Consider the following 72,089-nt stretch of genomic DNA (forward strand, 5'->3'; position numbering starts at 1 on the left):
AAACTGAATGTGCAACATCTAAATGAAGACTTCCTTGTCCATGGGATTCCCACGGGTGACTCCACTTGCCTATATTATAAAAGGAGCCGTGTCTGTCTGTCTGTCTGTTTGTTGTGTAATAACTTGAGAAGGGATTAACGGATTTCAATATATCAAACTACGATGGATTCTGGTAACTCCCGGGAGTGTTTGTGATCCAAAAACAAAAACAAAAATTATTTTATTTTGATTTTTATGGGTACATGGACACGCGTGTCAAATCTGCAAATGCCAACACGTGACGTTGGTTATCCCTGCATTGAGAGCAGGATCTCCCAGGAATCCTTTTTTTTTTTCTTCCCCCATAGATTAGCCATCACAGCAAAAATTGGTATTGCTGTCAGTGAAGCGACGGGTCTTATATTCTAATGTATCTGAAGAATAATGTTCTTTGATTTGCTGATGTATTTGAGGCTTTCAGAGCAGTCTGCCATAATAATCAATCATATGGACGAGACCTTGCTCACTATTTCGCTGCTCCAAGATTGGCTTGGAGTGCGACGTTAAAGAAGGCGAATTAACCGTTGGAATTAATTGGTGATATAGATATGCTTTTGATGACAGAGAAGGCTAAAATAGGTGGAATATCACAAGTCTGTTTGGAGAGATATGCCAAAGCAAACAACAAATATCTTCCTAACTATGATGCTAAAATATAGTCCTTACTTGATGTATTACGATGCCAACAATTTGTATGGATGGGCTATGTCTCAATCTTTACCACATGGTAAACTCAAATGAGTTAAAGAGAAATATTATGAAAGAGTTTTACAAAATAGTGTTATCTCTTCTCAAAATAAATTGGACAAAGCAGAAGTTGGGTATTATTGTGAGGTTGATTTGAAAAATACAGAATACCTCCACAACAAATACAACGACCTGCACAACGATATGCCCCTGATAAGGAAAGTCCGAAAAAAGAATGGCTCAGCAGTTATCAACAATCATTTCTTACTACAGGCAAACCAACAGAAAAATTATTTACTATGTTATATGATGAAGACAATTCTGTTATACATGAAAGGAATTTGAGACAATATTTGGCTGCTGGTTTGAGAGTGAAGAAAATTCAGTTTTAAGACTCACAAAGTCATTGGTTAAAGAACTATATTGATTTCAATATGATAAAGAGAACAGAAGCAAAAACAGATTGTGAGAAGGACTTTATAAATTAATTGGTTCACTGTGTTTGGAAAAATTATGGAAAATGTAAGAATTCAGTAAACCATAAAACTTGCAAAGAGCAGAGGTGTTTTCTGAAAGCTTTTGCATTATTAGTATGAATAAAGAGAGCATTGCAATGGATAAATCAATTTATATAGGAACATCACTTCTTGACTTATCAAAATTGTTAATGTATGAGTACTTCTACAACAACCTAAATAATAAATATGATGAAGGTGTTAATCTACTTTGTATGGACACAGGCAGTTTTATTTTGAAAAACCATATGGGGGATGTTTATGAGGATATGACACAAGACATGGATATTTATGACACAAGCAATTACAAAGCGAGTAGAAGTCTATTCTCCACAAAAAATAAAAAGGTAATTGGAAAGTTTAAAGATGAGTTGGTTGGTTCCATTTATGAGTGAATTTGTAGGATTGCGAGCAAAGGCTTATGCTTATAAATACTATTCTTCAAAGGATGGTGCCTCCAAATGAGATAAAAGTTAAAGGGGGTAAATAAAAATGTAATCAAAGATACAATAAACTTTGAGAATTATTACAACTGTTTAGCCTTGAAGCAAGAAGAGTACAGAAAAATGAATACCATAAGAAGTTATAAACATCAATTTATATACAGAACAAGTAAATAAAAAGGAATTGGGAGCTTTTGATGATAAAAGATACATTTTAGAAAGTGGATTGACACCTTCTCTTATGGATATTAGTATTAAGATATTTAAGAGTTAATATATACATAAGAGTTAAGATATACGTAAGCGTTAAGATATACATAAGTGTTAAGATATTTGAAAGATAGGATATATGATAAAGTATAAGAGTTAAGATATACAGTACAAGTACATATAAGTACACAGGCAGGTTGGTGGTCTTTCTGTCTTCCACCGACTCCTCTCCGGCCTTGCTCCCCCAGCTCTCTCTGCGCTCTGTCCCCCAAATATTCCTACAGATCGCACAAGATCTGCCAGCAACCCTCTTATGGTTAAACTGCCAAAATCTCGGCTCTCTGCTCACCTTCACTCTTTCATTCCTCTTTTCTCCCGCCTCTGGAACAAACTCCCACACTCCCTTCAATCACACTCTTCCCTCCAGGTCTTTAAAACAGCTGTTCACCACCATCTCTTATCTTCCCCCATCCAAAACCTTGATCTTTTCTACCCCCGCTAATTCTCCCGAGATCCACTTTTTTAAAATTCCAACTTCTTTCCTGGAAGTCCTTGCAGTGTCCATATGTTTTATACCTCTCCCACCTCCCCCCAAGCCCTCTCCCTCCCACAGATCTCTCGATGTCCCTGCTTCTCAAATGTTGTGTTTGTGTCCTTCCCCCTCTCTCCCCATCTTATCTACCGCTCCCCTTGTTATATGTTTTATGTGTCGGTTTGACTTTTTGTGTGATTAATGTTAGCTCTTTCACGAGCCTCGATCTTGTATACCCCCCCCCAAAATAAAGTATAAGTGATAAGATATACATAATAATAAAATTAGGTTGGGAGGATTTTAACGGGCTACCACCAGCTATTGTTCTGGTATATAAATGATAGAACCAAGCTATAACCAAACCAAAGAGTGGAGGAAATCACAGCCTTGGTATTTAAATGGGAATCATAACAAATATGGTAAATACAAAAAGGTTCATTGAAGAGATAACTAAGACAAGCGTAAATAAAGCATGCAGACTGAGGGGTTTAAAAATATTTAATGGATGTCAATAATTCAATGGAAAAAACAATTTACTCCAATCTCAAAATAATATGTGGATTAGGAGGATCTGAGGGCAGAACATTGAGGGAGGATTTTATTTCACCTCTACTCAACAATGATATTTAAACAAAGAACCAAGTTCCAACATATTGTTTGTCAATATTATTGATGGTGATGAATGTCATAAGAAAATTAAGCTATTCCCCAAAATATAACGTAAACATATATTCATTGGTTCTCTCTGAGTTCAATGTAAAGATGTCAGTATAATACACAATAATGAGGTTAGAGAATGCCACATGGCATGTCTCCAATGTCTCACACAGAAGTAGTAATAGATTGTTGGTTGTGAGATAAAAGCTCGACAGGTAGCGAATGCGAGTGAGCGACGACGAGCGTCAGCGAGTGTCTGTTGAGTAGTTGTCTCAGAACCAACATTCTATTCCTACTCACCGAAGCTGGTCCAACGATCAGCGGAGCGGACACTCAAACAAGGCCCAACACCGCCAAAGCTTGTCCAACAATCTAAGGTTCAAGGAGGATGTTGGAGAGAGATTACTTGGAGGACAAGGGCACTGGGGCATGTTGTTACTCTTGTTTCGTGAATGATTAAAAGAGATTGTGTCATCTAGAGGGCCAACCCCAAACGTCTGTGCCGAACTGTTGGTACAGGTCACTGGTTGGTGTCCCACCAGTCCCTTGGGAGTGTGTGAGTTAGCAGGAAGATCTACTCTCATATAGATCGTTTATTCTCAGATCTAATGCAATTGTATACCCAAACGATAATCGTGTTGGGTGGTGCAGGGACACAAAAACGGGCAACACATACTGGTTTGTAAAGTTGGCAAATTTACTCTTTTGCTTCAATAGGAGCTTACAACCACATTGCCAATTGTTTTCACATATATGCAACATTGTTTTTTCAAAAACACACACTCACATACACACTTCATTCGTAAAACGTCATGAAAGCAACATTAGCATCAGAAATCCAAAACAACATCAAGGTATTTCTAATCATGACCCTGCGAAAGCAAGTTTACAGTCTGAACCCTGATATTAAATAAAGATCATTGGGGTAATTCGTTCTATCCCAAATGCATTTCTGATTTCCATTTATTCTTCACTGACGAAGCAGTTCGAGACTCAGCGACCTCAGCAGCAATTCAGCCTTGGTGATTGAATGATAAAAAGACATCGAAAGCAAACAAAGAGTCCGTTTAAACACAACCGAAGTGGATTCTTCAAGGACATTCTCACGACTTCAGATCGAATTCTGTTGGGGCTTGTGCTCCCTAAATGCCGATTGGCTCCGATTTGTTATTTGTATTCTTCGGAATGCAGCAAAAGGGTGAGCAGTGGGGTCCTTGGGCATCTGGTGCGATATTGGATGGTAAATAACTCGAGGTCGACAGGGTAGCATCGGAAACCTTATTCGACGTCGGTGGCTCTTTTTTGGTGCATTTCTCTTTGGTTTCGTCGTCACACAGCTTCTCGCACAGCGGGGTCGTGTCGGAGTCTTTCGGTGTCGGTGGCTGTTTCTTCTTGGTTTCTTCATGATGCAGTTTCTCGGACAACATCACCAGCTCTACCAGGCTGACTAGTAAAGAGACACATGCAATCGTGAGCATGAAGCGGATGAAAATGGTTTTCTCCGTTGGACGTGACACAAAACAGTCGACGATGTTCGGGCACGGCTTAATTCTGCATTTGTAGAGAAGATCGAGATGGAAACCGTAGAGCCAGTATTGTCCAAAGATAAAAGCCAACTCCAGAAGTATCCTGCTGATGATGCTGAGAACGTACGTCGTGAGCAGAGGTTTTTCCAGGTATCTTGGCTTTGCCTCTGTTTTTGGCTTTTCTTTACGTTTGCAGTCCTTGCACTTTTTATTCTCCATCGTTCTTACTTCCAACTCGTGTAACCCGTAGAATATTCCTGGTGTCGACACGAAGATAACTTGCAGCACCCAGAACCTGATGTGTGATATGGGAAAGGCTTTGTCGTAGCACGCGTTCTCACAACCGGGTTGCTTGGTGTTGCAAATGAAGTCCGACTGTTCGTCGCCCCAAACGTACTCGGCAGAAGAAGTTAACACGAGGATTCGGAGAACGAAGAGAATGACGAGCCAGACCTTTCCCACCACGATGGAGTATTCCTTAACATATCTGAATAGGCTGGCAATTATCTCCCAGTCTTCTGCCATGGTGCCTCGCACTCAGTCTCCACACGTCCAGGAACACAGCGGTGTCTCTCCGAAGGTGTTGTCTGGATTTGAACCTGCTACCAGAGGTGGCAATTGAAAAACTCCTTCCAAGGCGGAAGCCAAACCCCCAATATCATCTGGCCAATCAGTAACTGCCTGTGAGCAAGCCTCGGCTGGTAGAGGTTTTCAGGTTGAACTTCTTCCAATAGTTGATTTACTTGTCCTGCAGCATGATGATGACGTGTTCTAGTCAAAGTAAGCTACTTAAAGTCTTATTTCTGAATCATCAATCGCTTCGGCACAAGAAGGTGGCACAGCTTAACAATATTATCATCTTCCTTGAAAATTCTTTTTAAAGGCACATCTTTTACCTTACATTTACATCCAGTCCCCTTTGGCAACGTCTACAGATACCTTTTCCTATACAATTATACTCACATTTCAATTGTTTTCTGTTCCGTGGCCACGGACGTGGCTAAGAACATAGTTGTCAGGACCGAAACAGCAAAAAATTTTTTAAAAACAAGTACAGATACATTCAAAGTGTGAGCAAGTCTAGGCTGGTAGAGATGTAAAACAAAAAATACAGTTTTTGCCAAAGTACTTGCTCACTATTGTGCCGAAATTTCAGCTTCTTAGCTCAAAGGATGGCTGAGATATCGCTCGGACAATCAAACAAACAAGCAAACAAACAAACAAACAAGAAAACAAACAAACAAGAAAACAAACAAACAAGAAAGAAAGAACCCGGAGTGAAAACTGAGTAATCCCTTTCAGCACGCCTCATTACCGTGCCCCCTTCTGTGCCCGGCAATGACGTCATGCAGTGCCTGGAGAAGGAATAGAAAAGGAGCGGTGCACAACAAGAAAGACGTCGTGCAGAGCACTACTTACAAAATCCACCCTCCCCAAAATAAAATGTTGCCATGGATACATCAAAGCGTCCATTTCATTAAGATTAAAATTGGTATTAGAAGTTTGACCTTGTGTTGACCTTTGACCTTTTGACCCAAAAAATAGTTCGTTTTCAAATTCCGTGATGAACTATGTAATTGCTGTTTAAATTTTCAAGTCAATCGGATGAAAATTGACGACTTTTCAGATAATTGATTATTTTAGAAGTTCGACCTTGAGTTGACCTTTGCCCTTTTGACCTCAAAATAGTTCGTTCCCCAATTTAGAGACTCAATGTGCAAATGCTGTTCAACTTTCAAGTCAATCAGACAAAAAATGACAACTTTAGAAAGTTGACCTCAAGATGATCTTTGACCTCAATACGAATCGGCCTCTTCCTTATGACCAACTCCACCATTTGGTGAAGTTTCGTGAATATCGATTTAAAATTGTGGCCTGTAGGCGATTGACAAACATACAGACAGACAGAATAACGCACAAGACCAACCAATATGTAGATGTGCCCTTTGCCAAATCTGAAATGTGAAATGGCAGCCATTTTCAAAGATGGCGTCCAAAATGGAATGAAGCTACTCATTTGAAATGTCCATAATTCGTTTTAATGGACATCATACATGGGTGTGACTAAAACTCATACTGGGAATTAGTCCCAACATTTTATATTCAAATTTTGTCTGACTCATGGACGACATCAGTGGGACACAAAACGTAAACTAATCAGCCTGGCGCAAGTATGCATTCTGCCGAGAGCCCTCTAGCTAGCCCGCTCCCCGTGCAGTGGAAGACGGGGTTTTGCAGTCTGTGGGTGTATTGTCTGGTCCATAACATCTTTTTTTACCATTGGAGCTTTTGTCATTAAATTTCCAACTAAGCTCTATTATGAAAATATGGAGAAGAAAAACTAATAATCTGGTTAAAAGGTCAAAGGTCAGCGTCACATAAAATTGTCAATTTTCATCGATTTACTTGAAATTTAAAGAATTTGCATATTGTGTCACATAATAATTGGTTCACTAATCAAAACCTAGAAGCCAATTGTTTTATTTTTTTTAGATCAAAAGGTCAAAGGTCAAGGTTGCATTACATCGTACATTTTCATCCAATTGACTTGAAATTTGAGCAGGGTTTGCATATTGGGTCACTGAAGCCTATTGCTTTTGAGGTCAAAAGGGCAAGATCGCCTAAAATCATCGATTTTTTGTATTTTAAAGCCGTTTTCATCATGTTTAGCAGATGGAAGAAGAAGTCTGAATACAAAGCGGGCGTGGACGGGCTTTGTATTTTCAGAACCCATTATAATTACCCTTTAGAACCCTTTAGAATTACCCTTTAGATTCCTTTAGAATTACCCTGTTGAACCCTTTAGAATTACCCTTTAGATCCCTTTAGCATTACCCTTTAGAACCCATTAGAATTAACCTGCAGAACCCTTTAGAATTACCCTTTAGATCCCTTTAGAATTACCTTTTTGAACCCTTTAGAATTACCCTTTAGATCCTTTAGAATTACCCTGTTGAACCCTTTAGAATTACCCTTTAGATCCCTTTAGCATTACCCTTTAGAACCCATTAGAATTAACCTTCAGAACCCTTTAGAATTACCCTTTAGATCCCTTTAGAATTACCTTTTTGAACCCTTTAGAACCCATTAGAATTACCCTTTAGAACCCATTAGAATTACCCTTTAGAACCCATTAGAATTACCCTTTATAACCCATTAGAATTACCCTTTAGAACCCATTAGAATTACCCTTTAGAACCTATTAGAATTACCCTTTTGAACCCTTCAGAATCCATTAGAATTACAGAATCCATTAGAATTACCCTTTAGAACCCATAAGAATTACTGGCAGTTCGGGGTGGAGGGAGGAGACATTATAGAAGTGTGGGAATTACCCCATCCATCGGGTTCTTTGCTGTTCGATCAAATAGATAAGCAGCACCATATTTACATGTTAAGGCAAAAAGTTTTCAGTAATTCGATCTTTACTCTTTGAAATAACTATGTTCTGCACAACTAATAACGTGAAAACAACGAGTTTCCAAATGGAAACTTGCACTAAAAGCTGGAAAAAGGCTGGAAGTTCATCTTATGAAGTCCGATGAGAAAATGAGAATCGGAACATGTTTACATGAAAAAGTAAATAATTACCAAACGTTGTTCAGAATGTTTATTATCCAGGTTACGGTTCCTGCTTCTGAAGCATCTTTTACTGTGAAGAAGGTTTTGATCCCCTGGCTTGTTGCGGCGCCCATCAATTTAGACTTGTGCGTGCTTCCTGTAGCATGTTGCTTGATATGCGGTAACCATCAATTTGGACTTGTGTGTGCTTCCTGCAGTAAGCTGCTTGATATGCGGTAGCCATCAATTTGGACTTGTGCATGCTTCCTACAGCATGCTGCTTGATATGTGGTAACCATCAATTTAGACTTGTGCGTGCTTCCTGCAGCATGCTGCTTTATATGTGGTAACCATCAATTTAGACTTGTGGGTGCATCCTGCAGCATGTTGCTTGATATGTGGTAACCATCAATTTAGACTTGTGTGTGCTTCCTGCAGCATGCTGCTTTATATGTGGTAACCATCAATTTAGACTTGTGCGTGCTTCCTGCAGCATGCTGCTTGATATGCGGAAACCATCAATTTAGATTTGTGCGTGCTCCCTGCAGCATGCTGCTTGATATGCGGTAACCATCAATTTAGACTTGTGCGTGCTTCCTGCAGCATGTTACTTGATATGTGGTAACCATCAATTTAGACTTGTGCGTGCTTCCTGCAGCATGCTGCTTGATATGTGGTAACCATCAATTTAGACTTGTGCGTGCTTCCTGCAGCATGTTGCTTGATATGTGGTAACCATTAATTTAGACTTGTGTGTGTTTGCTGCAGCATGCTGCTTGATATGCGGTAACCATCAATTTGGACTTGTGCATGCTTCCTACAGCATGCTGCTTGATATGTGGTAACCATCAATTTAGACTTGTGTGTGCTTCCTGCATCATGCTGCTTGATATGCGGTAAGCATCAATTCAGACTTGTGCGTGCTTCCTGCAGCATGCTGCTTGATATGTGGTAACCATCAATTTAGACTTGTGCGTGCTTCCTGCAGCATGCTGCTTGATATGTGGAAACCATTAATTTAGACTTGCGCGTGCTTCCTGGAGCATGCTGCTTGATATGCGGTAACCATCAATTTAGACTTGTTCGTGCTTCCAGCAGCATGTTACTTGATATGTGGTGACCATCAATTTAGACTTGTGCGTGCTTCCAGCAGCATGCTGCTTGATATGCGGTAACCATCAATTTGGACTTGTGCTTGCTTCCGACATCATGCTGCTTGATATGTGATAACCATCAATTTAGACTTGTGTGTGCTTCCTGCATCATGCTGCTTGATATGTGGTAACCATCAATTTAGACTTGTGCGTGCTTCCTGCAGCATGTTGCTTGATATGTGGTAACCATCAATTTAGATTTGTGTGTGCTTCCTGCAGCATGCTGCTTGATATGTGGTAACCATCAATTTAGACTTGTGCGTGCTTCCTGCAGCATGCTGCTTTATATGTGGTAACCATCAATTTAGACGTGTGCATGCTTCCTGCAGCATGCTGCTTGATATGCGGAAACCATCAATTTAGACTTGTGCGTGATTCCTGCCGCATGCTGCTTGATATGCAGTAACCATCAATTTAGACTTGTGTGTGCTTCCTGCAGCATGCTGCTTGATATGCGGTAACCATCAATTTGGACTTGTGCATGCTTCCTACAGCATGCTGCTTGATATGTGATAACCGTCAATTTAGACTTGTGTGTGCTTCCTGCATCATGCTGCTTGATATGCGGTAACCATCAATTTAGACTTGTGTGTGCTTCCTGCAGCATGCTGCTTGATATGCGGTAACCATCAATTTGGACTTGTGCATGCTTCCTACAGCATGCTGCTTGATATGTGGTAACCATCAATTTAGACTTGTGTGTGCTTCCTGCAGCATGCTGCTTGATATGCGGTAACCATCAATTTGGACTTGTGCATGCTTCCTGCATCATGCTGCTTGATATGTGGTAACCATCAATTTAGACTTGTGCGTGCTTCCTGCAGCATGCTGCTTGATATGCGGAAACCATCAATAATTTAGACCTTTGCGTGCTTCCTGCAGCATGCTGCTTGATATCGGATAGGCTGCCGTGGGAAATGGAGAAACTCCACGACCATACAGTAACTGTACAGTAAGGTCCATGACAATTTTCAGTATCATCAACCAGTCATAACTGGTAGAAAGCAGCCATTCCTCACGAAAGACGCACAACATTTTTGTGGTCACATTTCTCCTTTTCAGTGAACTTTGGCCCTTCAAAGTTGCATCAATCCCAGTCCCATGTGACGAGTCCTATGACGCCATGATAGTGTTTGGTTTCCGGCTGCTGCTTGGCCTTATTGGCGGCATATTATTGCCATGACGGAAGCGTACGCGCCAGCGCTGCATGCCGTCTTTCCTTTCCTTTTCAAATATTGTTCGGAGGAAGAAAAATACGGGACAAATGGCGTCCCGGGAAGGTTTGAAATGGGTGGCGTCCCGGGAAGGATTCGTCCGAATCCGTCCACAACTTTTTGAGATATCCTGCTCACAGACAGACAAGCAGACAAACAGAGATGAAAACATAACGTCCGTCCATCTAGTTTGTGAAGGCAAGGTGAAATGTGAAATGCTTCACTTTCCTCATTTCCCCATCAGGATTGCCTGACGTGCCAGCCATGTATTCGTCTTCTTCATCACAATCGATAATTCCTCCTCATATTATTCTTCTTCACAAAGATTATTTTCCAAAACTTTTACAGACACTGTTTCGATGACAGCATAACGTGACCACATGACCGCAAGGCGCCATTTTGTTATTCATCTTTGCAGGGTGAAGCGCTAAATCGTGTACATCTGTGCGGACTCTGTCATATTTACATCTCGTCATCGTCAGAATTTTTCAATCTAAAGTCAGTTTTGGGTGTAAAAGATGCTGCGCTGTTCAGCATAGGGCAGATCCAATCGATCATAGGAAGAAAGATGTGGTTTCATGCCTGATGGAGGAAAACATGTCAAAGTAAAGGTTCGTCATGGCGAATGGAGAGCCAACAACGATTAGTTTGTGTGTGGGGAGTTGAAATAATTATGTTGCTGTTAAAACAAGCTACGTTTAGAATCAGGACAAATCATCATCATACTAAAATACGCCATTTGGTGTCTGTCTGTCTGTCTGATGAACTTTTTACCCCAATACATTCTGTCGTTACTTATCCAATCTAAACCAAACTTGACAGGATGATGAAGGGTTACACAATGGAGGTTGTAGTGCATTCGTTTGCCTCCCTCCCCAAGGGGGTTTTATCCCCCGAGCGGGTTTTCCCCACCATTGCTGTCAATGGAGTTGCGTGTTGAGGTGTATATCAATGTTAGATTAGCTTTATCGTGGCGTTTTTCCAAAGAAGAAGATTTATTGTGGCGTTTTTCCAAAGACACTTTCAATAACAAAATCAATGATAATCGCATATTGTTTATGTTATTACAAAACAATATTCATACTAATAATGTCCAACTTCCAAGGCGTTTTTCCTGCAGTGATAACGTGTATAAATAGCTTATAGTTATAATGGCGTTTGTGGGAGCAACGGCTTCTACAGGAAGTAAAAATCTTATAAACCACAAGCACATATGATTAGCTTTTTAAACAGTCGCTAATGCTCTTTATAACACTAAATAAAGAAATTTGGAGGAATCCCGACATCCGTGAAGTAAGGTTTACTTACAGAACTGAGCGAAGATCTACTGTACTCTATATATCCCACACAGTTGCGTTAATAACATGGCCCTTTCTGTCGCTACCGTGGCATTTTTCGTAGCAAACTTTTGAAACTCGCTCCTGCTGTTTGATACGAAACTGAAAGGGAGAAGCTAGGGTTGTGCTCCTTTATCAAGCAGCTAGCTAGCGCTTGCCAAGCCAGCCGTTGCTTAACGGTATGGAATGGAGTGTTTGCTCAAATGCTTAAACCATTTGGCGATCTCTTCACAAGAAACTTGGTAAATGAACACACACCCGATGTTCTTGAGATGTGACCATAGAACGACTGTAATCTACATACCCCAAAGAGGAATGACCCTTTTTCCGCTCCCGTAGTGTGCGGGTGTACTAGTAAAACGTAAATAACCTAAATCGTAAATTGATCCGCAATTCCCTTTTACGGATTACCTTTCTCTCATGGCGGATCAATTGCCATTTAAAATACAGGGTGTTCCAAAAAAACTGAAACAACTTTGGTTGTTAACATATTTAGTACCCAAATGACACAACGATACCTTTTGTTTTATATGATACAGAAACTCAAAAGTTTTCTTTATTTTCAGGTCTCGTGATTTAATGTAAACGAAAATGGCGACTACACAGGAGAAAGCTCAGTGCATTGAATGATTCATCAAGACAAGATCTGACAAGCAAGTCCAGCGTAATTTCCATACAAGGTATGGAAGGAATCCGCCATCGCAGACTTGTATCAGAGTGAATTGAGGGGTTCAAGTAGACTGGAAGTTGTCAGAAACAGAAAAGTCCCGGTCGACCAAGCACAAGTGCAGCAGATGTTGAATGAGTGCGTGAATCATTTCAACAAAGTCCCAGAAAATCAATCGAACGCAAATCCAGAGAACTGGGACTACCAACTACCACTGTACACAGGATTCTGCATAAAAGACTGAAGCGTTATGCCTGCAGGAAGTCAAACTGCAGGAAATCAAACCAATTGATGGACCCAAATGCAAGGTTTGCTTTGGAAATGCTCAGTCACATAGAGGATGATGAAGATTACCTGAAAAAGGTCATGTTCACAGACGAACCTTTCTTTCATGTATCGGGAAGGTGAACCGGAACAATGTGAGGATATGGGACTCTGAAAACCCCCACGTGGTCATTGAACACATACGTGACAGTCCAAAGGTCAGTGTGTGGTTTGGCCTTCTCCTTGACCACTTGGTCGGTCCGTTTTTCTCTGCGGAGGATACAGTGACCTCAACAATTTACATGAACATGTTGGAAGGATTTGCCTTCCCACAGATTGAAGACCTGCAACCCGATATCATTTTCAACAGGACGGCGCTCCTCCTCATTGGACCTTAGTCGTTGGCGGCATCCTGAATGAAAAATTTCCAGGTCAATGCATTGGCCAAGATGGACCAACCTCATGCCCCCCATGATTATCAGACTTAACCCACTTGATTTTTTTCTGTGGGGGTTTGTCTAAGATGTTGACTACAACGCAAATGTGGCAAACTTGCAGGAGCTGTGTTCTCGGATTACAGCTACATGCACACCTGTGGACGCAAATATGCTGAGATGAACATGGCAAGAACTCTTGTACTGCCTTAATGTCCTGCGCATGACAAACGGAGGAGCTCATATCGAAGTGTATTGATGGTGTGCAGAAAATACCACAAGTTTCTCTATCATAAAAACTAAAGGGTATCGTTGTATCATTTGTGCTTCTAAATATAGAAACAACCAAAGTTGTTCAAGTCTTTTTGGAACACCTTGTATTTACTTCTTATTTGTTTTAACTGTTCTTCCTACCGAAGCAGTTCGCTAATTTTGTGCTGAAATGATCGATTACTCATCAAGTAGAATCAGGAGTTGTACTAAGTGACATTCTATGTTATGATAATATGATCTTACAATGGACAATCTGTTCTGTTATGAATATGATGCAAGTTGTAGTCCAAATAATAAAATAATCCGTATGCACGACATGCATACTCCATGTGACATTACATGTTATTACATATATATGGGGCCAGAGAGAATCATGAGTGGATCATACATTACATACATGAAAGCAATATTACTACTGTAGAAACCATGAAATGTCACAGAATGTGATGCGTTTTTGGTGAAATGTGACGGGTTATGGTGAAATGTCACAGATTGTGATGTATGATGGTGAAATGTCACAGAAGGTGTCGGATTATGGTGAAATGTCACAGAATGTGATGCGTTTTTGGTCAAATGTGACGGGTTATGGTGAAATGTCACAGATTGTGATGTATGATGGTGAAATGTCACAGAAGGTGTCGGATTATGGTGAAATGTCACAGAATGTGATGCGTTTTTGGTCAAATGTGACGGGTTATGGTGAAATGTCACAGATTGTGATGTATGATGGTGGAATGTCACAGAAGGTGTCGGATTATGGTGAAATGTCACAGAATGTGACATATTATGGTGGTGTTTTGGCTCAGTGAAACCAAAAGCTGAGATGTAATAAACCTTGTCTGTGACTCATACCTGGTGTATTCAAAGAGTTCTTCTTAAGTTATTAAAAAGCTAAGCTCAAAGCAACGGGTCTTGAAGGTTGTTATGAAGCAATACATCATTATCGTGGTTAATCGTATAGTTAGAGCTATAATGCAGTAAAAGCTATAATGTGTGAAAGTTGTTCATTTCAGTATAGCTCAGTGTGGCAAAATCAGTTTCTTGGCTTTCTGACCTGTGTGTGGAGAAAAGGAATGTTCAGATACAGGAAAAGGTGCGGGGGACATGGCTGTGTTTAGGTGAACTGTCTGAATTCTACTTGCACAAGAAAGAGACATACTGTAGACTGGGGCAGACGTTTGTTATGGAGTAAGCTAAGCTAGACCGGCTTAGTACACTTAGTAAGGTGTAAAAGTAAGGTGTAAAAGTAAGCTTAGTTAGCTTAGTATGGTGTAAAATGAATGGCTCTACCATTCACTGGGACAACAGAATGCAGACATTTGGATGCCAGACCTCTTAGTTGACCTTGTGTGAAACATAAAACATCACGAGAGCTTGCATCAGATTCAGGAGAGCGGGAGACGGATGAAGGTGATGTAACACAAAATGGAAAACTCGTCATGCCGGGGGGGGCATGAGCAAGCGAGGTTGTTGAGAGAGGTAATAATAATATTAAAGCGCGGCGTTACGCGCGCTGCTTGTGAGCAAGGAGGAAGCGGACAAGCGGTAACATATGAACGTCTTTATTGTAAGACTACACTGTAACACTGAACTCTTCCGGGCTGGTCGCCCGGTGTATATCCTGAGGCCACGCCTACCCCTCGGGCGTGGCCACCGCCCACTTGGTGCGTGGAATGATGTCACCACGCCAGTGGGCTTTTGTGTCCACCACACGCGCCCCCCCAGAATTCCCGCGCACCTGGAGGGCCAGTTTGCGGGGCAGACGAATGACCCGGCCGAAGCGCCCCCTGGCGATCGGCGGCGTCTGGGGTGCAGGGATACCAGGTGGGATGCCCCTGGCTGCCCCTGGGATGGGTGCAGGACCGGGGGGCGCCGTGGCGGCGGGGCTGGGCGGTGCCGGGGGTCCGCCCGCAGGAGGGCGGCCCCGACGTGGGGGTCGGGCCACTGGCGGTGGTTGGTCCACATCGAGGTGGGCCGGCTTGAGGCGGTCTACCGAAACGCGGTCAGGAGTACCGCCGATGTCCAGGGTGAAGTGCTTCGCCCCGGTCTCCAGCACGCGGAAAGGCCCGTCGTACGGGGGCCGCAGTGGTGTCCGATGGGCATCGTGGCGGACGAAGACGTACTCCGCCGTGCGAAGCTCCGGGGCGACGTGCGTCGGTGGGTGCCCGTGGCATGCCGTTGGCACCGGGGCGAACCTCTGGGCGGTCTCTTGCAGAGCGGAGCGCTGCTGTGCCGCGGACCATGGTGCCGTGGAGTCGGGGAGGAACTCGCCCGGCACCCGCAGCGGTTGCCCGAAGACCAACTCCGCCGCGGATGCGCGCAGGTCCTCCTTGGGCGCCGTCCGGAGGCCCAGCAGGACCCAGGAAAGCCTGTCGACCCAGCCGCCGTCGCGGAGGGTGGCCCGGAGCGCGGCCTTCAATGAGCGGTGAAATCGCTCACACAGGCCGTTAGCCTGGGGGTGGTAGGCCGTGGTTCGGTGCAGCCGGACCCCGAGCCCCTGCGCAACCGCCCCCCAGAGCTCCGAGGTGAACTGGGGGCCGCGGTCGGATGAGATGTCTGAGGGGGCGCCGAACCGGGCGACCCAGGTGGCGATGAAAGCCTGCGCGACATCGGCCGCCGTTGTCGACGCCAAGGGCACGGCCTCCGGCCACCGGGTGGTGCGGTCTACCATGGTGAGGACGTGGGTGAAACCCCGCGAGGGGGGCAGAGGTCCCACCAGGTCCACGTGGACGTGGTCAAACCGGCGTTCCGGCACCGTGAACGGGGCCAACGGGGCCTGGGTGTGCCGGTGCACCTTGGCGCGCTGGCACGCGAGGCATGTCCTGGCCCAGCCGCGGACGGCCTTCCGGAGGCCATGCCAGACGAACTTGTCGGCGATCAGCCTTTGGGAGGCCCTCGCGCCCGGGTGGGACAGGCCGTGGATGGCGTCAAACACCTGGCGCTGCCAGCCCGCGGGCACAATGGGGCGAGGACGCCCGAGGGAGACGTCGCACAAGAGGGCCGCGCCCGCGCCGTCGAACGGCACCTCGGTGACGCGGAGGCCCGTGACGGCGGTCCGCAAGGCCTGGACGTCGGGGTCAGCGGCCTGGTCCGCTGCCATCCGGGCATAGTCGATGCCGAGGTGGACTGCGTGGGCGACGGCCCGGGAAAGGCAATCCGCCACCGGGTTGTCCTTCCCCGCGACGTGCTGGATGTCCGTCGTGTACTCGGACACGGCCGAGAGGTGACGCTGCTGCCGGGCCGACCACGGCTCGGTGACCTTGCCCATCGCGAAGATCAGCGGCTTGTGGTCGACGAAGGCAGTGAACGCCCGGCCCTCGAGCAGATGGCGGAAGTGCCTGACCGCCAAGTGAAGTCCGAGCAACTCGCGGTCGAAGGTACTGTAACGGCGTTCGGGCGGGCGAAGCTGCCGGCTAAAGAACGCCAGCGGTTGCCAAGCTCCACGCACCCATTGCTCGTGCACCGCGCCCACCGCGTAGTCCGAGGCATCGGTGGTGAGGGCGATCGGTGCATCGGGCGCCGGGTGCGCGAGCATGGTGGCGTTAGCCAAGGCGAGCTTCGCGCCCGTGAACGCCGTGTCCATCTGCTCGGTCCAGGTAACGTCGCCTTTGCCCGGCTTACCTCGGAGAGCTTCGTGCAGGGGGCGCAGGAGCTGGGCGATACGGGGCAGGAACCGATGGTAAAAGTTCACCATGCCCAGGAACTCCTGCAGCCCTCTGATCGTGCGGGGGTGCGGAAACCCCTTCACCGCCTCCACCTTGGCCGGCAGGGGGACGGCTCCGTGCCTGGTGACACGGTGCCCCAGAAAATCGATTGTGGCGGCGCCGAACCGGCACTTTGCGGGGTTCACAATCAGGCCATGCTGGCCCAGGCGTTCGAAGAGCGTGCGGAGGTGGCGTAGGTGCTCTTCGCGGGACGCGCTGGCGACGAAGATATCGTCCAGGTAGACGTAGACAAAATCCAAGTCGCGCAGGATGCTGTCCATCAGTCGCTGGAACGCCTGAGCCGCATTCTTCAGACCGAAGGGCATGCGCAGGAACTCGAAGAGTCCGAATGGCGTGATGACCGCCGTCTTCGGGACGTCCTCCGGCCTGACGGGGACCTGATGGTAGCCGCGTATGAGGTCCACCTTCGAGAAGAAGGACCTGCCCGCCAAACGGGCGGAAAAGTCCTGAATGTGGGGGACGGGGTAGCGGTCGGGAGTCGTGGCGTCATTGAGACGGCGATAGTCCCCGCACGGTCGCCATCCCCCGCCGGGCTTCGGCACGATGTGCAGCGGCGACGCCCAAGCGCTCTCTGAGCGCCGAACGATGCCGAGTCGCTCCAGGGTAGCGAACTCCGCTTTTGCCACCGCCAGCTTCGTCGGCTCGAGGCGGCGTGCCCGGGCGTAGACCGGTGGCCCGACGGTGGGGATGTGATGGGCCACCCCGTGCTTGACGGCCCCCGCCGAGAAGGTGGGCCGCGTGAGGGCCGGGAAGCCGGCGAGGAGGCGGGTGAATGCGTCCGCTGCCGGAAGCGTACAGACCAACGTGGCCGGAACCGAATCGTTCGGCAAGCCGCTTGGCAAGCCGCTCGTTGAGCTGGGCAACGCACATGCGAGCGAGCTGAACGTCTTGGCCTGGACAAGCCGTCTGCGCTTGACGTCGACCAGGAGCCCATTAGCGCACAGGAAGTCCGCGCCAAGCAGTGCCATGGGCACGTCGGCGGTGACGAACGTCCATCGGAAAACCTGCCCTCCAAACCGCAGAGAGAGGCAGCGTTTTCCGTACGTACGGATGGGCGTCCCGTTCGCGGCAAGCAGCGCAGGGCCCCCACCCGCGGCGTGCTTGTCTGACGTGCCGGCGGGAATGACACTCACCTGTGCTCCCGTGTCGCACAGGTAACGGCGCCCGGAGAAGGTGTCCGTTATGAACAGCAGGCTGCTCGAACGGCCGGCGCTCATCGCCACAATTGAGCGCCGGCCCGGGCGTTTCCCGACCCGTTGAAGGAGCACGGCGGATGACACCGCCGAGCTTCGTGGCCGAACTTGGCGTGGAACCAGCACCAGGTGGTGGAGCTGGAGGAGCGCGGCTGGCTCCGCCAGGCCGGTGGAGTCGACGGGTTTCCCCGCGGTGGCGGTTTTCGCCGCGGCGGTGGGCGGGGCGTGGCGGCGTTCACGAGGTGCGTATCAGCATGCTGCTGAAACTCAGCGTGCTGTAGAAGATGATGCTGTGGAACAGCAGCGTCGAAGGCCGTGACGGCCACGCCAACGCTCGCCCGCGTGTCCGAAGCGGCGAAGTACTTGGCCGCCTCGGCCGCCAATGCTCGGGGTTCCGTTAGCCCGGTCCCGGCCAACGCGAGGCGAACCTGCGCTGGAAGTTGGCGACGGAAAAGCGCCCGGAATAGCGAAGCGGGGGCTTCGTCGCCCAACAGTGACAGCATATGGTCCATTCGGACCGACGGGCACGTCTCACCGAGCTCGGGGAGATCCAGGAGGCGGTCGGCCCGTGCGTCGTCCGTGAGGCTGAACGTGGCTAGGAGTAGCCGCTTGAGTGCCTCGTACTTGTGGCCGTCCGGTGGGTGGCGAAGGACGGACACAACTCGAGCGGCCGTGCCGGGCCCGAGGGAGGCGACGACATGGCAGTAGCGCAGGTCGTCGTTGGTGAGGCGCCGAAGCTGAAATTGGGCTTCGGCTTGAACGAACCAGACCTCGGCCTGGGCCTCCCAAAATTCGGGAAGTTTAATCGCCATTGACTTGTCGTTGGCCATTGCAATGGCGTCGTGTTCGGAAGGATCGCTACGGCAGATCCAACGTCGAGGGTCACCAGTAAAGCGCGGCGTTACGCGCGCTGCTTGTGAGCAAGGAGGAAGCGGACAAGCGGTAACATATGAACGTCTTTATTGTAAGACTACACTGTAACACTGAACTCTTCCGGGCTGGTCGCCCGGTGTATATCCTGAGGCCACGCCTACCCCTCGGGCGTGGCCACCGCCCACTTGGTGCGTGGAATGATGTCACCACGCCAGTGGGCTTTTGTGTCCGCCACAATACATACAAAGTGATGATTTTTCAGATGAAAATTGATGATTTTGGAAGTTTGACCTTGAGTTGACCTTTGACCATTTGACTTCAAAATAGTTGGTTTACCAATTTAGTGACTCAATATACAAAAACTGTTCAATTTTCAAGTCAATCAGATGAAAAATGGCGATTTTAGAAATTTGACCTCCAGATGACCTTTCACCTCAAAATCAATAGGCTTCTCAATTGTGACGACCTCTACAACTTGGTGACGTTTCATGCTGATCGGTTTAGAATTGTAACCTGTAGGCGAGTGACAAACAGACAGACAGACAGACAGAGTAGCATATGCAACTGACCGATATCCTAAAAATCTTCGATTTTGCAAGTAACAAATAAACAAGAAAGAAAGAAAACAACCGGAGTGAAAACTGAGTACTCCCTTTCAGCGCGTGTCAACGCCGGGCCCCCTTCTGTGCTCGGCGATGACGCCATGCAGCGTCTGGAGATGGAATAGGAAAGGAGCGGTGTACAAAATGAAAAAAATTATCAACACATTGGCTCTGAATTTGTCCCGACCACGCATGCGCAGAGATAAGTGGAACAAAATTGAAAATCATTCCAAACAGGAAACTTACTGTTTTTAAGGACGTCATAAAGGATACAAACAACAGGTACGAATAAACTAATGTACAGTAACGTGTTGGATAGGATGGGGGTAATCGACGCTGCGTCAAAGGCGGTGAACTTCTGAAAAAAGCCTTAAAACCTTTATTTCATTACAATTGAATTATATATTTGAACTGTAGAACAAAAATCGCCTGTCACTTTCAAAACCCTTCTGTTTCTCAGTGCTTGAACAAAATTAGACAACTTGAACTTGGACAACAAGGACAAATCTCAGTACTTCAGAATCATTGGAATCTCCTGCAATGAAGCTAACTCTGAGGGCCTTTCACTCACTCACTGGAGGCAGGTGGGTGGTCTTTCTGTCTTCCACCGACTCCTATCCGGCCTTGCTCCCCCAGCTCTATCTGTGCTCTGTCCCCCAAATATTCCTACAGGACACACAGTATCTGCCAGCAACCCTCTTCTCTGCTCAAGAAATCAATACGCTCTGCTCACCTTCACTCCTTCATTCCTCTTTTCTCCCGCCTCTGGAACAAACTCCCTCACTCTCTTCAATCCCACTCCACCCTCCAGGTCTTTAAAACAGCTGTTCACCACCATCTCTTATCTTCCCCCATCCAAAACCTTGATCTTTTCTACCCCCGCTAATTTCACCCCAAATCCCACACTTTTTTGAAATACTAACTTCTGTCCTGGAAGTCCTTGGTCTCCTTGTGTTTTATACCTCTCCCCCCCCCCCCCCCTTCCCATGCCTCCTCCCCCCAGGCCCTCTCCCTCCCGCACTTCTCCCTGCTCTCAGGCGTTGTGTTTGTGTGCTTCCCCTCCTCTCCCCATCTTGTCTTCCGCTCCCTCTTTTTGTATGTTTTGTTTGTCTGGTTGATTTGTTTGTGGAATAAATGTTAGCTCTTTCACGAGCCTCGATTCAGTATACAAAAAAAAAAAACAATTACGACATTTTATGTCGGCACCACCAATCAAATGTACTACTTGCTGACCCCACCCATGTCCTTGTTTCAAAAGCCAAAGACAAAGGGTAAGGTGTTCTCTGAACTCTGTAGTTGTACAGGCGGAGGAGCCCAGAACCGAGTGTTTGACCATACTTTGCACTCTCCTGCAAGCTTTGTGAAATTTTTCAATCATTTGCTTTCACAAAGCTCCATGATCATATACCAACAAGATCCCAAACCAGGAGATCCAACACTCCAACAAGACCCAGGAGCTCCAACAAGACCCCCCAAAACCGCCAGAAATTGACACAAAGTTGATCAATCAGGAAAGCAGGATTTAAAATAATTTCCAAACTTGCCTCAGGAAGGATAACCTTTCAACATCAATCTTATCAAGGTGTTAATGTGAAAAGCACTTGTTTGGGCACGCAGTTCAAGCTCCTTGTATTGGTACCGCCCATGTGATTGAGGCCCTAAAGGGAAGGTGAGCCTTCAATTATCACAATAAGAAAGTTCCACAAAACAGAGAGAAAAAAACCACGAATGCTCAGATTGAAATCAGATTTCAAAAATGTTCCCAGCCATGTTGGTGTGCCATGTTTGAAAAGAATTTAACTTTTTTATAATTAGGTATAATCGGTGTGGTGCCAAATTTTGAGGTACCGGAGCCCTGCAAACACAATACAAGGCTCGTCTACGGCCGCACGCACGCACGGATGCAGGTAAACCAGGACCGAGCTCCTTTTATGCAGTAGAAGAGAGGTTTAAAAAATTTTTTATTTAGTACCATGTGGTACCGGCTGGTAGGATGGCCTAGAGGTACGCACACTCTCCTCTAAGCTGTCTAGTCTGGCCCAAGGATGGACATCAAGCTGGATGTGTGTGAGAATCTGGTGTGTGAGAATTATTTGTTTAGTTTGTGCCTTTTGTGGAATTGACGAAAGAAGATAAAGCTTTGGGGCCGGATAAACATCTGAGAGTATTGAAGATGTCAGAGCAGATACGCATGATGTTAAGATACAGTGTATAACGTCATCTATATAATAATAGCATAAGGACTCGACTTTGTTATCCCTTTTATGCCGCACCCAGTGACCCGATGCCCACGGCACTAATGGATTTACGATCTACGAACCGCGCTCTTTGTTTATCATGTACAGCCATACTCGAAAAATCTGAATTAGCCGACGTTGGGGCCCAAAAGCATCCGATTAACTGCCGATACGACGCCATCTTACGACGCCATCGTATTGGCGTCTGCTGGGCGAAGGCGAAGCAAGCCGTCCGCTGATTGGACAGGCGAAGGCGAAAGCAAGCCGTCCACTGAGTGGACAATCCAGAGCATGCATTTGTGCCGGTGTCGGCGATCGTTGTTCATATACGCACTCTTCATTCTCATCTTTCTTCCTAACTCTTACTCGGACAAGCAAATCCCCTATGCCATCCATAATGGTACACTCTATCCATACACCACATCCTCCCTTCCGTGGATGTTCCACGGGTTTCGGCTAGTGCCTAACTATTCTACCAACACCACTCTGTGTCATTGATGTATTATAGGCCTACCTTTGCTCATACAACCTGATGGCCATTCTTCACAAGAACAGCCACATCACCCATCCACCAAGACTTCAACTAGTCGTAGACATCCAAACCTTTCCATGCCTTCATGTATTCCAGGGTGTAAAACCTTTCGTAAAAGTGAGATAATTTGGTATATCTGGATTTCAAATGGTTGGAAGGTTCGTCTTGCTCCTGGACATTGCTGTATTCTGCAATGATCGTACAGGTGTGTGCTGCCGAGAAACCGGTATTTTGTTTGAATTTTCAGGTCATGTCTGTCATGCTACTGGTAAACACGTAGCCCAGTACTATCTGTTCATGGTCGGGTTGTCAGCGACTAAATTTTCTTCCCCACCTGGGCTCGCCCGAGTGAGGAGGAAGTGTGACACACCCAGCAAGACGAAAAACAAGACTTGTCAAAGGCGGAGGAGCTCATCAGGAGCCAACAACATGTCACCTCAACCCAACTTTCCCCAGTCATCTTGCATTGGTATTTTTTTTTTATTGAGAACTGGATAAGTATGAAATTGACATTGCATCCTTACAAGAGACCAGGTCAGCAGATCACGGCAGTATCAAAGAAAGAGAATACACCTTTTTGTGGTCAGGAAAAACTGCTAACGAAAGGAGTGAAGCCGGTTTTGGTTTCGCAATCAGGAACAGCATTGTAAAGAAACTTCCATCTTTGCCAATCCTCGTCTCCGACAGAGTCATAACACTCGGAGTACAGACAGCCAAAGATAGATATGCCACGATCATATCAACCTGTGCCCCGACAATGACCCATGCTGAAACCAACATCGAAGCTTTTTACCAGCAGCTGGAAAATACCATCGGCAAGATCCCGAATGCTGACAAGATCCTCCTTATGGGGGATTTCAATGCTCCAGTTGGTTCAGATAATGAGACTTGGAAGCATGTCGCAGCCTCATTTGGAAAGGGGAAGTGCATTGCCAATGGTGAGAGGTTACTGCAGCTTTGCAATGAAAAGATATTGTCCATCACAAACACGTATTTCCAAATGCCTGACAAGTGGTTCTTTTCCTGGCTCCATCCGCGATCAAGAAATCACCATCTTCTCGACTATATTATCACGAGAAAGAGGGATCGAGGAGATGTTTGCTCTACCAGGGCCAGGAGGGGTGCAAACTGTTCTGTTGAAGGCTCCAGGCACTGACTATATAGTCCTTGTTGAGGCCAGGCCTAAATAAAAGAGCTGCAATGAGGAAAAGTGAAGAAGAAGAAGATAAAAGTCCAAGAGTTTTTGTGAAATCAGAGAATCTGCTTTTTGAAAAGGGGAAGATCATAAGTGTTTGGAAAGACATGAGAAGGTTTAGAGTTTCAGAGTTTGGCAGTGGTGGGGAAGAAACAAACATCATAACGGCCCACCCATGAGTTGCCAATGACCACAAAATGATCATGAGATGTAATGGCTTGTCGAGTATTTCGTGGTGTCGCTAATGGCGGAGGTACACAAGCAGCAAGTTCTTGGAAGCAGAAACCGAAGTAATATCTGTAGAAAAGAGAAAGAGAGCCAACTTTGCGACGGAATTTGAGAGGGTCAAGTTTTGAGGTCAGATTGGGAGAGTTGATAAGTCGAATTACTTTTAATTCAATTATTTCGGTCCCCTTGTGTTTTATACTTCTCCCACCCCCCCCCCCCCCTTCCCACGCCTCCTGCCCCCAAGCCCTCTCCCTCCCACACTTCTCCCTGCTCTCAAATGTTGTGGTTGTGTGCTTCCCCTTCTCTCCCCATCTTGTCTTCCGCTCCCTCTTTTTATATATTTTGTTTGTCTGGTTGATTTGTTTGTGAAATAAATGTTAGCTCTTTCACGAGCCTCGATTCAGTATACAAAAAAAACAAAAAACAAACTCTGTCCAGTAAGTATGTGGAACTAGAACCTCCCCAGATGTGAGAGCAGTGCTCTATACAAGGACGAATCAATCCTTTATATAGTTGAAGCAACTGTTGAGAGGAGAAGAATCCTCGACATCTGAACAGGACTCCCAGTTTCTTCGACATGATTCCCTCCAAACAAAAAGAAAGGCCCTAAAACTTAAAGCATGGCTCAACAATTCAAAACTGAAAGATCCAGAAGTTCAAGTAAAACTGGCAGCCAACATTAATACTGCCCTATCTGGCCTACATTTGGATGGTAACATCACCAACCAGTGGGATCAGCTCAAACTGCTCTTGCAACTCTGTGAAATCCCCAAATGAAGCTTGATGACTGGTTTGATGACAACGATGCCACCATCAGCATGCTGCTTGAAGCCCGAAGAAATGCCAACAATGCGGTCCTCACCCGAGACCCAAGAAGGGCTACGCTGAACTTAATAACAGATGAAAGCTATGGTTCAAAAGAAGATACGGGGAATGAAAAACAACTGGTGGAGTATGAGCGTTGAGGAATTGCAACATCTTGTGGACACCAAAAACATGAAAGCCTTCTTATCAGAGCTTAAACCAGTTTATGGCCAACCAGCTGTCTTCCTAACCCCAGTAAAAAGCGCAGATGGTTCACAAACCTTTACAGACAACACAGACATCCTAAATCATTGGAAATAATATTTTGAAGACCTTCTCAAACCGTCAGGCGACTGTAACTGTATGTCCAGAGGAAATTATGAAGCAGCAATCGATCAGAGAAAATCTCAACGCAGTGCCCACTCTCGAAGAACTCACAAGTGCCCTACGTGTCTTGAAATCAGGTAAAGTAGCCTACCTGGGGGTGATGGAATCCCACCAGAAATACTAAAAAATGGTGGGGACATACAAAAACAGAGGCTCTTCCTGCTTTTCCAAAGGTGTTGGTCGATGAATGCGTCCCCCAGGAGTTTAAAGATGCCATTATAGTGACCATGTACAAAAAGAAAGTTGATAGACTCTACTACGGCAACCATAGAGGAATCTCTCTACTTTCCATTGTGGGCAAGGTATTGGCCAAAATAGTCCAGAAATGCTTTCAAGCACTGGTAGGGTTCATGTGCCAATCTATCTATCGCTCCTGAGAACCAATGTGAATTTAGAACCAATCATTCCACAATAGACATGATATTTACACTGCGTCAACTGCAGGAGAAGGCCATTGGACAACACCAACAGCTGTATGTTGTCTCAGTAAAAACAAAGGTTTTTTGACTCCAGAGATAGAGCAACTCTTTGGAAGGTCCTTTCCTTATTTGGCCTTCCTAGCAAAATAATTAAATTGGTTAAAAGCTTTCACGACAACATGAAGGCCACAAAAGGTCACACATTACCCTCCAGTCTTCGTCAACCCCTCGACTGACAGCCGATGATGATGAGTATAACCCTTGGCAAGAAACAGTCTGGTCGAGCACCGACGCTCTGTCACAGTGCATGGTACATCGGATCGATATATGCATCACAAAGAAGACAATTAATTTAGGATCATTTATTAACAAATCAGGCAACACACAATCACTTGAGAGTGACAATTACATGGAATTGCCCCCGTTAATTCACCCCAGATCCACGTTTTTTTGAAATCCCGACTTCTTTCCATCCTGGAAGTTATAGCAGTGTCCATGTGTTTTATATCTTTCCCACTCTCCCCTCCCCCGCCTTCCCATGCCTCCTCCTCCCCAAGCCCTCTCCCTCCCACAGATCTCCCGATGTCCCTCTTCTCTGCTGTTGTACTTGTGTGCTTCCCTCTCTCTCCCATCTTGTCTCCCGCTCCCTTTATTGTATGTTTTGTGTGTTCGTTTATTTTTATTTTTTGTGATTGATGTTAGCTCTTACACGAACCTCGATCTTGTATTAAAAAAAAACAACAACAAAGAATCTCTGTGGAACATATCTCGCTGCTACCGTGAATCTGAACGGATAGAAAGGAGAAGTCGGGAAGGCAGGAAAGCAAGTGATGGAGAGATCAGTCAGTGAAGTTTGGTAATTGCATAATACTGAGGTGGATGGTGGAGGGGAATAATTAAATATTCCACCATTCTAAAGAGGAAATGAAGAAATAATGTGTAATGATGTAAGTTGAAGAACGGGAAGAAAGGGGGAGGAGAAAACATAGTTGAGGGGTGGGTGAGGGGTTCGGGGAGGTGGTTAGCAGAGAGGTGACGGAGTTGGGAGAGAAGAGCTGACGACTTGAGGTTGGGGGGGGGGGTGAGTTTATGCCTTGGGTTGGGGGGAGGGGGAGGGTTGATGACTTGGGGGGGTGGGGAAGGAGCTGATGACCTGGGTGGAGGGGGATAGTTGATGCCTTGGGGTTGGGGGAGGGGGAGGGTTGATGACTTGGGGGGGGGGAGGAGTTAATGCCTTGGGGTTGGGGGGGAGGGGGAAGGTTGATGAATTGGGAGGGGGGGAGTTGATGACCTGGGGTGGAGGGGGACTTGATGCCTTGGGGTTGGGGGGGCGGTGGTAGGGGAAGGTTGATGAATTGGGGGGGGGGGGAGGAGTTGATGTTCTGGGGTGGAGGGATAGTGGGGAGGGAGTTGATGACTTTAGGGTTGGGGGTCATTGATTAGCTGGGGTTGGGGCGTCCAGCTTGGGGTGGGGGAGTTGATGACTTGGGGTCGGAGTTGATGACTCGGGGGGGGGGGGCAGAGGGGGGAGTTGATTACTTGGGGTCGGGGTGACAAATTGATGACGGATTTGGGGGGCAGAGTAGAGGACCTGGGGTGGAGTAGATTGGAGGGGTTGATTTGATCAAGTTTAACATATTTAGGGAGTACATAGCTCAACAATATTAAATAAACAACAATCCCATGATACATATTTATTTAACAGTTCTTTGAATAACATGGTTGAAGTCACATTTTACATTACACGGAATTTCCACAGGTATACCACAGGTGCTGGTTATACATAATTGCAGAAATACTTCATTCATTCATATAAACATGAGGAGATCATCAAAGTGATATTTGCATTCATAAATCCAAAGCAACATCAAGCTAATATTAATCATGACCCTGCGAAAGCAAGTTTGAAGTCTGGACCAGGAACAAGCAGCTCGAGATTCACCAAGTTCAGGAGCAAATCGTCAAATCGGCCTCGACGAACTGAATGATAAAAGAGATCGAAACAAAGAATCTCATTTCAAAGACTCTTCGATCCTCCGAGGACGATCTCGTGACTCGAGCCGGTAGGTGTCTGGTTTTGCGTTCAATCGATGCCCGTTGCCTCCGATGAACGGGCCGTGCGTCCTTGTGCGGTTTTGGCGGATGAAGAGCTTGAAGAACATTCGCGGCACAGCTCCGAACAAAACACGACCAACTCTACCAGACTGACTAATATAGAAACAAATGCAATCGCGAGCATGAAGTTGATGAAAATGGTTTTCTCCGTCGGACGTGACACAAAACAGTCGACGAGCCTTGGGCACGGCTTAATTCTGCATTTGTAGAGAAGATCGAGATGGAAACCGTAGAGCCAGTAATGTCCAAAGATAAACGCCACCTCCAGAAGAGTCCTGCTGATGATGCTGAGAACGTACGTCGTGCGCTTCAGTCGCTTTTCTTCACTTGCTTTTTGGCATTTTAGATTCAACTTCTTTTCCTTTTCTCTTTTGGATTCCAGTTTTAACTCTTCCATTTCACTTTTGTAATCCAGTTTCAACTTCTCCTCGTCGACATTATTGTTGATGCTCAGCAGTTTATCAAGGAATGTCAGGCTTAGTTTTAACTGATCCTCTTTCCCTTCTTTATTGCTCTCGCAGTCTTCGTTCTCGCATTCTCCGTCCTCATATTCTTCGTACTTATCGGTGATTATCGTTGAATGTAATAGGTAAAAGATTACCGGTATTGACACGAAGATGAGTTGCATCACCCAGAACCTGATGTGCGAGACGGGAAAGGCTTTGTCGTAGCACGCGTTCTCACAACCGGGTTGCTTGGTGTTGCAGGTGAAGCCCGACTGTTCGTCACCCCAAACGGACTCGGCCGCGGCAACTAACACCAGGATTCGGAAGATGAAGAAGAAGACAAGCCAGACCTTGCCTACCACGGTGGAGTATGTCTTAATATGTACCAACAGGTGTTCCATAAATTCCCAGTCTCCTCCCATGGTGCCTGGCACTCAGTCTCCACACGTCCAGGAACACAGCGGTGTCTCTCCGAAGGTGTTGTCTGGATTTGAACCTGCTACCAGAGGTGGCAATTGAAAAACTCCTTCAAGGCGGAAGCCAAACCCCCAATATCATCGAGCCAATCAGTAACTACCTGTGAGCAAGCCTCGGCTGGTCGAGGTTTTCAGGTTGAACTTCTTCCAATAGTTGATTTACTTGTCCTGCAGCACGATGATGACGTGTTCTAGTCAAAGTAAGCTACTTACAAAGTCTTATTTCTGAATCATCAATCGCTTCGACACAAGAAGGTGGCACAGCTTAACAAGATTATCATCTTCCTTGAAAATTCTTTTTAAAGGCACATCTTTTACCCTACATTTACATCCAATCCTCTCTGGCAGCGTCTACAGATACCTTTTCCTATACAATCATACTCACATTTCAATTGTTTTCTGTTCCGTGGCCACGGGACATGGCTAAGAACATACCTGTCAAGAAATGACACAGCAAAAAAAAAAAAACTAAGTTCAATCGTTCAAAAAAAGTTCAAAAAGTTTTTAAAAAACTAAAAAACCAAAAAAAAAAAAGACAATGTTAATCTAAGCTCAGTTCAATCGGATGGAAATTGATTATTTTTCAGATAAAAACTGATGATTTGAGAACATTGACCTTGAGTTAACCTTTGATATTTTGATCCCAAAAATAGTTGTTTTTACCATTCATGATGTATGAAGCAATTGCTCTTTAATTTTCAGGTTAAATGGATAAAGATTGTTGATTTTTGATGTGTAAAAACAATGAAAATTGCTGATTTCAGTTAGAAGTCCTTTGACATTTAGTTGACCTTTGACCTCAAAAGTAGTTGCTTTCTCAATTCAGTGATGCATTATGTCATTGCTGTTTAATTTTCAAGTTATAGGATGAAACGTGACGATTTTTCAGATGAAAATTGATGATTTTAGAAGTTTGACCTTGAGTTGACCTTTGAACTTTTGACCTCAAAAATAGTTGGTTTCTCAATTTAGTGACCAATGTGCAAATTCTGTTCAGCTTTCAAGTCAATCGGATGAAAAATGACGATTTTAGAAATTTAACCTCAAGATGACCTTTGACCTCAAAGTCAATCATCCTCTTCCTTATGCCCAACACTAGCATTTGGTAATGTTTTGTAAAGATCGGTTAAAATTTTTGACCTGAAGGCGATTGATAGACAAACAGACGGACAGAATAATGCACAAGACCAACCAATATACTTGAAAAATCTTCGATTTTGTAAGTAATAATCTTCATGGGGAAGATCTTGAAGAACAGAAATGACTGAGAGCGAGAATAAACAAAAAAGAAATACATCGTGCATAACACACTACTTGTGAAATCCCTAAAATAAGTTGTTGGCCTATGATGACCTCAAAAAGAATTGGTGGTTGAATTCAGTGACCTGGTATGCAAATCCTCTTAAAATTTCAAGTCAATCAGATGAAAATTGAGGATTTTAGAAATTTGGCCTATGTTGACCTTTTGGCCTATGTTGACCTCAAAAATACTTGGTGGTTGAACATCGCTCCTCTTCGTCTTCTCGTGGCTGGTTCGCATCGTCTGGCTTTGGTGTTGGTGTTGGTGAACGAGATTGTGAGGACAAGTGCGGCTGGAAGAACGAGCAGCGCCAAGGCCTGTTCGCTTCGTGCATGAAGCCAGGAGTGAGCGGACCGCGAGGTGAGGCCTAGTTCGCGCCCACCGGAGTGCAGCCTGCGGTTTTCGCGCACAAGGATGTGGGGCCCGGGACGATTCCTGGCGAGGTTCAAGAGCCTATCAGAGTCAGTGCCACAAATCACATATATTTATTTTCCAGTTATTTTTCCCATTGTTTGTCTGTATGTGGGTGCTCCAGTTATGAATTTAGTTTTATCGTGCATCTTTGTTCCCGACATTTTCTTTAATAAAGCCGGTATTTTTGTACATTTTAATCTTGTGTCGTTTGAGTTAAGCCCCAGTCATACCGGCCATTTTCAGGCCACGAATCGCCACGACCTAAGATCGGGGCGACATTCTTGGCCAGATCGTATTGGGGTCCTGGCGATTCCTGGATGATCGGGGGTGTACTTGGCAGTTCGGGTCAAGACGGGAAGCCGCCCCGACAATTTTGAACTGTTCAAAATTATCGTGGCGATTCGTGGCGTTTTTCAAACTCTTGCTGCTGTCTGGAGGGTGTCGTACGGGCGCATGTGGGCATCGGGAAAATGGTCGTGGAGTGTCTTGCGGCGATCGGGAAACTTGGCTGCCACGATTCGCTCCGCATCCAGCAAGCACTGATACGACCGCCGTATGTCCTCACATGGAGGCCGTACGACTGCCATCACGATCTTCCAAGAATTGCCCCGATCCGTCCCGACCACGTTCGTGCAGCAGTACGACGACTCACGATCATTGCCGATCTCTCACGAATTAACAAGACTCCGCCAAGACTGCCGTAAGCATGCAGTAAGCACCAGTAGGCGCCAGTACGACCTGTCACAAAACCGGGTATATATAGGCGATCCCCGGCGGCGAAATCATTTCATCTCCTGATTCCAAGCTGGTCACATCGATCACATCCAAGCTGGTCACATCGGCCGCGTGATTGTGCATGTCTTCCTGGATCCCCTCCCCCTCTTCCTGGCTGGCGGCATCATTGGAAGGCTTGGAGTTGATGATTTATATAAACGACATACAAAAATAACGTGAATTAGCATCGTCTGAATTTTAAGATCGTAGTTAGGTCGGCGTGATTCTTGGCCGTTCTTATATAGGGCAAGGACGGCCGCCGTGCAGTCGGGCTCGGACGGGTGGGCACGTACGCGTGTGTACTGCGGTCGTAGTGAGGTCGTAGTGCCGTCGTAGTGCAGTCGTAGTGGGATCGGGGTGGATCGGGGTGGATCGGGGCGGATCGGGGCGAAGACGTGTGGGCACGGGCTAGGACTTGTGGCGATCTTGCCGCGCACTTGGCGGATTGGGCTTTGTCGGCGCGGCGGTCACGGCGCGATCGTACGGGAGTCGTGGCAGGGGTGTTTTGGTATGACTGTGGGAAAATTTACAGCCGATCTTGCCGAAAAGTCGTGTTGGTGCGGGGAATCGCCAGATCGGGGGTGATCGGGGCGATTCGTGGCCACTCAAATCCGGTATGACTGGGGCTTTAATTTATCCAGGTGTGAAGACGTCGAGTGGAAGCCGTCCAGGTAAGTTCGTCATCCTCCTTCCCTTGTGTGTAAAGAATACTGTCATATTTTGGATTGAACGCCTCAGAGTAAAGCTCGTTTGGTCATCCGTGTCACCCTGCGGTGTTCACTACAGGGTACTCACACGACAATATGCTTCAATTATGTAACGAAAATCGATCGTGTTTCCAAGGCAAGGCACGTTTGAGAAGGCCGAAACAAAATGGCGGCTTAATAACCCAGCGAGGTGCAGTGGGCTGATCAAGATGGCCGGTCGCCATATTGGTACACCACCACATCGGGGTTTTTTTCTTCTTATGAGCACCTCGTGAATAGTCTTCAAAAAGGGTGTTAAAACACCCAAACACCCAATTTTCATCCTTGCAATCTGAATTGCCAACATCACGAAACAATAACCAATAGCGATTTGTAAGACAAGACCTACCTTTGGTAAACCCAGGCTGACTGCCTTTAATTCGTTTATATTTCTTCAAATGGTTTCTCATCTAGTCCCTAATTAATGTCTCCAACACCTTCCCCATAACTGAGGTCAAACTAACAGGTCTATAGCTCTCCAATTCTTCTCTGGATCCTTTCTTTAATAACAGTTATATTTGCTACTCTCCAATCATCTGCGACCTGTCCCGACTCCAGTGAGATATTAAAGATATCCATTAACATCCCACGTACCTGCTCTGTTAACATCCCACTTACCTGCTCTGTTAACATCTCGCTTACCTGCTCAGCCACCTCCTCAATGCAATCAGGTGTATACTAGTACCCGATTGCAAAGCCGCAATGTAGACTAGGCTAAATTTCCAGAAATGCATCTAATACAAGTTATAGGGGCATTTCTGAGTAAAAGTTGGTAACAAGTGTTTTTAACCTATTTTGGGGGTGCTGATCATGAAAAAATAGGACACCAAGCTGAATTTTTGGTATTTGATGCTCAAATCTGGAAAAAACTAAATGGCCGCCAAAATATTTAACTTTTAGCCGCTGAACTCAGAATCACACAGGAAGACATTTCAACAAGTACACTTTACGTGAAACAAGATGAATATTTCCGGGCAATCAAATTTGTATATACTATTTTAGCAGAAATCGATGTTTCGGCCATTTTCCAAGATGGCCGCCATCAAATCTTATATTGACGATATCTCCAGTTCTAGTGAACATAGAATCATTATTTTGATGTCTAGCCCCAGGTTATCGAGGTCAAGGAAGCATATGAGCGCACTATTATTAGTGTTGGACCAAAGCTATATACTGAAACAGGACACATTCAAGGTGGTTGCTCACAAAATAGCTCTAAATATCGGCTAACTGCAGCTAAAATGATATCTACAGACACTTACACATGGACCCTTGTGCCACACAGCTCATATAATAAACAACACGATTACAAGGCAATACAACTTTACTTTTGATCTTCATTGATTAATACGATTACATGCAGTGAACAATCACATATGAACGTTTAACTATATACAGGTAGCACAGTCATGACGTCTTTTACGATATGCAGGCTCGACGGTAAGTTGAATAATGTCGTTAACACATTACACATTGTCATTAAAGCAACCGTCCTGGTCAGTTTCTTGCCGACATACACATGCAGCTGTGCAGCCAAGTTTTGCTTTACGGCAGCTACAGCGCATGGTACGACACCGTGACCTGCAACTGCAAGAAACAAGTTCAAGACACGACTCAGGAATTGGATGGAGTGTCATCAGCACTGGTTGCAAATTGGTAGCGACCCTTTTCCATCCCAACTCCGTGACATTCGGCAGGTTCGGAAGTGGGCAGTGTGCCTCCTTCCATATCAGAGATTGGTAATGCACACGCTGGATGTGGAATTTGAGAGCATCGCTCGTGGGTGGCATCGCTTCTGGTTTGCAGGCCTTCTCAAACATGACCCGACGAACGCTATCTGTTGTCTCCAGATTGTTCATCCCGTAGATTTTGCAGACAAATATTTCTGTCGATTTTGACACTTCAGGGGTCAAATTCCCTACTCCCAAACCCACAAGAAGGTGGTGATACTCAAGGAAGACTTTCCATGCTGAACGTTTCGTGTGTCCACAGATGTGCGATGTCGTGTCCGATCCCGTAAGAGCGTGAAATGGCAGAAGTGATTGGACTGAATTTGATGGCAAGTTGTGATATAATGGACCTATGGGTATGTACTTTCTCTTCTGGGCAGTACCAGCCATCATCCATAGATTTCTGCAACTGACACGCGGAAAATGTGCCACCAACAACAGCATGACATCAGTGTCTCTCACACATACAACTACAGTGTCCAGCCGACTATCTATGACATGTAGAATTATGCGTGTGTCCGCTTCTTCGTGTGTTGCTTTTAGTGGAGTGAGGTCAGTATTGCCACGTGATGACCTGATTTCACGCTCATCGTCAAACCCCCCTGCAACCACAATCTCTGTATCACCAGGAGCATGTGCCAGAAGTTCTTCCGAGAAGAAGCGAGCAAGGGCTGCCTTGTTTTCTGGAAGGGCAATGAAGTTTATCCAGGAGTTAGGCAGTGGCACCTCCCGTCCTTCTACAATACGACGTATTGGACGACTTGTCTTTGTTCGTTTGGTTCTTGTTCCTGCTTTGATCGACTCATCTCGGTATCTGTCAAATACAACGTCTATGCGAAGATATTGCATTCCTGACTGGAAGATTGATCTTGTGAAAACGTCTGCCAAGTCTCCAAATGTCTTGGCAGCAACCGATTTCCCAATGGCCACGACTCGAGCCTGTCCATCTATAACAAGACAAGCTGATTTCCCGTGCAGATCGAGCGTAGCAGGACATGGAACATCTGCTGTCAACATATCAGCCAGCAACGATTTGTTTCCTGTCCTTAAATTGCCATTGAGCTCTGCCAGCGAGACTGGTACTCGAAGAAGTTCGTGGTTCAACACGTTGTCCAAGTTGATCGTGCGGCCAGATGCATATGCCGTTACCAAACGTTGGAGGAAGTTTTGATCAGCTTTCAGAACAGTGCGTTTGTTCTTTTCGGCACTGTGTTGTACTACCTTATAAAGATCGTCGAATGTTGGAGCATTGTTCTTCTTGATGGTGTCATACAATGAGTGCTGAGGCACTGAGGTTTCTGCGTCTCCAACAAGTCTATCCTCCACAAATTCATCCAGTTGTTTCTGACCCATGACTCGTGCGTTCAGTAGCGATGTTTGGATTTCTTCGCTAGCAACGTCTTTTGTTGCAATGTTTTGCAGCGCAGCGTGATGCGTATCAGGTGCAAACACATGGAAGCGTTCCAATATGCTGAGCAGAATGTTCTCGTCTGCATTGTCACGTTGTTGTCTTGCTGGTTTCGATTCGTTATGGCTGAGCAAGTCTTTTGGATATATCTGCAACATTTCACGCGTATCTGCTGCAATATGTGCTCTCAGGTTGTAAGACAATGCCCATCTGTTCAAGGCTGTATTGGTTTTGGTGATACCAACGATTCCTCCGGCCCTTTTACCAGTTCCATTCAACCACTCTTGTGCCTGGTCGGGATCAACCTGATTGAACTTACGCGCCGACCGTTTGACCACAAAATTTCCTTTTTTGAATTCTTCGAGAACTGACTCTGGTAGGTTTCTCATTTCAGCCAAGTAGACAGGACCCCAGCGTCCATAGTTTACATGGTCATACCTGAGAAAGAAAGGTAGCATGCAGGTGAATGAATGGATGTGAAGGTCCCAAAGTCCATCTCGTTGGGCTCTTGTGAACATAAGTAGAATTGCTACCATTTCCAGGTATCCCCACCAGAAAGAGAAGTTGACATTGTCCTCCTTTCTGCGTTCCAGGAAATCTGACATCAATGATGAAAACGTTGGGTTTGTCAGCAAGGTGACAAGGATCTCAACAGCTGCCAGGTCGGATGCAGCCTTGGATATTTGAATATGCAGTTGCTCGTCGGCTTCTTTCACATAGTCTAGTAGATTGGGTCCTAATAGTCGCCATAGGGCCTGGCATGTAATTTTGTGTGCTCGCATGGCTTTGTTGAACTTTTTGCCAGCCAATGCTGCTTCAATGGTGTTCTGTCCCATTAGACCAGCTTCAACCCAGGCCTCTGCCAATCCAGATCCGTGCATGTGTTCTCCAATAACTTTTAAAAAGTTCATTGAAATGTGTAGCCCTCCTAGACGTGGAATGAGTCTCTTCTTGTACTCCGGATTGCACCACTTCAACTCCATGAGCTTGCAATAAAGTGCTTGATCCACACTCAGTACCGTGTATTCTTGTCCGAAGCGAGATGAAACTTCCAAACATCGCTCCACGACTGTTTTGAGTGTATCAAACTCGTGCGCTGGTGCCAGGATTATGGGCATATAGCCAACTGTAGTTTGTGGAGGATCATTTTGTGTCAGGGACTCATTGAATACTGTCCAACTGGTTTCCGTTGTTGAGTTGAGTCACATGAAATTGAACGCTAAATCCACCGATTGGGCCCTTGCTGCACAATCAGTGTCCTTGGACGGTTGATGATACCAAGTTTTTTCCACTTGGCCACTGAAAGATGGTTCGGCCCTGACGGCAGGCATAGTTGCAGCATTTAAGGTGTCCATGACCTCTGGGACATGCAGCATTCGGTCTTTAGAAAGAACCATGCTGTCCCACTTCACGTCTGCGGATGGTCCTCTCTGCCACGCTGCCAGCTGAGTGGCATGGAAGGTTTCTTTTCCGTCCAATGTCTCATCCAGTATGTCGATATTGTCAGCAGTGTAGAACAGAAAGCGGTCAGGAACTAGATTAGGTGGTATGACGGCACCGGTGTTTGGATTCATAGACTTAATTGTGGACTTGGCTAAGGTTGTGTCCAACTGCAACACTTGATGGTAACTGAGGGTGTGTCCTGCCTTATGGAACATTTCCACCAACTCCTTAGATCGTGTAGTTTGGTGCAGGGTGCTGCCGAGCCCTATATGTTTCGGCGTCAGTTTACTGCCTCCGCTCACTCCATATACCATGTCCTGAGCGCTGCTGAGGACTTGTTGTTCTAGTTTCGTATCATCTTCTTTGGCAACGCACGGTTCTATTTCAAGCTGACACGGACCACCATATAAGAGCTTGAGGAACATGTAGACAGTCTCTGGTACGCAACTTAGTGCGTTTCCGATGCTCACTTCAAATCCCACGTGGCCAGGCTTATCAAGCAAATCTCCTCGAAGTTTTAGGGCAACATGCACCAGCGACAGGAAGATGTCCTCTTCAGGCCCGAACCTAGGCATTGTTAGTTGTTCGTCTGCTTCATCCGTCAGTCCAGATACAGCATTGCCGGTATACTTAGATGGTACCAACAACGTTTCTCTCTGAGATGTCCCACCATCAGGTCGAACAAAGAGGATGGTATCACCTACTCGAGATTGCAGTTTTTCCCTGAATGTTGTCCGACGACTTACAAAGGACTTCGGAATAACTGTGTTAGCTTCCTCTGAAAGATTTACATACCGATCCCAGACGTCACTTAGCCTCAGCACATGACCCTTTTGGGCTGCATACATAAGTTCTGAAGAAAGCCATATCAAAGGTAAGTCTTGACTGGTGTGAAAATCTTCTTTGACTTTGGATGTACTTCTTTTGAACGAACTTAAGCAAGGAAGGTGATATTTACCTTCCGCTGCGATGAGGTCACTAACGCCTGCCAAACTGAAGCATAGCTTGTGATGTAATTTAGATGCCTCTAAAATATCTTTGCTGACATTGAATGTCATAACTGAACTTAATCGTTGTTTTGACGTACGATCCTGACAAAACATGCACAGCGTCCAGTCAACTGGCTTGACAGAGCTCCGACGTATGACACGACCTTGGGTAGACCCAACAACTGAGCTGCATGTTGGTACATTTTCTCGGTCCTGATGATGATCTTCCAGTCTTTCTAGGCGAAGAAGTTTATTTTTATCGGTGAATTGGACATAACAGTTTTTGTGCCATACGATTGAGGTGGTATTCGAACCCAACGCCAGATCCAGACGCTCAATTATATTGCGGTTTTTTGGGTCGCGTAATTTCTTTCTGGTTTCGTAAGCCTTAGCGAGTGTGGCTAGACCTTGATTGCTGGCAGATCGCAAATCCCCATCTGTTTGGCATAAAATGCATAAGGCGAAGTCAATCGATGATGGTCGTTTCAGAGTAGCAACAGGATCCATCTTGATTTAGTCTGAAAATAAAAGAAAGAGAGGTTGCATGTCACCGTCCCGGTAAATAAACCGTCCTTAACTAGACATGATAACAACCTTAACTAGAAAATACAGTTGACAGTGATCTGAAAGCAATGTAATGCCAATCAAGGTAAAACGGCAATAAAAGCCAATATGGTGTATGAAACATCTTCCATTGAAAGCCTGCAATTCAGCTTGGTATCCTATCTTTTCGTGGTCAGCACGCTCACATACAGCTAATAAGCATAGATACCAAGTGCTACTATGACATTCCTATTTTTAAAAGAAAATTAGAAATGTCAATATCGCGTATACTTTTTTTGACGGCCATTTTGTTTTTTGGCTGATTTAAGCCCTAAATATGTAATATTCAGCTTGGTATTATTTTTTATCGTGATCAGCACCCTCATATACAGCTAATAAGCATGGATACCAAGTATTACTACGACATTCCACTTTTCTGAAGAAAAAAAACAAATATCGCATAAACTTTTTTGGCGGCCATTTTGTTTTTTGCTGATTTAGGCCCTAAATATGCACATTTCAGCTTGGTATCCGTTTTTTTCGTGATCAGCACCCTCATATCCACCTAAAACGCCCGGATACCAACTTTTACTCAGAAATGCCTCTGCCAAAAAAAAATCAGAAATTTAGCCTAGTCTAATGAGCCGGCGAAGCCAAAGCCTCTTGCCACTATTTTACCCATCACTATGGCATCAGTAGATTAGGTAGTTGGTAGCCGGCGAAGCCGGTGTTGTGAATGAACGCATACGTATTATGTTCAAAAACCAGATTATGCTGGATCCCTTGGCTTGAGAATTTCAAAGCTTTGACGCACCAAATCGCTCAATGGAGGCCGCCATCTTGCGGATGCGGAAGTATGCATAACAAATTGAAAAAAGTTCAATAGGAGTTTGTTTCACCCGTCTTTGTTTGATTCACAATCTTATGCACCTCTAATTTGTAATTAAAATACTTTAAGACCAACCTCGGCCCGCATGGGCCTGGTTATCTTCAACGAAAATCGTCACCAAACACCGGAACCAATGAGATTCGAGCATTTGAAAAAATATTTCAAACATCAAATCACTCAATGGTGGCCGCCATCTTCCGGATGCGGAACTATGCATAAAAAAATTGTGAAAAAGTTCAATAGGAGTTTGTTTCACCCATATTTGTTTGATTCACATCTTATGCACCTCTAATTTGTAAATAAAATACATTAAGACCAACCTCGTTCCCCGGGCCCTGGTTGTCTTCAACGAAAATCGTCACCAAACACCGGAACCAATGAGATTCGAGCATTTGAAAAATATTTTTTTTAAGCTTATTACGCATTTCGGACGCTGAAAACGGCGTCAAATATTCTAAAATTGATGAAGAATTATTTTTTAGAAATCTCGCGGCCGTAGGGGACAATTTTTCACGGCCGGAAATATCCGAAGTTGAGACGGAATTCACCGAATTAATCCAGAAGGAAATTTTATAAATTTTAATCTCATCCAGAATGCAAATGGTGTCATTTTGAACTAGGTACGGTACTGACTACACCTACCTTCAACCAACTACCTATTAACCTACTGATGCCATAGTCATAGTGATGGGTAAAATAGTGGCAAGAGGCTTTGGCTTCGCCGGCTCATTGTGACTTTGCAGTCGGGTACTCGTAGTAGGTAGGTGTAGTCGGTACCGTCTTAGTCGGCCCCTAAAGCCCCAGTCATACCGGATTTGAGTGGCCACGAATCGCCCCGATCACCCGATCTGGCGATTCCCCGCACCAACACGACTTTTCGGCAAGATCGGCTGTAAATTTTCCCACAGTCATACCAAAACACCCCTGCCACGACTCCCGTATGATCGCGCCATGACCGCCGCGCCGACAAAGCCCGATCCGCCAAGTGCGCGGCAAGATCGCCACAAGTCCTAGCCCGTGCCCACACGTCTTCGCCCCGATCTGCCCCGATCCGCCCCGATCCACCCCGATCCCACTACGACTGCACTACGACGGCACTACGACCGCAGTACGCACGCGTACGTGCCCACCCATCCGAGCCCGACTGCGCGGCGGCCGTCCTTGCCCTATATAAGAACGGCCAAGAATCACGCCGACCTAACTACGATCTTAAAATTCAGACGACGCTAATTCACGTTATTTTTGTATGTTGTTAATATAAATCATCAACTCCAAGCCTTCCAATGATGTCGCCAGCCAGGAAGAGGGGGGGGGGGATCCAGGAAGACATGCACAATCACGCGGCCGCCGTGACCAGCTTGGATGTGATTGATGTGACCAGCTTGGAATCAGGAGATGAAATGATTTCACCGCCGGGGATCGCCTATATATACCCGGTCTTGTGACAGGTCGTACTGGCGCCTACTGGTGCTTACTGCATGCTTAAGGCAGTCTTGGCGGAGTCTTGTTAATTCGTGAGAGATCGGCAATGATCGTGAGTCGTCGTACTGTTGCGCGAACGTGGTCGGGACGGATCGGGGCAATTCTTGGAAGATCGTGATGGCAGTCGTACGGCGTCCATGTGAGGACGTACGGCGGTCGTATCAGTGCTTGCTGGATGCGGAGCGAATCGTGGCAGCCAAGTTTCCCGACCGCCGCAAGACACTCCACGACCATTTTCCCGATGCCCACACGCGCCCGTACGACACCCTCCAGACAGCAGCAAGAGTTTGAAAAACGCCACGAATCGCCACGATAATTTTGAACAGTTCAAAATTGTCGGGGCGGCTTCCCGTCTCGACCCGAACTGCCAAGTACACCCCCGATCATCCAGGAATCGCCAGGACCCCAATACGATCTGGCCAAGAATGTCGCCCCGATCTTAGGTCGTGGTGATTCGTGGCCTGAAAATGGCCGGTATGACTGGGGCTTAAGGCCGCGAGATTTCTAAAAAATAATTCTTCGTCAATTTTAGAATATTTGATGCCGTTTTCAGCCTCCGAAACGCGGTAATAAGCTTTTTTGAAATATTTTTTCAAATGTCCGAATCTCATTGGTTCCAGTGTTTGGTGACGATTTTCGTTGAAGATAACCAGGGCCCTGTGTGGGCCCAGGGAACAAAGATGGTCTTAAAGCATTTTAATTACAAATTAGAGGTGCATAAGATTGTGAATCAAAAAAAACCAGGTGAAACAAACTCCTATTGAACTTTTTCTCAATTTTTTATGCATACTTCCGCATCCGCAAGATGGCGGCCTCCATGGAGCGATTTGGTTTTTGAAATATTTTTTCAAATGCTCGAATCTCATTGGTTCCGGTGTTTGGTGACGATTTTCGTTGAAGATAACCAGGGCCCGTGCGGGCCCGGGGAACGCGGTTGGTCTTAAAGTATTTTAATTACAAATTAGAGGTGCATAAGATTGTGAATCAAAAAAAAACGGGTGAAACAAACTCCTATTGAACTTTTTCGCACTTGTTTATGCATACTTCCGCATCTGCAAGATTGAGCGATTTGGTGCGTCAAAGCTTCGAAATTCTCAAAGGATCCAGCAACATCTGGCTTTTCAACATAATACGTACGCGTTCATTCACAACACCGGCTTCGCCGGCTATTATCAGCCCCAGAGCTTTATCTACTCTTAAATGTCTGAGCTGTTCCTTTACTTCCTCCATTCCAACGTGGATCTACCCAAAACGATCTTCCTTACCTTAGATACTTAGTTAGATACTCTCAAAGCCTGGTGTTGGCTTAGTGGTCCGGATGCTGGCTTGGGATACCGAGGATCCTGGTTTCGAATCCCTGTCAATCGCTGAATTAAAGCCAGGGGGGGTTGACTCAGCCTGTCATCCTTCTGAGGTTGACAAATTGAGCACCAGTTCACTGGTGATCCCTGTGTGTCGCAAGAGGCAACTAACAGAAATAAGGAAATTCACAAACCAGATGTAATCTGCTTAACAGAAACTTTCCTCCTTCGAGATGTCTCCGATTCCATAATATCTCTTCCTGGTTACTCCATCCTCCGGTATGATAGACCTGAGCCTCGTCCTGGTGGTGGGGTTGTTATATTTATCAAAAACTCTCCTACTCACTCTCCTTGCACTGCCCTCTCTCCACCTCACCCCCAGGAGTACCTCTGGCTACGGCTTCCTCTCTGCTCCCACCTTTTGTTCATATATGTTCTGTACCATCCTCCAAACAGTGATGACTCCATTTACATTTCGCTGTCTGACAACATGGACCAACTTCTATCCACTCATCCCAACTCTCTCTTCCTCATATGTGGCGACTTCAACTGTCATCATGCCAGCTGGCTGGATGTGGGTACCTCTCTCACCAGCCATGGCACCTCAGCAAAGGACTTCTGCACCTCACTGGGACTGACACAATCTGTCAATTTACCGACCCGGATCTCAGTCAACGGAGCATCTCCTCTTCTAGACTTGGTTATGACAAACTTCCCTGCAAATGTCTGCTGCTCTTCTTCTGCTCCAATCGGTTCTTCTGATTATTTCCTTGTTAAAGTCGATATCTCTTTGGCCATTCTCAGAGAGCCTCCTCAGCACCGATGAGTCTGGCATTTCACTCAGGCTGACTGGCGTGGTCTTCAAGCAGCCATGAATCATCTGGACTGGTCTCCCATCTCTACTGCCTCTGACATCAACTCTTCCTGGGAATTCTTCCAAAGTAAATTGCTCTCTCTCTCTCTCTCTCTCATGCACAGATTTATCCCATCTCGTCTTCAGTTGTCGTACCCTTCCTCCCGTTCATGGTACACTGAATCTTGTGGTGAGGCAGTTGCCATGAAGCAACTTACCTTCACCTCTTGGAAGGCTAATCCAACTGAAGGTAATCTCAGTTCCTTTCACAAAGCTCTGAACAAGTGTGTGTCTACCCTCAGGAGAGCCAGGAAACAATATATCTCTACTCTCAAGACTGAACTCTCAAATCTGTCTCCGCCCTCCAAATCCTGGTGGCGTCTGGTCAAATCTGTTTCTGTTGTTTGTTCCCCTTCCATCCCCTCCCTAACCTCAAACGGCCACACAGCTGACAACGCACGTGAAAAAGACGAATGCATCAACTCTGTGTTTGCCTCAAAATCTGTAACCACCTTTCCCAGTCGAACTCAGCTGCTCCTGGACTCTGTGTCCTTCTCTCCTGACAAGGTGGAGAAGTTTCTGTCAAACCTCGACTCTGATTCTGCAACTGGACCAGATGGCATCAGCCCACGGGTCCTAAAATCCTGCTCTGCCACTCTATCTCACCCTCTCTCTGTTCTCTTCACCCTCTCTTTTGCTCAAGGTCATCTGTCATCTGCCATCTGCTTGGAAATCAGCCAACATTACTGCTTTACACAAAAAAGGTGCAAAAACAGATCCTTGCAACTACAGACCAATCAGCCTGCTCCCAATAATCAGCAAGGCCATGGAATCCATCATCGCTTCTGACATTAAATCCTTCCTCTTCTCCAATGGCTTGATCTCGGATCATCAATTTGGATTCAGACCAGGTCACTCTACTCTGGACAAGCAGCTTCTGCTGTCTCGGAGCGCCCTGTGCTTTTTCAGGTCTTCATCAATGATCTCTCCGACTCTCTGGAAATCGTCCCTATCTCTTTGCTGATGACTCCACTCTCTGCCGCTCCATACCTCATCCCTTAGATCGGCAGTCTGCAGCCTTCTCACTCTCTGCAGACCTGCACAAAATCACAGACTGGTCAAACAAGTGGAACATGTCTTTCAATCCTGACAAATCTCACTCTTACTATGTCTCTCCGAAAAGACCGCCTGGACAACCCTCCCATATACTTTCTCAACAATCCTCTCCAAGAAGTACTGTCGCTCAAGCTCTTGGGTCTCACAATCTGCCATGATCTTTCCTGGGTGAACCACATTTCCAAGCTGGCCTCCAAAGCCAGTCACCAAATAGGCATCCTCCATCGCGCGAAGGCCTTCTTTGGCACACCTGAGCTCCTCACCACATACAAGGCTTTCATCCGCAGCTCAATGGAATACTACTCTCCCATCTCTGGGCTGGTGCTCCTGCCTCACACCTAGCTCGGCTTCACGCTGTTGAAACCAAACCATTCAGAATCATTGGAATCTCCCGCGATGAAGCTAACTCTGAGGGCCTTTCACTCACTCATCACAGGCAGGTTGGTGGTCTTTCTGTCTTCTACCGACTCCTCTCTGGCCTACCCCCCCCCCCCCCCACCCCCAGCCGTGTCTGTGCTCTGTCTCCTAAATACTCCTACAGGTCGCACAAGATCTGCTTGCAACCCTCTTCTGGAGAAACTGCCAAAATCAAGACTCTGCTCACCTTCACTGTTTCATTCTGATTTTCTCCCGCCTCTGGAACAAAGTCCCCCACTCTCTTCAATCCCACTCCTCCCTCCAGGTCTTTAAAACAGCTGTTCACCACCATCTCTTATCTTCCCCCATCCAAAACCTTGATCTTTTCTACCCCCATTAATTCACCCCAGATCCACTTTTCTGAAATACCGACTTCTTTCCTGGAAGTCCTCGCTGTGTCCATGTGTTGTTTTTCTTTACCTCTCCCACCCCCCACCCCCTTTCCACGCCTCCTCCCCCAAGCCCTCTCCCTCCCACAGATCTCCCGATGTCCTTGATCTCAAATGTTGTACGTGTGCTTCCCCCTCTCTCCCCATCTTGTCTCCCGCTCCTTTTATTTCGTCTTATGTGTCCGTTTTTTTTTTTTGTCATTAATGTTAATTCTTACACGAGCCTCGATCTTGTATGCAAAAAAAAAAAAAAAAAACTGTCGAGACAGGTAAAAGTCGTGGTTCCTTCTCACCACAAGTTTTAGCTATTTGTTTTCTGTTCACTTGTTTTACAAAGTACAATGATCTGGGATTCAAGAAGAAGGTAGAAGAGAGATCGTTGGAGGATAAGGGCACTTGGAGTTGGCCACGTCATATATTTTTTTCATGAACGATCAAAAGTGATTGTGTGACCCAGGGAGCCACCAATTACCAACTCCTGACCATCTGTGCTTAACTGTTGGTAAAGGTCACTGGTTGGTGTCTCACCAGAATCAGCCAGCGGCGTCGTTCGATCTCTTGGGAGTGTCTGTGTGTGGGTGCATGAAGATCTACTCTCATATAGATCATTCATTGTTGTATCAAATGCAATCTTTCACCCACACGAGGATTGTTGGGAAGTGCAGGGACACAAAAACACACAACACGTACTGGTTTGTGGAGTTGGCAAATTTACTCATCGACTTCAAAAAGAGCTTTTTCTTCAAAAAGTAACCATATTTTACACACACACACACACACACACACACACACAATTCATAAAATTGAAAACATCATGAAAGCAATAATTAGCATCAGAAATCCAAACAACATCAAGGTATTGCTAATCAAGACCCTGCGAAAGCTGCGAGTCTAATGAAAGGTAATTGCAAAAAGGTAATTCGTTCTACCCCCAATTTATCCCAGATTTCCATTTGTTCTTCACGGAACAAGCAGTTCGAGACTCAGCGACCTCGGGAGCAACTCGGCCTTGGTGACCGAATGATAAAAAAAAAAGACATCGAAACAGAGTCAAATGAAAAAGAAACTTCGATTCTCCAAGGACGTTCTCGACAGGTTCCTGCATCTCTACTCCTATGTACTCAAAACGGTGTGCAAAGCAAACATCGCATACCTACCGCAACAACCTGGTATTAGATGAAATGTCAGACAAAGCAAAGCCGAGACCAATACCAAAAGCAAAATAGCCACAGGGTATAGAGCAAGTGGAGAGACCAGACAGAAGCCATTGACTTGTAGAAGGAGCCCTTCGCCCACGACTTTAGACCTGGAGATCGCTGAATCGTTTGCTGTCCATCCTTTGAAAGCGTGAACCTTGAGAAGCATCCGCGGGCTGATGTGGAGGACCGCGCTTTATGTCGCCATTGACCGCGTCCGTGGTGTCGTGCCCTGGGACATCATCAGGTAGGAGCGGCACCCTGCTCCAGGGAACGGTGAGCTCTGCCGGTGAAGATTCGTATTCATGACCGAGTTCGGTAACTAAGTTTCCCATGTTATCCTCGCTCGCCAGCTTTTCCTCCCTCCCCATAATGCTACCGGGAGGCAGCATCGTCGCCGCAATTTTGAGGTTTGTTTCGGACACGCTGAATTGCTTCGTGGGAAACGCAGGAGGTGAATCATTCTGGCTGTAAATGGTCCGGCTAGACAACGCTCGGCGGACCTTGTGGTAGCCCAGGAGGTTGATCTCCAGCAAGTTGAGGAAGAGCGATAGGAATGCGACCACATACATGAAAATGATGAAAATGGTTTTCTCCGTTGGACGCGACACGAAGCAGTCCTCTTCGTTCGGGCAATAATCATTTTCGCATTTGTGGAGTAGGTCTAGTTTAAAACCATAGAGCCAGTATTGTCCAATGACAAAACCCACCTCCAGAATCGTCCTGCTGATGATGTTGAGCACGTAAGTCTTCAGCAGCGCTCCTTCGAGGTGAATTTTTCCTGTTTCGTCGATGCATGATGGCTGCTTGTAAATATTTTTCTGGGTTGGTTTTAGCCCCTTCTTCATGTTCTCGCAGTGTTGCTGCAACTTTTCCAAAAACTGCTCTCTGCGTTGCTCCTGTTCCGCTTTTAGACGCTCCTTGCGCCTTTCCTCTCGGTGTGTAATGTGCGTAACGTGGCCCAGGTAGATAAGTGCCGGCGTCGACACAAAGATGATTTGCAGCACCCAGAACCTGATGTGTGATATGGGAAAGGCTTGGTCGTAGCACGCGTTCTCGCAACCGGGTTGCTCTGTGTTGCAGTAGAAGTCCGACTGTTCGTCGCCCCAAACGGACTCGGCCGCGGCACCAAGCACCAGAATCCGGAATATGAAGAGGATGGAGAGCCAAACCTTCCCCACTACCGTCGAGTGTGTCTGAGCATTTCCCAATAGGTCTCCAAGGAAGCTCCAATCTCCCATGGTGCCTCGTACTCAGTATCTGCTCGACCAGGAACACAGCGGGCGGTGTTTCTCCGAAGTTGTGGCCTTGATGTCAATCTGCTGCTAAATGCTGCAACAAAGAAAACCTCGGCCAAACCCCAAAAATGTGCAGCCTATCAGGAATTTGCTGGTAGCAACACACCACACCTTACACAAACAAACAATTGATCAATTTCGCCATAAGAAGCGCCAAGTTCAGCAACCACATCTCGGAATCTCAGACGAGACTGAATTTTCTGTGGATGTGAACTTTAAAAGGCAGTATCTGGATTAAAGATCCTCGATTCAAGTTCTTAGTGGAAACCACACAAACTCGTTTCCTTCCTCAGCCCACAAACGCATGCACACAGCACACCTGTGCACCTACACACGTACCCCCACCAGGATGTTACAGATCTCATGACCTTTCAGACGTTGTCTATTTATTACATACCCAAAGGTGAGAACATGGTACACCTCATGTTCCATGGTGTTGGATGAAGACACCCACTCAAGTCCTTCGACCTGAGGTTTGGGTCGTACTTTGTGTACTCCTACCCACTTTCAACACTTGAACTCACTTGTTTTGGTCGAGCAACAACAGGGCCTTGCACTGCGAGAAATGGACATTAGGAATGCAGGATTTGAAACAATTTTCAAACCTGACTCAGAGAGGGTCCTTATGACTTCTAAATCTTATTTATTTATTCGTATGCAGCCTGTTGCTGTTGGTTGCATCATTTTCTGGGGGCACGGGTGTGCCGCTGATGCAATGCTCCTTTACCAGCTAGCTGGTACTCATTTTACTACCTCGGAAGGATGACAGGCTGAGTCGACCCACCTTGTGTTAATTCCACAGCCAGACAAGGGCTTGAACTCAAGACCCTAGGATCTTAAGCAAACCACCCTACTCGTGGAGCCAACACCGGAGTTTAACTTCTTTATCAAACCTTCATCAATCTAGCCATGTGTTGATGTGAAAAGTGCTATTTTGAGCATGCATCTAGCTGCACCTTGTATTTCCTTGTGCAGAGTTCCGCCTAGCACCTGCATTCTCAAGGCATGTTGGTGCAAGGCGGTACCCTGTACAATAAAATACAAAAAAGGTGAGTTGAGTTTCACAAAAAGGAGAGAAAACATTTTTTAAAAAGAGTATGTACAGTGTCTTCAGAAAGTATTCACTCCCCTTGACTTTTCACATTTTGTTGTGTTACAGCCTGAATTCAAAATGGATTAAATTGAGTTTTTTTTGTCACTGATCTACACATAATATCCCATAGTATTAAAGCATAATTTATTGGTGAGGGTTTGTGAGGGGGCACAGATCTGGGGAAGGGTATAAAACAATTTCTAGAGTGTTGAAAGTTCCCAAGAGCACAGTGAGCTCCATCATTACGAAATGGAAAGAATATGGAACTACCCATACTTCTTGGAGCTGGCCGTCTGACCAAACTGAGCAACCGGGCAAGACAAACTTGGTGAGGGAGGTGACCAAGAACCCAATGACCACTGACAGAACTACAGAGTTCCTTGGCTGAGATTGGAGAACCTGGCAGAAGGACAAGTCTCTGCAGCACTTCACAAAGCTTGGCTTTATGGGAGAGTGGCCAGACTGGATGCCACTCCTGAGAAAAAGGCACGTGACAGCATACCTGAAGTTTGCAAAATGGCACGTGAAAGACTCTCAGAGCATGATGCAAATGATTCTGTAGACTGATGAGAAAAAATTTGAACTGTTTGGCCTGAATGCAAAGCGCTACGTCTGGCGGAATCTGAGCACTGCTCACCACCCATCTCACACCATCCCTAACGTGAAGCATGGCAGTGGCAACATCATGCTATGGGGATGCTTTTCCATGGCAGGGACAGGGAGATTTGTAAGGATTGAGGGAATGATAAATGGAGCCAAATACAGGCAAATTATTGTGGAGAACCTGCTTCAGAGTGTAAAAGACCTTAGCCTGGGGCGAAGATTTACGTTTGTGGAAGTGTAACTCAGTGTAACTCATTGGTTGGAACTGGTAACGAACCAAGGTACGAGCAGGTGGTCATAAGAATGTCAGGAATGCATCTTGCCCTGTCGAAGCTGGGAGTCCTGTTGTGTAGCTTTAGCACGACCCCGGGCTAACACACATTCCCAAGCCCGTATTATGCAAGGAGTCATCCAAAATGATTAATTTGATTTATTGATGAATATTGATAAATTAATTGAAATTGAATAATTGAATTGAACTGAATAAATTTAATTGAATAAATTTAACTGAATAAATTTAACTGAATAAATTGAATTGAATATATTGATTGTTTGATTGATGAAAATGTGGTCTCAATAAAGAAGCTTTGATATCTTTGTGAGATATTATCAATGTGAAGACAACCTTGGAAAATTGAGCAAGGTGGTGAGTTTATATATAGATATATATGTGCGGTTACCATTGTGTGATTTCCCCTTCAACAGAGCGGACACCTGAGGATTCACCCATTTCATACTGACCCTCTGGCTCATCTGCAAATACTGATCTGTGAGATTGGATTGTGCAAAAGCCACAGGTGAGAGAGATTCTCTGGAAATCACCGTTTGAACAGGTGGAGAGATCCTTCCTGGAGGTACGAGTGAAGCTTTAGAGGAACAAACTACAACACATCCAACGCTACTTTGATAAAAGGCAGAATGGGAAATGGAGCCTGCAAGAATACACAAGGACAACCAGAGATTCCACAAAAAGGTACTTGTACACATCATATGTACGACCGTTATGGTGCCGAAGCTATAAGGCAGGTCGAGAATTGGTATTTGTGGACAAAGGGACATGATGAGGAGTTTCCAAGAGATGGTACATTTGAGCGAAGTCGATTGGAAAGATTGGAACAAAGATTGAAAGCCAGGAAGAGACAGAATCTAACGGTAGACTGGCTTGCATTCCATCTTTGGGATGGTGAATCCAGACAACGGGAACAGCAAGAACGGATAACGGATCTAGAACTTAAAATAAAAAGGATACAGGATACAGTGGAGGAGACAAATGCACAACTGCCCTCGAAATTAGGAATGAAAGTGACAGTTGTCCCATCTGATTTCCAGTTGTCTCCCCAAAAAGGACGGTACAGAGAATTTTTTCGTGTTTCAGGAGATAACGAGAGATTGCAGTGGCAACTCAGGGATGTAGAGATGCAGCCCAGCAATACAAGTGCACAGGTGCACAGACCAGGCAACGACAGAAACCGGTGTTTCAAGTGTGGACGGATGGGACATTGGAAAAGAGGATGTCCGTATACCAAAAGGAAGACAAGTTCATAGGGTAAACCAAGATCAAGGGTACCAGTGCTGACCGATACCTCAGACAATGATTAGGCCTTCATTGCGACAAATCCCAAATGACGATTGGCCTCAACAAATTAGATTACTGGACAAACATGAATAACTGTCGATGATTCTTGGGTCTGAAAAGTTTTCGGAGCAAGAATTATTCATTTTTCTTTTGCTTGTAAGCAAATTGATAATTAATTGATCAAATGCCGAAATTGGATCTTTTATGTTGGGCACAAAATTTTAAATTTACAAAGTTTGGAACAATTGCTTTGCAATTTTTTTTGGCAAACCAAGTGACAAGAGTCACATCATGATCAGGTGGGAATTTCGGACTATTGTTCCGCACGATTGATAGGTCAGTGGTCGACTGACATACAAATGGGTGGGTAGTCAAATTTGGATAAATTATTGTGGGAACTGAAAGGGTAATGTCAATGTGACGTCATAGGGGTTTTCTAAGAATAAACCTTTTGGTCCATTTGTGTATTAGCGCTTATAAAATTGAAGGACAAATTTTGAGAAATTGAAATAAAGTTGACACCCATCCGGATCTGTAAATAAGGTTTATTAAAGTGTTTTTGTTTTTGTGTATCAATCTTACAAGATTGTTGACACCGACACTGTGCCTTGTCTGAAAATAGATAGTTCCATGGGGATGGGATCGCATATCGAGAGAATTCGTAAAATAAAAATAGAAATATAATTTGATTATGAAAATTATCACTTTTGTCAAGGGAGATGGAGAATAAAGATTTGATTTGCTGAGTTATGAGCAGCTATTCATTAATAGTAAAAATTGGAAGTAATCTTGGGATTCCATTGTGATAGAATTTATATGAGAATCAAAGCTATTTATGGATATGAGCTTCATAAAAAATGTGGGAGTACAAAATTAGCCAAATTTTGGAGAGGTCTTACACTGACTTCCCAGAGTACTCAGCTCACGGATATATATAAACTTGAATTTTATCAGAATATAAATTGGGCTGTATGTATGGATGTGTATAAGGCATAGATGATATGGGAAAATAGTAAAGGAAATTTTGCTGGTTTGAACTATTGTGAGTTTTGAGTTCTGGAGTTCAAGCAAAGTCACTGGTTAACAGATGAGAATGGATAGTAAATAAATTCTTCGATGCTGGGTAAATTAAGTACGATATTACTAAGACTTATGAGAGCTATTGTTCTTCCTTACAGCAGTGCGAAATTATTGGAAAATATATATATATATATATATTAGATCCAACATAATGAATCTATAAATGAATGTCAGAGGGATAATATCCTCAATTTGTACTAATTATTTGATTGTGGGTAAAGGAATTAATTTATCATAGTGGATTGTTAACAGCAGCCTGAAAATGTCCTGAGAGTGCATCCATGTAATCAGAAATCCCAGATTTGTTTTTACAAACAACATTTTGGTAGAGGTCTTGTGTGGACGAGCACTTCCTTGGTAGATAAAAAACGGTACTGCATGCTGGCAGCCACTTTTGCGGCCAGTTAGGCCAAACAAATTGAGAGGAAATTGTAGTTAAATACGTAAGTTACACATGGCTATTTGTAAAAAGGAAATTTGTTGAGATGGGAAACATTTTTCGAAGGTTTATTAAAGTGTTATAATATGACATGTGGCAAGGCAAACTATTGGATGGGAAAATTAGATCTGGTTATAGAATAAATTTATTGACCACTTGAAGTTAATTCTTCGAATCATTGTTTCACTGGCATTTTTTGTTCACATTGGAAATAGTTTGGTAGAGCTTTGTTTAAAACCTTTGGTTGCGGTATCTTGGAACGAAATGATAAACCATAGGAGATTGATAAGAATAGAAAAAAAAAATATGGACCCAAAATAGAAAGTTGGATTCATGCCTCTCATTGCAAGCAAGCACATGGGGCTAAGGTGGACGATCCCACAGAAAATGAGGCTGCACCTAGCAGCCCAGCAGAACATTCAGTGGCAGATAAATGATAGTCGTGATTTACAGTCATTTGAATTACATTTTAACACCCCTTGCATTGATAAACATTACATTTTCAACATGTGATATTCCTACTTGGGATAGTGACATTTATTTGCCTACATGACATACAATTACCTGCTGATATTAATACAACATGAGTGAAAAAATGTATCACAACTACACTCATGATCAGGGGATTGAGTTCAACCCCGGGAGATAGGGGGATCAGGGTAAGCCAAATAATCTGATTTATGTTACATATTAAGGGATTTTCTTTATTTACCTTTTAGGAAGCTTGTTAGTTTGGTATATAATGTTGAATGTCATCGACATATAATTATGTCATAGGTATGAATATATACAAGGAGTAGCAGACTTGTTTGTTGGTTTAGTAGTTATATTGGCAATTGTTTTAGTGGTGGCTTGCTTGAAAGCCTTAGTGACGGTGTGTTTGAATAAGGTAACCAACAACACGATGATAACGCATGAAGTGACAAATGAGGAAAGAAATGTGGAACCACAAGAGGAAGACTTTTATGGCGACATAAATACTGAGATTAAAAGATTAAATCAAGTGATGTTGCAAATGAATACAGTAGAATTAAGATAATGGCATAATGACAATGTTATGAGTTGTGTCAATTACAAGATCAGTGAACTCATATCACCACTGTTTAAAAAAAAAAAAAAAAAAAAAAAAAAGGGAAAAGGAAAAGTGGGGAGGAATTATGGTAATAATACATTATGCTTAATTTGTTGGTTTGGGAAAATTTTTGGTGGGAATTAGATATTCCTGTTTGTGATTGTAATCATATACAATTTATTTTCTTAGAGTAGTGCTAAAATACCTGCGCGAGTTAATTTTGAACTATATTAACCTGAAAGCAATTGTGGATGCTATTCTTAGTTTAGTAGTCAAATACATACCTGATTGAATATTACTTGTGTGACGCATATAAATGAATATAACTTTTTGAATGTTGTAAGGGAAAACAACAAATTGTTGAATGTGAAACTGTCGGAAGATATACATAATTATGCTGATTTCATGGTAAGATGTACCCTATCTGATTCAGTGTGTGTGGAAAGCAGATTCAGATGTGACTGAGCATAAGGATAAGACGAGATCACATTTGAAGGGGGTGCTAACGGAATTGGGAAGACGTTCGAGAAAGAAAATTTGTGGCTAAAAAAAAAAATGAAGTTAATCGTGGCATACATCCTCTTTCTCAAAGAATGATGAAGACATTCTCCCGTGTAACTTGGAGATGGATGCTTACCTTCACCAAGGAAATTTATGTGACCATTTGCCTGGATCACACTGCAACATATGAAAGAAAGGCGATCACTTACTCTTGTTCGAAGGCTTCGAACATTCATCACATCAGAAGTTGCAGGACAACGACATTTTACCTGCAACCTCTGTGAAATGCGGGGACATATGTTATCACTTCACCAACGTCCGGGGAACCAGCATGTAGCTGCAAAAAACGGCTGTGCCCTTGTCACAACAGCTGTGCACGATTCTGCTGGTTGCTCCTGGTATGGACCATGAATGACCTGAACACCATGGTCCCAACATCATTGTGGATGCATCCGGCATCCCTGTTCCACATCTTGCTGGCCAATCAACATTACACCAACACTTGCTGCCCACTCATAATGAGGGAGGAGGCAAGTCGACTACAACTGGGCGAAGGCCTTGTTCAAGGAATCATTATGGTTCACAGCAAGAGTGGCAAGAATGCTACATGGAGAGCAGGGTCAGTCTATGACTCCGCACCGTTACCACAACAGCGAAATCCTACACGAAGTAGTGCAGGTGTTTATAAAGACAGAAGAAAATGTTTCATACCTGAATTCAAACACAAGTGATCAGCCCTTCCTTTCAAACAAAGAATCAACGTTTGTTTGGAGGGAAACGTTTTTGCCAGATGTTGCAGATGCCTTAAAAACTTGAAAATGGTGAAGCAAAATTGTTGTATCTTGGTGATGGTGAAGTGTTGTTTTACAAAGATATTTGTGATGCAAATGAAATAGATTGAATTAACAATATGGAAGGAGTCAATGACCAACGAAATGTTTTGTGATCAGAGTCTTGCAGGATGACGGTGTATGCCTAAGGAAATTGTATTGATGTTTACTTGTAGTGATTGATTGTTTACTTATATTGATGTTTAGATTAATGGTTAATATAAACAAAAAACAAAAAGATGAGGGAATTGTGGAAGTGTAACTCAGTGTAACTCATTGGTTGGAACTGGTAACGAACCAAGGTACGAGCAGGTGGTCGTAAGAATGTCAGGAATGCATCTCGCCCTGTCGAAGCTGGGAGTCCTGTTGTGTAGCTTTAGCACGACCCCGGGCTAACACACATTCCCAAGCCCGTACTATTGTCTTTCATCGGGATGCAAAGAGGATGAAGCAAATTCCCAGCAGGGAGGAGCGAGTTGGTGCCAGGAAGGCGAGCAGGATGACTGAGTAACATTGCTGCGGAGAAGGGATTACGATTTCAGCGCACAGAGGATTAACTGAAGTTTGCCCATATAAACAGAAGAGACTTTGAGTCAAAGAGACTTGCGATCAGAAGCCCTGCCCGATGGAATGAACGAGTACGGCGTTGCGGAGGAATATCGGCTGAGAAAGAGGGACTATGCGGATAGAGTTATCTGGTCCATTGAGTTAACGGTAGTTATTAGTATTTGAATGAAGTGAACAACTAGTTAATAAAGTTGTGATCTTTTGTAAACCTGTGACATCATTGGAGTCTTGAGTCTCACAACACTTCCACGACACGTTCCAACAGGACAATGACCCCAAGCATACAGCCAAAGCAACACTGGAATGTCTTCAGAAAAAGAATGTGAAAGTCCTTGAGTGGCCCAGCCAAAGCCCAGATTTGAATCCCATTGAGAATCTGTGGAAAGACGTGAAGATTGCTGTTCACTGACACTTCCCATCCAACTTGACAGAACTTGAGCAAATCTGCAAGGAAGAATGGGAGTAACTCCCCAAATCCAGATGACCAAAGCTGAAACAGACATACCCAAGAAGACTCAAAGCTGAAATCGCTGCTAAAGGCGCTTCTTCAAAGTATTGACTCATGGCGTTGAATACTTAAGCAAGTTTGATATTTCTGCATGTCATTTGTAATTATTATGTAACAATTACTAAAAAAAGAAATTTCCACTTTGAGATTATGGGGTATTATGTATAGATCAGTGACAGAAAATCTCAATTCAATCATTTTTAAATTCAAGCTGCAACACAACAAAATGTGAAAAAAAGTTAAGGTGTGTGAAATACTTCCCGAAGGCACTGTATGTCGCAATCCAATTTTGAAAGGGATTTGATCCTTTTTTTTTGGTCATATTTTTTTGGTCATAAACAAGTTCAAATTTGGTCATACAACATGTAAAAGGTAATATTTTGGCTTTTCACAGTTTATCAAAAACCCACAAAGACAAAGCATGACTACTTTGAATCTTGAGATTCATTCATTTTAAATTCCTGCTAAATTGTGCGTCACTTCATGGAAGAATTGAAGAGGGAAACATTCGCATTACTGATCAGCTGCAACACAGTGGAACAAATTTTTCAAAGGAAAGTCTCAAAGAAAGTTGCGAGCTCCACAGTCCATCCAGATTCAATTGTCCAATTTAATTCTTTCCTGGTCTATAATCGCCATTGAAGACCCTGAGGCTTCATTAATATTCTTAACCTTTAACGGAAGAATCTATCAGATCTTGATCGGTGATAATCAAATCACGTTTGCTTTGTTTCGCAAATTTTTAGCGGCGTTAAAAAAGCGTCACCACCGTGACCAAATCACTCGGAGACTAACAAGAGGCCCGAATCCTCTATTATCCAACTTCTGCCAAATTATTACCCTCGCCAGAGGAGAGGGTATTGCATTTGAGTCCGTTTGTTTGTTTGTTTGTCTGTTTGTCCGCATAGAATAAATATGATTTTCTCTGCAATTGTTGGTCCGATCAACATGAAATTTTCACCATAGGTGCAACTCCAGCTGTAGAATTTTTTAATGATAATTATGACGTCATAGGTCACGTGGTTCGGCCGCCATCTTGAAAAACCGAAAAAAATTGCATCTCTATATCTCAGAACGAGCTGAATAGAAAAAAATGAGACGTGGCTCATTGTAAAGAACTCTGCATGGGGAATAAAATATGTTAATGATGATGTCATAGGTGCCTCCATTATGACGTCATAATTCGACAAGTACAAAACTTCATCCGATCAAGATGAAATTTATTGAGCGTCATGTGGGCATAAATTGGTGGAAAAAAAAAAACAATGATGACGTCATCGATCACGTGGTTCGGCCGCCATATTTGTTTTAACACAAAAGCCTTAAAAACCACTGAAAATACATCCTGGCGAGGGTTTGCAATCTCTGATTGCTCTTTTTCTTGTTATTATTTTGAAATGTACTGCCCTCGCAGGAAGAATACGAGAACGCCACTCAGTAGAGCGCATACTCCCGCCGTGGGTGGCCGCTGCTGAGCCCTATCTTCCAATGGTAAAAAAAATCCTTCAAAAAATTACTGCATCCGGAATAATATCCTGAGCTTCACCAAAAACTAATCAATTCTTCCTTATCCCAAGGGCAATCATCCCACCAACTTTCATCCAAATCCGTTCAGAACTTTTCCAGATATCTTGTTCACAAACACACGAACATACACACGGACGGACACGATCGAATGCATTACTCCCTGGCGGGAGTAATGAACGAGCGGTTAGTGATCTTTAATGGCTGCGAGCTGTTCCTCATCTCTGGCCTTGGATACCTGGATAGAGGAAGCAAATCATTTCAGAAGTTGCTGGCTCATAAGGAGGTACATGGGGTGGAATGATGTACACATAAGAGACATTTGTGGATAAAGAACAATTACCTTGATCGAATAGACAACTATCGTATTCCTGAAGGCGAAATTTACGGAATTCCTTAGTTAAAGGACAAGCATCCTTTATCTCCCACTAGGAACGTTAAGTGTTCACGGAGTCACTCCAATTCACCCACCTTTTCACTTCAATCTGTGCACCAACAAACAGCTCGGTCATGGACAACTTTGACTGTACCTCCGCGAATGACACCTGTGGAATTGCATGCACTATGTGCAAGAATATTTATATCAGAGACCGGTGAATGTTCATCACTCACGTGAATATTTGCTCGATATTGTACCGGCAGCACAGACCTCATCAATCTGGTTGCTCGGCCCAACAATCTTCCCAAGCATTCAGTCACATGATATTTGCTAATCTCTGGTATTTCTGTCCATTTCAGCACCAGGACACTTGGAAACGTTAAGGAAGCATCTCCTTCAATACCGGCACGCTGGTCAGCCACACATTTAACAAGCGCTTTTCATTCACTTACACCTCCCATCTGTTAGAACTCCGTTTAAACAAATCCCTCTCTTCCCTTCTATTTCATCTTTATCCGTCTTATCTCTCCGTCGCAATGCAACTGAGGTACGGTACAAGCTCAATCTGAAAAATGGATTGCCGAGATACAACATCCTCGATTCAAGTTCTCATAATAGAATCATCAGACTCCTTTCCTTCCTCAACACACAAAGGCATGCATACTGTAACACCTTGTTTCCCTCAATAAGGACTTCTTCGCTGCAGGTTGAAGTTTTCGTACCTGTAGTTTTCGGCCGCATTTTGCACTCTGCTGCACACTTTCAACACTTCAACTCATTTGTTTTGGTCGAGCAGCAAGACAGCTTGTGATCCATCTTGGAAGGCACTGTAAGAATTGTTGGTCCATCAGGAAAGGAATATCATCAAAAAAAATTTTTACCCTGATGACTTTTCAATTAAATGCCTATATCAATCTATGCAGGTGTTGATATGAAAAATCGCTTTTAACAGCATCCAGTTGATGCCTTAGGGCCTAAAGGTCACATATTGGCCACACAAGGGCTGTGTCATAACCACCTGTCTGTTGCAAGCTGGCCTGGTGGAACTGCAGGTTCGCTTGACACAGTGTGTGTTTGCAGTTACATTGGCCCTTATACAATCAATGAGGTGGGGAGAGGTGGAAGGAGTTGGAAAGAGGAGTTGTGAAGAATTACACAATTGTAGGAACATACTAATTACATAGTTTGAGTTCCCCAATCAGGTTGCACCATCTGGGTTTTTCGAGGACACCCAACGTTTCGTTTTTGATGAATCAAAGTACGAGGATTGCAGTGAGGGGTTCAGTTCATCCCACCACAAGAGAGGTTAGGTTTCAAGGTCCTCAGGGCATATTGTTAGGACCAACACCATTTCTAATTTTTATCAACACTTAACAGGCATGCATATTGCATATAGATCTCCTTTCCTAACAGATATTATTTTTCTGCCGGATGGATATAAACACAGATACATTCCTACCACCTGCAGGGACATCAAACTATTCATGAATGCCTAATATCCACCGGCGAATTCTGAACTGAATTGGGTTATAGTTCTAAGAATGAAATATGTACTTCATACTTCTGATCACTCCCGGTCGATCGCTGAATTAATGCCAGGGGGGTTGACTCAGCCTGTCATCCTTCCGAGGTCGGCAAATTGAGTACCAGTTCCCTGGTAATTCCATGTGTGTCGCAAGAGGCGACTAACAGGGTTGGCGGCAGGAAGAGCATCCGGCTGTAAAACATTGCTTCAAAAACGGGGACCACGGTGCACAAAAAGGCCAACCCCTGTTCTAAGGGGAAAAATGGCCTCTAAAGGTGGTTCTTCATACTTCTGATCACATGATGACAGTTCCTAGCAATAAAAGAAGATAACCCTTCACCATGTTAGCTTTCCATTTCAGAGGAACTGAAACACTTTGTATCAACAGCAAACAGCAAAGCAACAGCAAAACCAACAGCCACAACAGCAAAAAATAAACTAGATATCTGCGATAGCAAAGCGATTGCCAAGGGTAAGCCTCCCCTGACCGGGGAAGGTTTATCTTTGGCGGTCGCCCGCCAACTTACCCTTGGCCCGCACTCCAATGATGACCATATTTTCTTCGGACCACCATATGACCTTGACCTTTAACATTTAGGGATCGAGTGTACAACATGAATGTGTCCCCATCTACAATCTATTCAATAATGACTCGCATCATGAAAATCGGAGGAAAATTATTGAAGTTATGATCAAAAATATGTTTTTTGTAAATTAGGTGACAATCCCAAAATATATAGGTCAAGGACACTAATCAAATATCAGGTGTACAATATCAGTCCCGATCCACTATCATGATGCAAAAACATCTTCGGAGGCCAAGCAGTCTTTGAGATTCCACATTTGCAAAATTGAGCGATGACAAAAAGCGTTATTTTTTCAGATCGGCATTTAACCTTTAACTCGGAGGGGTATGATCTAAATTAAGTGTAAGTGCGACTTGCTCTAGGCTATCCGGAGAGGGCAATTTAGTTCCGATTGGGCAAACATCATTCGAGTTGTGGTGAAAAACGTTGAAATGTCTATAATAATTGGGTCATGACCTTAAAAATAGGTCAAGGTCAAAAAGTTATGCCAATCTCGCATACTTTTTATTTCCATTATTGATGCAAAATTTGATTCCAAAAGTCTCAGCCAGCTTGGAGATATAGCTCAGAAATTGATAGAGTTTGGTAATTGATAAAAGTTTGAAAATTGATAAATAAAAAAAATTGGAAACTGATAGAGTTTGGAAATTGATAAAGTTTGGAAATTGATAGATTTGGAAATTGATAGAGTTTGGAAATGGAAAGAGTTTGGAAATTGATAGAGTTTGGAAATTGAAAGAGTTTGGAAATTGATGGTTTGGAAATTGATTTTAAAAAATTGGAAATTGATAGAGTTTGGAAATTGATAACGTTTGGAAATTGATAGATTTGGAAATTGAAAGAGTTTGGAAATTGATAGTTTGGAAATTGATAGTTTGCAAATTGATAGAGTTTGGTAATTGATAGATTTTGGAAATTGGTAAGAGTTTGAAAATTGATAAGAGTTTGGAAATTGATAGAGTTTGGAAGATAAAGTTTGGAAATTGATAGATTTGGAAATTGATAGAGCTTGGAAATTGAAAGAGTTTGGAAATTGATAGTTTGGAAATTGAAAGAGTTTGGAAATTGATGGTTTGGAAATTGATGGTTTGGAAATTGAAAGGGTTTGGAAATTGATAGTTTGGAAATTGAAAGAGTTTGGAAATTGATGGTTTGGAAATTGAAAGAGTTTGGAAATTGATAGAGTTTGGAAATTGAAAGGGTTTGGAAATTGAAAGAGTTTGGAAATTGATGGTTTGGAAATTGATAGTTTGGAAATTGATAGTTTGGAAATTGATAGATTTGGAAATTGATAGAGTTTAGAAATTGAAAGAGTTTGGAAATTGATGGTTTGGAAATTGATGGTTTGGAAATTGATAGAGTTTGGAAGTTGATAGATTTTGGAAATTTGGAGTGTTGAGAAAGAAGAAGAAACTAGAGCTTCCAGGGAAGCAGAACTCAACTGAACTGACTGGATAACTTTAAAGTAGGTCAGTTGTCTGTACTAGATTTGACTTAAATGAAAAGCCAACAACATTGTGTAAAAATTTTAAGGTCCTTGTATCCTTATACTTGTCCTTGTTTTACAATTGATACAATGTTACACTCTGCAACAATGTTGCAGAAATATAGTTGTGTAGATAAAAGGAAACGGGTGTAATTCGCTTTCAAAGTCACCCACCCCCACATCTTGTCCCAGTGAACATGCCCACAAAACGTCGCAAGTGCATATTTAAGTGACGTCAGAAGAAATTGCGGGGAATCCTTGTCATGAAAGTCATAGGGAAAATGTATATGGACATTTCATATACATGCTAATCATTGAGAAAAATGTTACCTGACTGCCAGAAACTACGGCTGCAAACGTGACGATTCATCTTTAAGCTTTGCAACAATATTGCAGAAATAGAATTGAGTAGGAGTAAATGTTTCATGATATTTATATGTCAAATGAATACAAAATATATAACAACAATTTATAATTTATATTCAAAATGAAGGTGTGCAAGAAACATTGAAAAAGTGTTGAAATGTCATGACAATTATACATGCATTGTAAGAATTTTCGGAGCTGAAAACAATATGGCGGCCTATGGCGGCCATTTTGTGACGGATCGGGTTGGAATGCAATAGCAACCTACCTTGTGTGGTAAGGGTTAAACATTCTAAGTTTGATCAAAATCTGTTAATATTGGTGGACGCTGGAGTGTTAACGTTGTTTTCATGATCAACAACAAAATGGTCGCCTAAGTCCGCCATTTTTCAACGGATCGGGCTGAAATGTAATACCAACCTGGTCATTGGGGTAAGGATGCTGCAGGTCAAGTTTGATCAGAATCGGTTGATATTTGTGGACGCTGGAGTGTTAACGTCGAAAAGTTAACGGACGACAGACAACGCCAACGACAGACGACGGACGCCGGAGGGTTCAGTATGTAATGAACTCGACTGGATAGTAGTCAAGTTGAGTTAAAAACTCTAAATGGTGATTTTTCACTGTTGGACTGAGAAACTCTGTGATACCATTTAAAATTGAGGGCACCAATTGTAGAAACAACCTTTCAAAAGCAATAAGTCTTCCCCTATGCTACAGTGAAGGCTTAGATAACCTTCATGGGGGAAGATTTTAAAGAACAGAAATAACTGAGACTGGGAGTAAACAAACAACAATAAACTTTGGTGAGCCGCATGAAAACACTTCATTTTTAAATCAGCTGTGTACATGATCCGATTAGAATAATATGGCGTTTTGAAACATTTCATACTCACTGTAAACACCAATATGTGTATTCAATTTCTTTGGCAACACACACTGAGAATAGTCTCAGACAGTTACCCTGGTGAGTTTGTTACCCTGGTGAGTATTTGTCTGAAAACGAACACCTGGTGAAGACTACTGGAGCTGTCCCGAGTGGTCAGGCCAAAACAATTCGCACAATAGTTAATTAGTATTTCCACATAACACAATATACCATTGTCCTTTACAAGAACATCCCAAAACACTTTATGTACAGTACGTAATGTAACGTCTCTTCCAAAGTTCCTTCTTTGCCTACATTCCATCACTTTGTTCAACATTCCCAATTGTTTAAACACCCTCATTATTAACACAAACTGAACTGCTGCAAACGCCTCGTCACAACTTCTCGTACCCCGATCAGCACCTGCTAAACCCTCACACTTATATGGTATACTTGTATCTTCCAGCATTCTGTTAAAAAGCAGAACCGGTCTGTGTTTCAGTATCACAGTTGCATGCAGTGGTGTAACAGCAGGCGGCTTCTTCTCCAGCTCAGGCTTTCAAGCGGTCAGCACTACCCATATGTCACAGAGAACTTGCTCACACATATAAAAATTAACCAGAGGGCATGAAATGTTTTAGGGAGCATGACAGTGAAGAGGTACATTAACGGACATGATTTCAAAGTGTCAGAAGGGAGTCACGACATCACAGGCGGTCCGTGCACGACCGGGCAAAATAACGGAAGGAACAACCATGCAGCAATTTAAATACTTGGGTGTTTAGATACACTGCAGTGCGATGGTAAATGGCAATACAATGTTATGCACACTCTCACCTCATTTACAGTGATAAACCGTCACAACATGGCTCTGATAACTGCTGAAATGAACTGTTACACAGTTTGTTGGTTTGCAGAACCTGTCGCATGCACAGGGCCACCAAGTACTGTTGGTATCATCTGATGTTATCTTTACGGTTTGACATGTGATGTGAGAAAGATGGCAGGCAATAATGCAGTCTTTGTCGTGTCACACTCCTGTTACTTTCAAGGTGTCTCCCTCATCGCAGTTCTCCGCTGTCTCAACGTCACCCTCGGAGATTGGCTGCATGGAGGGTCGACGTGGCCCGGCAAATCGTGCAGATCTGCCGAGCCTTCCACTGCGCCCGAGGGGACTCCCAGCGTTTTGACTCTCAGCCCTTGGACTCCAGTCCAACCTACTGCCATTTTGTCCAGGCCGAGGACGTTCCCAGCGCTCGCCTTTCCCCAGCACCCCACGAGGAGATAGCCCACCACCACGCCAAGCGGCACAGCGTAAGGATGGCACAGGTGATGAGGGTGGCAGTGTCACCTCTTGACCATCCATAACCCGAGCAGAAGACTCGTGTGTGAAACGCAACAGCTCCGTCGCTGACATTCGTGACCCCGACTCGAGACGTGAACCCTTACGAAGAAGGAGTGCCTTGAATTGTTCTTGGCTTGTGCCGGTGCGACGTGAAGCATTGTGAGGACTTGAGAGCCCCATGGAGGGATCTCCATTCGAGACGCAAGTCATTTTTCGCAACTCATTCGGAGCCTTATTTGAGTTAGGGCTGCGCTCGGCCGAATCCCGACGTCCCAGGACTTTAAGCTTGGATCTGTCAGGGTACATTTTAAAATCAAACAACATTTTAAATAATAAACTCCAGAAATATTTCAACAAGTCAAGAAGATGTACTTCAAATTGTAATTCCAAGAAAGTTACAAGTGAATCGATGCTTAGATAAAACTAAAATGGCACTCGTAGAGAGCGCATAGCTGAACGCTCATTCTGAACAGAAATACCAACGTTAACTGAACACGCTGTTATTATGGTCCATATACGCATAACATCCATGCACCTTATTATGTCACATACATTGCCATTATCTGTAGCTTTATTGATTATTAGAATATATTTGTAAACCTTTGTAAACCACCTTTGTAAACATGAAGGCAAAATTGCAGTGAACATGAAAAAAACTAATCAAACTATATTCTCCAAAGCTGGTCAATCAAATACATTAAGTTTCACATTGATCTGTAAAGTGGTTCTGGAGAAGATTTTTTTTACATTACTATTTTCAATCCAATAAGGCTGTCAGATATCATATCCTTTTTCAATCCAAGTCGATGCTCATGGATGTGTATTTGCTCAGAAAATGTGAATCATTGATCCTATTAGTTGGAAGAATCCCATACAAGTAATGAATCTTTTTTCTTTTTTTTCCAAAAAAAAATTTGTCCTTGGTTTTTCAACTTTTTTCTCTCTAAAAAGTTGAGGCTCATGGAGGAGTATTTGCTCAAAAAATATGATTCACTAATCCTTTTATTTAGAATGTATATGTCCACAACTGTCAAAAATCCTACACCTATGCAGCCATTAGGCCTCGGAGGCCCCACAAATGTATTCGTGTGAAGTTTTTTAATTTTCATATTTTTGTCACTGAATTATTTGTAACCAAGTTATAGGAGCATATAATGAGGTTCATATCAAGAAAATAATGATATAACATAGTGGTACAACAACATTTATGCGGGGACTCGAAGGCCCCAGGCCTGCATTCATGTCGGATTTTCAGGTTATAAGTGAAGAATGAAGATTTTCCCACGAGCCTGAATGATTTTTTTTTATGTCACTGAATTTTCTGTAACAACATGAAAGTCGGTGAAAATGAGGCTCATTCCAAAAAAATTATTGTACAGCATAGTTTTTGCAACAAAAAAAACCTTGTGGGCATCCGAGGCGAAATCACTGCATCCAAGGGTTAAATACAATATGTTTCCATACCAGAGAAAAAACATTTTAAAAGCGAAACTATATAGATGTGGACACACACACACACACCTTGGTGTGTTGCAAAATATTGCAAAAATACTATTGCAAAATGTGTGTGTGTGTGTGTGTGTGTGTGTGTGTGTGTGTGTGTGTGTGTGTGTGTGTGTGTGTGTGTGTGTGTATTCAGTATTGAAAACACACACACACATTTTGCAATAGTCTCGCATCCTCTAAAAAAGAAAAAAAAAATCAAAAGTCGTGTTTTGAGAATGAACTACAGTATTGAACTGCTCGATTCTAAAGACCTACACCCACCCAAGAAGGAACAAATCCTGAGACTCCAGGCCAAAAGGAGTTTCACACCCATGGGTGCTCGCCCAATAATATGCAGACCAAGGTATTTTGTACAATTTGGAATTTAAAATTTGGATAGGTGATTTCTTGTGAGATAAAGTGAGATATTTATATATATTTATATTCCACAAACAAACAAAAAAGCCAGCATAAAATTATTTTTCTTGGGATATTTGCCTTCTGCATTCATGGAATGCAATCCTTAAAGTCAAAACACACTTTCAATGAAATCCATGATTAACTTGGAAATGTGCCAAGCAGGCGTCTTTCCTCGTATACCCCCAGCTTGCCTGTAAATAGCTGCAAACAAATCTGCCGTGGACATAGAGTTCGGAGACAGCAATGATCCTTCACCAGAGGTCTTTGGGGTCAGACCATCCAGCATGTTGTCCCCTGCAAAGAGGTCACAGCTTACTATGCGTTCCAAAAGTTCATTCTGGTGCAACAAACAGTTCAATGTCCTCTGTGCATCAGGAGAAATGCAAGTTGCATTGTAACAACTTTGACCACAGTCTTTTGAGCAGTGTTCGCAGCAGAGGGAGTCTTGGTGATTTGGTAATGACGCCCCCTCTGCTGGCAAGGATACACAATGCATTAGACACTCGTATAACTTCATCCCCAAAACTCACCTGTTCTTTGTGCTGCTTGGTTGGAGTTCTCAATCTCTGACACCTCCCGAACATCTGGAAGTCCTACTGGAGGTCCTGGGAGATCTGCGCCTGTGCTCAAGCTAACCAGGCCCTGTTGGTGGGTAAATGATGGTTGTAGATCTGAAATATAACTTCTCGAGGAAGACGATCCTTGATGTTTATCCCAGAGCACAGGTTCTGGACACCTTGGTTTTGATGCACATGAGGCTTTGTTCACAATCAATGGCCTGGTGGAAGGAACCTGCATTGCAACTGCCGGTTGGTTCAGTTCAGGCAATTTTGCCAACACAATGGTCTGGAGACAAAGACTTTCGTCAGCAGAATGATGGTTTGTTTTTGAGAGCACAGGTTCTTTCTGGGCCTGCAAGAGAGGTTTATTAATTAATTTCTGTGATGGCAAAAGCTCTCCAAAGACGTCAGTTTGTTCCAAAGAGAGAGATGCTGAAGCCACAATGACCTCTTTCTGTGGCCAGGGCCTTTGCAAATTAACAGTTTCGAATGCACGGGCTGGATAATCATTAAATGGATGAAAGTCACCCACATGGTTCACTTTGTCTTTCATCAAAACATCCAGGTCATTTTTCTGCAAATCAGATTGCTTAGTGAGAATATTTGAAGTGATGGACTCATCGCAAAGTGTCTCCTCAGGAATGCCATTGGCACCATTAACACATGGTTCTATTCCGATGCACAAGTCCTTCAAAGAAGCCTGGATGTCACTGAGGGCCTCTTTCAACTCAATGTTGTCACAGTTCAATCCACTTGGCTGCCTTGTTTCCTGAAGCAAAGGAGAAGTGATGCAGGCTGTTGTTGTCACGGGTCCTTTCATATCAGAAATCAGATCTGGGAGCAATAAATAGCCTTTGTCTTTGCCATCGACTGAATGCTTGTGAATTGCTGTAGTTCCCGCAGGTTCCATAGCGTGTTCAGCTCCACCATTGTTTTGGGAAATGTACGCTTCCAAATGACCAAAGTCCATATTGTTTTTGGTGCACATCATCCCCATTTTACCAAGGCCACCTTCAACTTGCTCATGAACTACAGATGTATAAACAGCACGGTTTTGCCGTCCCAACGGTGAATGTCCAGGTGGTGTTTCCGGCGCCTGATCAGATGCAGGGCTCAACGAGGAAAGATCATCTGCAGATGTTCCTCGATGCAAATGTTGTGGCGACCGACGTTTTACCTCGCCACCACTGATGGGCACTCCCAAAACATTTGGCTGTTCAATGGAAGCAATATGCTGCCCATTACACTTGGCTTTCCTGTGAGTCTTAATGGAGAGGTCATTGTGCAGAGATGATGTTCGTTCTGGAACCTTGGGTTTCACTCTGAGTACTGCCGGAGATCCAGTCCTTGGGAAGAATGGTGCAGGAATTAGAGACGTTGGTGTACCAGACTGACTGGAATAGCCACTGGATGGAGAAGTGACACTGTTGAGCTTTTCAGGAGAGGAAGTTTTGTGTGGACCTGCAGCAGGAGGTGTGAGTGATAAGGCTGTATCAGAACCTGATGATGATTTTCGCAGGCCACTCGGGGGTGAGGGAGTAGGACGCTCGACAACGGTTGTACCTGTCGTGTCACTCGAACTGGATATGGAAGCACAAGTATCACTGATTCTTGGGCTGTCAGAGCTCCATAAGGAGGATGAGGAAGGTGCAGAAACTCGAGAAAGAACAGGGAACGGAATCTTCGGGCTTCCCATCAATACATCTGAGTGCACCGTGTCTTCCCGCAGAACCCAAGGATCATCGTAGTCCGTGGAACACCGCTGACAAGCTGATATATCGTGGGCCCTCCGGATTTCAAGTCTCAGTGAGCGTCGAAGTTCTGACATCTGCTTTTCCTGACATTCCCTTTCTTCGTCGGATTCTGCCACCTCACTGGAATTGGTACACGTGTCGGATACAACATCATCAATTGAACTGAAATACTTTCTCTGCATCCACCCACCATTGCACTCACTTGGATGAATATTAGCTGTTGTTTTAACTTCCAAACCCTCATCACGTTTCCGCAACATCTCCTTATTGGCTGAATTAGCAATTGGGCCAGCTTCACTCCTTGGTGCAAAATTTCTTCGAAGTGAGACATTACGTTTTGGTGGAGGTGGCTTACTTTTCATTTTGGTGATAGAGAAGCTACGACGTCTCATTCCTCGGCCACCGTCCACACCCTGTGCCTCAAACCCAATGCCGGCTGCTCTTCGTGTCCGCAATCCGGAATCAAAATACGCCGATGTGCAGTAACCATCAGCATCCACCGAATGCATCGAGCCTGAGTCAACCTGATCAGAAATGGATCGGTCCAAGTCCATTTCATTGTATCGGTTCTGTGGATCAGCCTTGGGTGCTGTCATAATATCTCCTGGTAAAACTTTGTGCTGTCCCAAATGTTTGCTGCTTAGTGTGCACGGCTGAGCAGTTTTTCCTCTCAAGGAACCACGATGCAAGATCATTGTAAGACTTTCAGTGTCAGGCACTGGTGTCCAATAGATTGAGTCAAGTGACATGGTTGAGGAAGAACCATTTTGGCTCAATGTATTCAGACCTATCCGCTGAATGGACACAGACTCATGGTCGAAAGAAACAGGGGATGTGGCCACCTTCGCCACAGTTTGTAAAGTAACAACTTGAGATTCACCAGGACTTGAGTGTGGTAGGTCTTGAGGTGAAAGTAACGATTTTGTTGTGGCATCATTTGGTTCATTGGCTACAACTGAATCATCATGCCAGTATGGTCTCTCTCTGTGTCGATGAGTGTCTTTCCCAATTTTACCGTTGTTCACTGTATTTTCAGCTGGAAGAGCAGTATCCAGCCGATGTGCAATACGTGCAGGCAGCGAGTGCCAAGCACCCCGCCACGAAGTCCTGGGAGAACAAAGAGCAGGTGCTCCATCCTCACCGCCGCCCCCAATAACCGCCGCACAGACAGTTCCGTGTGAGCAGCAGAGGCGGGTAGCTTGCGTACCACCACGCTGCCAAGCTCTGACGCGCCTTTCACAGGGAGAGACGATGGGCGTGGATCTTGCTCGGTCACCTCTTGGCCCCCAAGTTATAGATCGATTCCAAACGTCCTCGGCCAAGAAGGTTCCTACCCCAGAGGTTATGCCACTGTCTTCTGCATCTTCTGCTGAAAAAGAAAGATTTATTATTTTCAACACTCATTGTCACTTCACAGCAAACAAATGACTGGACTTACAAAGAATCCACAAATATATATACACTGTAATTTGGTGTTTGTGGTTTTCAGCAAGTCAAATCGACCTAAAGACGAATAAAACGTTTGTTTGTTTCCTTTGTAGAGTTGCATGCTAATGCAGAGTGCTTGAGTGAACATGGGGTCAGCATTCCCATATGACCACCAGTTTCTAGGATCCTGAGTTAAAATCCCACGATATATTATGTTCATTTGCCCATTGTCCCCTATTGTCCTTATAATTCTTGGGATTAATTATACTGTATGTACAACCTTCTCTACGTGTCTTCAATCACTATTTAACCAAAAAAAAACACAAAAAAACAAGGAATAACATTTGTTCTCAGTGTTTGTGGAATGAACAAGCTGCTTGGTGGCCGCCGCCACCACCAGCTATGGTGGCCGCCACCACCACCAGCAGCTATGACCCCTGGTCCTAACACTGTTCACGTTAACAGGCGGGGAACACCTGAGAATAAGAATCAGAAACATTTTGTCTTCAATTACAGAAGTATTTAACGGGACAATGATCTCAAGATTAACAACCGAGTATCTCATGTAATATGACAGTAATCTATCTATAATTCCAGCAATCTCTGTGTGTCTGTCTGTGTGTCTGTGTGTCTGTGACCGCTGTTTCTCGACAACCACGGGTCCGATATACTTGAAACTTGCCAGGTATATTGCTGGGGACCCGAGGATGTGCCTTTTCAAGGTTTGTAATTAATCGGACAAGTACCTACCGAGCTATGTCCAAAAAACGCTTCAACCAATCAGAGAGCAGCGAGCTATCACGTGTGCCGAACCGTTAATGCAATGCAAGCGTTAATGCGTTAATGCAAGGCTTTTCTTTTTTTCCCTCTTCTCTTTCTACTTTTCCTTGCGATTAAATTGCAAACAGCCAAAATACGTTGGCGCTAATTGAATAATTGGCCATTAACACTAAAATAATCGTAACTGCGATATGCCAACTTCCGGACAGTGCAGCCTTCCATGTTGTTGTTGTTTGCAGCAGCTGTTTGCAGCAAGGCAAGGCTTTTCAACTATGTTGCCGTTAAACTATGTTTTAAAACGAATTCAAACTGCGATTAAATTAAAACGATTCATCCTAACTGCGATTTGCGAACTTCCGGACAGTGACGACTTATCTTCCGGCAGCCAATCACAGAACGCTCTGTTGCGTAGGCGTGGCCGATGTGAGACGAGCGGAGCTGAGCGCGTTACGAGCTGACCGCCATTACGGTACGTAATTCGATTTCTTATGCGCATTATTTCTCCCAATTCAGTCAGAGCGAAGGGCGGAAGCGAAGAGCGTTGCTTTTTTTGTTTACGGGCGTACGGGCGGGGTAGAGCGTACGGGTAGCGTTTTTTTTTTTTTTTGGCCACGGAACGGGCACCCACGTACGGGCAATGCCCTAGTAATGACAAACTAGAACGCCACTCAGTAGAGCGCATACTCCCGCCATGGGTCAAGTTGGAATAATACGTTTTGTTTAACATCCCTTCTCCCCAAAACAATAAATGAAAAAGAAAGTAAGCCCTAACTGTCAGAGAATTAATTTTGATATATCTCGTAATTAGAGGAGAAAAACATCATTTTAGAATAAGAATAAAAGCTTTAATGCAGTAAAACAGAAGAAAAAGAAATCCCCCAGAAATGTCCCAAAAAAATTCCTGGATCCGGAATAATATCCTGAGCTTCACCAAAAACTAATCAATTCTTCCTTATCCCAAGGGCAATCATCCCACCAATTTTCATCCAAATCCGTTCAGAACTTTTCCAGATATCTTGTTCACAAACACATGAACACACGAATATACGAACACACATATGCACACACACACACGGACGGACACGATCAAATGCATTACTCCCTGGCGGGAGTAACTAGAACGGCACTTGGTAGAGCGCATACCTCCACCAGGCTGAACAGCTTACATTTTGTATCGACCGATAGGCTGGATCTGGATACGCACCTGAACCAAAATCTATTCGGCTTGATCTTGTCACCTAACCAACTCATCCCCCAAGTTTAATAATAACTCGTTCATAATTTTTTTAAATATCATGTTATATATCACTTTTTGCCCGATCTCTCAATGGGGAAGAATCACTTGAAAATTAAATAATTCTCATATCCGAATCCATATTCAGATCTTCACCAAAATCGAATCGATTAGTCCGTGTCACACATACAACCTGTCAACCAGGTTTCATCCAAAACCGTCCATAACTTTTTGGGATATAGTGCTATGTATCGGTTTTAGCCCTATCTCCCAATGGTGAAGAATTACTTATAAAGTTCTACTAGCCGGATCCGAATCCAGATCTTCACCCAAATCTAATAATTTCGTCCTTGTCACATACACTACTACCTCTCTGCCAAATTTCATCTGAATCCGTCCACAACTTTTTGAGATATCTTGTTCACAGACACACAGACAAACAAACAAACACAGGGGTGAAAACATAACCTCCATCCACCTTTGGAGGCGGAGGTAATAATAAATAATAAATAATAAATTGTTTAATTCTTACAAATTATGAACAGACTCAGTAGCATAATGGTTAGAGTATCTGCTCTGAGTCTGAGAGGTCGATAGCATGAACACGACCCTGGCCGAGTCATACCAAACATTTAAAAGTGCTGCTTCACAAGGATACGCAAGGAAATTGGTGGAGGAGAAGGCCATTCGGCCCAACATGCCTGCACTGCACCAACTCCAATATCATCACGCATCCACACACAAGCCAAATAACCCAATACCCCTCTAACTTCAATGCATCCAGGCACCTATCAAATCCCATTTAAACTTATCCACCCTCTGCACTGCTACGACCCTTCAGGGAGACCATTCCATGCATAAACCAATGTGCGACTGAAAGATCCCTGCCTTAAGAACTGTCCTAACTCTCATCTTCTTTACCCCCAAGCTATGGCCCCTGGTCCTAACACTGTTCATTCTGCTGAAAAATTGCACTTCAGCTATCTTGTCCACACCCTTCATTATTTTAAAAATCTCCATCAGATACCCCCGCAATCACAACCTTT

The 72,089-nt window shown here is 44.4% G+C and overlaps 3 protein-coding genes and 1 pseudogene across 4 annotated transcripts in view; all 4 read right to left on the minus strand.

The window, feature by feature from the left end:
* Positions 1-3,762: 3,762 nt before the first annotated feature.
* On the minus strand, positions 3,763-5,502 carry LOC137439784 (gap junction alpha-3 protein-like). The gene has a single exon (XM_068135878.2). The coding sequence runs from the start codon at positions 5,132-5,134 to the stop codon at positions 4,226-4,228; it is 909 nt and encodes a 302-aa protein (XP_067991979.1). The 5' UTR covers positions 5,135-5,502; the 3' UTR covers positions 3,763-4,225.
* Positions 5,503-27,387: 21,885 nt separating this feature from the next.
* Positions 27,388-28,766, minus strand: LOC137439354 (gap junction alpha-8 protein-like). Its single transcript, XM_068135072.2, has one exon. The coding sequence runs from the start codon at positions 28,689-28,691 to the stop codon at positions 27,792-27,794; it is 900 nt and encodes a 299-aa protein (XP_067991173.1). The 5' UTR covers positions 28,692-28,766; the 3' UTR covers positions 27,388-27,791.
* Positions 28,767-45,229: 16,463 nt separating this feature from the next.
* Positions 45,230-47,634, minus strand: LOC137439785 (gap junction Cx32.7 protein pseudogene; annotated as a pseudogene). The gene has a single exon (XR_013621400.1). The product of XR_013621400.1 is annotated as a gap junction Cx32.7 protein pseudogene (transcript).
* A 14,337-nt stretch (positions 47,635-61,971) lies between these two features.
* Positions 61,972-72,089, minus strand: part of LOC137439786 (actin remodeling regulator NHS) — a 201,113-nt gene continuing 190,995 nt past the window's right edge. The window contains 3 exon segments of the mRNA XM_078767979.1: positions 61,972-63,674; positions 65,479-65,581; positions 65,818-68,970. Of these exon segments, the coding sequence (XP_078624105.1) occupies positions 63,068-63,674; positions 65,479-65,581; positions 65,818-68,970 (3,863 nt within the window). The 3' untranslated portion in view covers positions 61,972-63,067.

This window comes from Myxine glutinosa, chromosome 14 (assembly GCF_964187855.1).
Source record: "Myxine glutinosa chromosome 14, kmMyxGlut1.1, whole genome shotgun sequence".
In the NCBI taxonomy this organism is placed as follows: Eukaryota; Metazoa; Chordata; class Myxini; order Myxiniformes; family Myxinidae; genus Myxine; species Myxine glutinosa.

What these genes read in the sequence shown, in the direction of transcription:
- LOC137439784 (XM_068135878.2), bottom strand. Translation starts at nt 5,134, where the DNA reads ATGGCAGAAGACTGGGAGATAATTGCCAGCCTATTCAGATATGTTAAG.
- LOC137439354 (XM_068135072.2), bottom strand. Translation starts at nt 28,691, where the DNA reads ATGGGAGGAGACTGGGAATTTATGGAACACCTGTTGGTACATATTAAG.